The following is a 72,089-nucleotide window of genomic DNA, read 5'->3' as shown; positions in this document are numbered from 1 at the left end:
ATGGTAGATATCAAAATAAATAATTAAAATCAAACTTTAATTTTAATTTTAAGTTAAAATTAATCTTGTTTCTTTTATTTATTAATTTATTTGTATATCAAGATAAAAAATTTTAAATAGCATAATAATTAAATTAAAATATCAATTATATAAAAGAAATCTGATAATGACAAAACTAAATACACAATAAAAAAAATATATGAAATATATGTATTTTCCAAATAGAGTCCATATAAAATTGGTTATTATAATTGAAATTGAGTTTGTGTAGAACTTTATATATAAGTGAAAAATGCATACTGATAAAAAAAAAATTAGAAAAAAAAAAAGAGTAAGCTTTAAGAATGTGTCACCTAAGTAAATGGAAAAACACTACTTATATATATATATATATATATGATTTCAATTTACTCGATTTTGACTATAATTTTATGACTTTGTCTCAATTTAGTACAATTGATTACAACTCTTAATATTTTTTTTTAATAAAAAATATTCACATAAGTGTTATGTACCACATTTTTAATAGTAAAATTATAAACTTACTCAACTTAGTGAGTTAATATCAACTAATCTAGGAATAATTTTTCTTAAACATCACTAACGATATTATCAACTGAACTAAATTAACGCAAAATTTAACATTAAGAGTCAAAATTGAGTCAATTGAAAGTATAGGGATCAAAATGACAAAAAAGATAAAATATAGGGAGCACAGGTTTAATTTGTCCTAATTTCTTTTAGATGGTTATTTTAAAGGCCTAGGCTTGTCTTCAGTAGTAATTATATTGGATCGTGCCGTTGGACCTCTGTGGGCTCACGACGGAATCCAAATCCATAATATGAACCGTGTAATATGTATAACTCGTCGAATACTTCATCCCTGCAAAAAATCACGTTGATCGGATATTGATAGTCATTTGATCAGTTCACATTTCTTTCAACGTGTGAACTGATTAAGTGATTATCGATATCCAATTAACATAATTTTTTGCAGGAATGAAATAGTTAATGAGTTGTATATATTAAACAGTTTAAATTATCAAGACGGACCAAAAATGAGTCTTAAATTGGTCGGACTAGACGGTCTAGTTGGATTGCCCAAATTGAGACAATCTAGTGGCTATTTTAAATCCTTGATAATAAAAAAAATTTAACTCAATCTTGAAATTCATAAGTAAACTATCATATTTAAATTTGAATTATTATTTGTGAATGGTTATGATCAAATCCCTTAACATTCATCCAATTGACCCTTAGTTTCAATTTATTTTGTAATTACTCTTAAACTCGTAAGTTTTCAAATTTATGTTGATTGAATTTATTTCATGACTTTTCAGATCTAAATGTTGATGGAGATGATGCACATTTTGGAGAAGAAACATATGAGTTAAAAATCGTGGAATTGGGCCACTAATGGAGTCGTTTGGTAGCACGTACAAGTTAATTTATTTAACTTATTTGTTTAAAAAATTAATGAATGACACTTAGTTGTAATTTTAAAGTATAGCTTATTTGAATTTTTTAATTTATTTGGTCCAAAAAGTAAAATTTTTTTAAGCAAGAATTTATAGTTTGGAAAATGCGTGAGAGCTTGAATCCCCCGAATGTCGAAACGACGTCGTTTTGGCATTTTTTTTTCTCGTTTATATTTGAACACACAGGGGGGAGGGAAAGAGAGAGAGAGAGAGGAGAGAAGAGCGACGGAAACACAGAGAGAGAGAGAGAGGCGACGGTAATAGCAGGGCGGGGCGACGATGGTGCGAGTGTGCGACGGTGGACGGTGATGGACGCAGACTCTGTTTTGTCTCTTTTTTTTTTTTTTTGGCTCTGAAGATGGAGATGATGTGTTGATGATGGTGATGTTGATGAAGATGTTGTTATTGTTGATGATGATGTGTTGATGAAGATTTTGTTGTTGCTTTTTTTTTTTTTTTTTTTCTAGTAGATCTAGATCTGTGGGTGGGTTTGATTTTTGTGTTTGATTGGGTTTGATTTTTCGGTGGGTGGGTTTGATTTTGATTTTGATTTCAGTTTTGTGATGGTTTCAATTTTGTGGTTGAATCAATTTTGTGTTCAATTTTGTGGTTGAAGGAAAGTGAAGGAAAGTGGGTTTGATTTCAGATCTTCTTCTTCTTCTCTCCTCTCCTCCTCCTCTTCTCCTCCTCCTCTTCTTCTTCTTCTTCTTCTTCTTCTTCAAGCAAACGAGAAGGAAAAAAGAAAAGAAAACAAAATCCCAATGATTATAAGTATTTGAGTAACACTTTTGGGATTTTGGAAGATTCGAGCTCTCACGCATTCAAGCTATGCAGCGGAGTTGTTATAATTTTTTGAACTTGCTTGAAACTCTTAAATATGCTTTGACCTAAAAGTTTGATAACTTTTGACATAACTATACTCAATGATTACAATCATAATAATAAACATAAAATGTAGCACATAATCTACCTTGGATTGTGAGTTGGTTTTTTTGGATTTTTGATTATTTTAGTCTGGGATTAAAAAAATTTGTTTAGGATAGATTTTTTGACTTTTGTGAGAGAAAAAATAAAATGATTATAGTTTGGACGTGACATTTTGTCTTATTAACTTTTTAATTTATTGTCTTTTTGTGACTATTTTAGCTCAAAATGTTTTTGGGAACACATCAAAAAAGTCAGCTTTTGGCTTTTTAGCTTTTTAAGCCAAAAAAGCCAATTTTTTTGTCAAAAAAGCCACCAAAAAAGCCAAAAAGCAAAAAACTCAACTTTTTACTAACTTCCCAAAACACCACACAAGAAACTCTCAAATTGGGAGAAAAAAGTCACAATTAATACACAAGAAATTCAAACCGCTGCCATCCGTTGACCTAGTAAGGTGCAAGAGTTTTGGCTAATTGAGCTAACCTCGTTGGTTATCTCACAAATTATTAAAAACTGTATCAAAAAAATTTATAATTTATTTTAGATTTTTTAAGCTAATAATCTAAAAAATTATAATCATAAAAACTAACTTATAAATGATACCAAATAAACCAATATATAATTTAATATTTTTTTCATAATACCTTGTTTGGTTTTGATTGATTTTTTGAAAAATAATTTTTTTACTTTTCGTATTTTTTTTTAATGTTTTAAACAATTTTTTTTACTTTTTTGATCTACCTAACCCAGATGTACCTAAAAAAAAATATTTGTAATTTGTTTTTGAAAAAAATTAATGAATACACAATAATATAAAAAAAATGTATTATTTTTTGTGTTTTCGTATTTAGTAAAAAATTTTAAATATTTTTTTTTCACAATTATTATATCTTTTTAGTGTATTTATAATATGTGTATTTAAGAATTAAAAAAATTTATTTAAATATTTAAAAAAATTAGAGAGAACAAAAAAAATGCAAAAATAAAAAGTTCAATTTCCAAAAAAAAAAAAAAAAAAAAACCTAAACTTTTTAATAACTTAATTAATAAAACTTTTTAATAACATTAACTAGAGGTTATTCAATGCCCCTGTAATACGGCCAAGTAGTGCCTCACACTAATCAAGGTAATCCAAGAGTCATAAATTTTTCATGACCAGTTTCATGAAAGTTTTTTCATGATCCCTATCTTTTCTCAATTGATGGAGTTAGTGTCCATAATTTTTTGAATAATGCTATATACATCAATTAGTATATTAATTAATGTACTAACCCTAATTATATGGTATTATTGACCCTATTCATTAATCACATTACAAATCTCAAAACCTTTTAAATTTTGTCACATCTTCAAGCAATAATTGTGACATGTGCCACGTAGTATTCTATGGGCATTGAATAGTTTTTCAACATTCACACAATAATTTTAGGGATTCATTATCCTCACTTCATTTTATTCTAAATATATTTTATTTTTTGTCTTTGTTATACGGAGTTACTATTATCACTCTATTTTACTCTAAATATATCCCTTTCTATGTATAATAAAAATAAAGAAAAATATATATAAAACAAAATAGAATGAGAATAGTCACTATCTAATTTTATCACCTATATAATACGATTCCTGACAATTAATAAAATTGTCATTTTTTTTTTTTGATTAGAAGAAATATTTCATTTAATAAAAGCCAAAACAACACTTACAAGAGTCAATTCAATCCAAAACTTACACCAAACAAAGAGAAAATAAAGCAAGAAGCACTAAGGAAGAGAGCTATAAAAAAATTCAAACGTACATGTACTCGTGCTCGTACTGTGAAGCAAAGCCGGTCATAAAAGTTTGGCAATAGAGCATGTCCGAAATAAATCATAGATTCCAACCACAATGAGGGTAAGTTAAACAAATCTGCACAGATGGACTCTAAGAGAATCAATCAAACAAACCCAAAAACAACACAAACCAAAGGGAAAAAAAATAAAAACAAAGAAATCAAACATAAGACTAAAACCAAGCAAAACAGACCCACAACCAAACAAATCCAGCAGTGGCGTCGGCAAATCTGGCGATGGGAAAGAACGGCGAGGAAAAGGCGGCGGAGAAGGCGACTAAGGCAAATCTGGCCCAGGCAAATCAAGCTATGGAGAAGACGGTGGTGAAGAGGCGGTGAAGGCGGCGGGGACGACGCGGATCTGAGAAGGCCATTCTCAGAGTGAATGGATGTGGGAAAAACACCTCACAAAGGAGGGAGAGGATGGAAAGTCATAGCTTCCAAGCTATGAGAAAGCAAAGAAAGGAAAAGAAGGAGCAAAAGAGGGGTAGGGGGACAGGAGAGGAGGCCGGAGGCCGTCGGAAACCCCTCCCCCACCACCATCAACCACAAACTCGGGAAACCCTAAGGAGATAAAAGTTTAGAGAGAGAAGCTCTCAAACTAGATTTATTCTCTTGCTTTCTGCTATCAAGGTTTCATTCTATCAAAAATACTTAGGACCCTACAATTCCATTTGGATTTTAACCATTGATGCATGTGTGAGACTCACTTATGTATGTGTGGAGCCCACATCATCAATGGTTAAGATTCAAAAGGAGTTGTGAGGGTCCCAAAAAAAGGAAGTCTCAATCATTATTGTTCATCTATATTAGAGGGTTGCACACATATGCATTCTATCAAAAAAATATATTATTTGTCATAAAATTTTATAATATCAATTATAAAATGCGTAATCTCAACATAAATTGGCATAAGAAAATATCTAAAATTTTGTAATTAATGTTGTAAAAGTTTATAATTTAGTTACAATACTTTTTATTAAGTCAATTTGTACTGTAATTACATATTTTGTAATTAAAGTTACGAAATTTGTAATAAAATTACATATTTTATAATAAAATACATATGATATATACCTCTAAAAGAACGCACACCTTAGCATTTCCCTATTAGAGGAGCCACGTATGTACGGTGCATTTTGTATCTCATTTTCTTTAAGGTAATATCTTATAAGGGAAATGGTACATGCCCTCTATCATAAAATGTGGAATTATATCATAAAATTATATAATATCAATTATAAAAATAAGTAATCTTGCCGACCAAAAAAAATAAAATAAGTAATCTCGTCATAAATTGATATAATAAAAAATATCGTAATCAAGTCATAAATTTTTACAAAATCAACTACAAAATTTTGAACATTTTATTATACTAATTTTGTAGTAAGATTATATATTTTGTAGTTGATATTACAAAATTTTGTGATAAATTTACACATTTTTGTCCTAGGGTTCATATGGTATGCACCCCAAAAGGGGTTTTAGGGGTACACATCATAAGATTTCCAATCTTATAAACTTGTTACACTTAAATTTTAGGACAAATTTCACTTTATCCCCTTTGATTTGAGTCATGTGCGGTTTATCACCTTAACATTTGGAAATGACCACATAACTTCCATGTGTTTTGTCGATTAAAGTGCACCGTTAGACCCGTTAACGATTTAATGAAAAAGACTGAAATACCCCTATATATAAATAACTTAAGTGTGTGAATTACGGATATTTTTGTCATTTGTTTGGAATATAAAGTGCATTTTAACACCTTGTTCTTTATTACCCTCTTAAAATTTAAAAATGAGCGTATAATCCTTTATGTCTGCCACTTGTTTAACATTTACTGTTAAGTTGTGAAAAATCTAGAAATCCGCTAGATATTGATTTGTGATTATGTATCAATTTTAAGTAATAAAACAATCCCAATTAAACAATCAAGACAAATCGACACAACGATTTTAACGTGGAAAAACCGCAATTGGAGCACCTCCAATTGTGTTAAAAAAAAAAAACCACGGGCAACAGTCACAAAACAATCCACTAAGAAGATATAAATGAATTACACAGGTATACTCTCAATTACCTAGTGAATCCACGGCCAAATTGAACCAACCCCTATGTGCCTCTTCCAACCCCGTCTTCACCTTGGAATTGTCTTTACGATGAGCCACTCCAGAATCCACCAAAGCTTTAGGCTCGAATTCTTCAGAATCCACCGAAGAACAACTCTCTCTTTTGTGTAAGACAAACAAATAATCATTTGATGTATACTCTTTAAACTATGAGTTGAATACTCAATCAAAACATCAGAGAAAACTAGCAAAATATCCCCAAATATAAACCCTAGAACCCAAGTAGAAGATCTGGAGAAGTAATCCTCGATTTGGACTGAAACACGTATTTTTAGAAAACTGTCCCGCGATCTCCGCTCGAGTGCCAGATTGGCCACTCGAGCGGACCTACGCTCGAGCGCGGAAAGTTCCGCTCGAGCGGAAAAAAAAAACATCCAGTATTTTTGCAGGCGAACTAAACTTCTGGAACTCAGCATTCTCCGCTCGAGCGGAAAGGCAACTTTAAATGCATTTTTGCATTTTGCTTTGGGGGCGTTGCTCTTGGACCCCGCCTGGGCGCTGCCCCGGACCTACCAAGGGGTGCTGCCCCCTGGACCCCCGCGAGCTGACCGGGCAGCTTGATCCCCGTCATAATCAACGAAGTGGAAATCTTGAAGAATTAAACACCACAAACTTCTCTGCAAAGCACGATTCAGGTTGGATTCGCATCTAACAAATCATAGCCTCACTGTTTTAAAAAAAATGAATAAAATTATAACTCAAAGGAGTTTTGTCAAACGGGATTGCCAAGAATAAAAACCTAACAAGTTGGATGAAATGTTTAACGGTACATTTTAGTTCACAAATCATGTGGGAGTTTGTGGTCATTTCTTAACGTTAGGAGAGTATATTGCACATGGTCCAAACCATAGGGGATAAAGCAAAGTTTGCCCTAAATTTTAAACATTTATATTATTGATTATTACAAATGTCATGATATTTATAGTGCTGATAGCTATAATCATAACTAAAAATGAAAAACAAAAAATTATAATCAAACCTAAAACCTTTTGGATTAGAGTTTAGATTTGTTGAAGTTGAAGATCTTACGTCAACGATTTGTACCCATGTTAATGATCAAATCCGTTCATCTCATATGACAAACTGAGAAAAACATGTGTCCAAGAAATTGGACTGATCAGGCATAAATAATCATATGATCAAATCACATATATGTTATAACACATTGATAACTATTCTTAATAATATATAGGCTGTATAAAAATGAAAAACAAAAATATAATTTTCTAATCGTACGACAACCAATATTGGATTAACTTGGTGTTTTGTATAGATAATTTTCTTAATTAATCGTATAACATAAAGGGTTTAGATTACAGATGTAAGTCCAAATTAATTTGATAATGGATCAATTTTATTGTAAAACGGAGAATTTTAACTTTAGTAAATCCGGATACTTTTTAAGCAAAATAATATTATAACCGACATCACAATGAGGTAGAACGCTACAATGATTTATAATAAAATCTTAACTAACACTATAATAAGTCATAATTAGAGACCATAAACGTCATTAGTGGCACATATGATGTGTATTATAGAATTCCTCCATTTTTTTTTGTTTTGCTTTTATTTATTTTTTATTTTTTATAGAATTATGTGGCTTTATTTCAAATCAAAACTCCTATGGTGTAGAACATACTTATAAAACTATCATTATTATATTACTTTGAATAATTTTTATGCATAAAATTGTATTTATAAATCATTTTGCTTTACTTAATTTTCACTCTATTTTTTAATTTCTTACCAATTATCATCTTGAAACTTTGAATTTTATCATATAATTAAAAAAAGAAAGACCAAAATTGCAATCACGCCAAAGACCCAATAAGACAATCTTTTGATGTTGACTTTATAAAATTATATGGATGACTAAATCCGACAATTAACCATAAACGATATCTGATGTAGGCCGAAAGGTACCACATTGAGGTCACTTAGGTTACATTTTTTGTCTTTTAATTTTATTTATTTGGTGGAGATGATGTGTTTCATGCACTTGTACAAATTTGACAGGAAATATGAAAATTCAATCAAAAGGGGGCGTGAAATCAGATTCTCCGAGCGAGACGTGAAAAATCCGAGTCCACCAGACCACCGCACGTGCGACCCACCACTGTACGAGCGACCCAAACCACCGCACGAGCGGCCCACCAAGGGACGCGTGCACAGACTTTTTGGTCTATTTTGCTCTGAATATAAGACAGAAAATGAGTCACAGTTAGGGTTCGAAAATTGAATACAAAAAAGAGGGAGGCTAGGGTTCCAAAGGGGGAGACACTACCAAAGCTTGGAAAACACTTCCATGGGGGCTTCTTCTTCATCTTCTTCCTCTTTCCACTCCTCCATGACTGGCTAGTTGTCTTTTCTAGGGTTTTGATGAAACCCTAGCCATGTAATGGAATTTTTCACGAGCTTTCATTGTAACTTGGTTTGAATGAATGTATGGATGTTTTAGAAGTTTATAAATAATTGTTTCGTTCTTCTCTTCAAACATTTTACTCTCTGTGATTGTTTAATGTTTTCCATACATTAGTATTCTTTGCGTTTGTATTCAAAGCATGAGACGAGTCATACTATGAGAGACGGGTCGTTTTGCTAACATAGTTTAGAGCAAACGACTCGTACCACTCAGGATGATTTGTGCCTGTACATTGAATGCAACAACCCTCTTGATCAATATTTCAAACTTGTAGTTTTGAAATATTGGATAATTCAAACCGAATTACGATTGATGGTTGATGTTAAGTCTCATTCATGTGGTTAGTGGTGAATTCTTTACCCTAGAATATTTTCTGAAAATTAATATCTCAAACCCTAGATTTTAATTGTTAATATAATTCTTCAATTTTATTTAATTGCTGTTTAGGTATAGAATCAATCTTATCTTTTTAATCAAAATTAATTTAGGAATTTTGCGATTGAATTAATTTAATTTCACAACAGTCCTTGTGGATCGATACCTGGACTTGCCGTTATTCTGATTGAATTTGGTATAGTTTAATATTTAATTTTGGTGTGTCCAACGACCCATCAATATCCAATCTTAAATAAATAAAAAAAATTAAAAGAAAAAAAAAAGAAAAAGAAGAAGAAGACAAAAAATGAATCGTACATTAAAATAAACATATGCACATCATCGTAAAAATAATAATAGCAAAATTTATTTTACCTCTAATTTGAGAATGGAAAACCTTTTATTTTCTCATAGTTTAAATATAGTCGAATTTTTTTGACGTGTATAAGCCCATGAAGGCCACAAATCACTATGAACAATCCAAGCCCATCACTTGGAGCCCAATGCATAACCCAGCTGGTGAGGTCCAAGACAGCTGGAGTCCAACATAGCATAAAGAACCAATGACATTCAGACACACGACAGGTGAAGGACGAGCCACATCAGCAGACAAAGATCTGCAAAGTTATTGCCACTGCACATCACCATTAATGCAGTCCATCACAGCATTTATTACGACAACACCTCTCCGTCGGAACAAGACCCTCTTACCATGAACAAGGTAAGCTACAACATAGACTTTCGGCGAGGAGGGCAGGTCGGAAGGGACAGCAAAATGATTACCAAAGGATATAAGCAAACGTTGAAGACAAGAAAAAGGTTAAGCTTTTCTATCTCTAATCTCTCCCTCTATACTCTACTTCTCTTCCTAACTTGCTCGTCGGAGGGTTCACTGGGGGACTACCCCGTTCCCCGTTGAACTTGTTTGTAGGTTATCCGGTGAGCTTGATCATTTGGACCTGGGCTTGAGGAGCTTGGACCAGTCCGATCCATTCACTGGGACAAATTGTAACATCAGTTGGCGCCGTCTGTGGGAAGTGATTCTTATCCGGACGCTAGTTGTGCTCATTGTCGCCGGAGACCCTGTTCTAACAACCTTTTCCTCCTATCTATCCAAGTGTATGGTCACGACTAGATCCATGGCTTCTCACCATAATGCTGCCGACCATCAAACCGACCCTCCCAATCCAAACAACCCACCACAGTATATCATTGAGCTTACCAACAGTATTAACCGCATGGCCGAACAAAACCAGGCCCTGATAAATGCTTTACTTCAAAGAAACCTTCTGATGCCTTCTCCACTACCTCCAAATATCTCACCCAACCAAGAAAGAGCCCCGAGCCATACTGTTTCCACAACCCTATCCATCCAACTTGGAGGGTTTGTAACCTCCCCCCTCCCCCCCCCCCCCCCCCCCCGCGTATATAAATCTACCACCTCCATCCCCACACCCTTCAGTCGTGGCACCAGGCCCTGAAAGGGAAGCCAGTAGCGTCCAGCCCCCATTGACTGACCATGGTGACCACATTCCCCTCTGGACGCTGAACTTCGAGCAATGAAGGTCCAGCTCCAAGGGATCATGCAAAACATTCAGCATAAACCCTCTACCACGGCAAGCTCACCATTTGTTGCCTCCATCTAGGAGAAACCTCTGCCCACCAAGTTCAAGATGCCCACCATTGACTCTTTTGACGGTACGACGGACCCAGTTGACCACCTGGAGACTTACCGTACCCTCATGATCCTCCATGCCTTCCCTGACGAGATCATGTATCAGGCTTTCCCAGTGACACTGAAGGGGTCAGCTCGACTGTGGTTCAGCCAGTTACCAGCAGACTCTGTCTCCACTTTCCAGCATCTCAGCGACTCCTTCCTTAGCCATTTCATTGGAGCCCAGTGCCAACGCCGCCGTGCAACCCAACTCCTCAACATCCGTCAGACCGAGGGGGAGTTGCTGCGCAGTTTCATTACCCGCTTCAACACTGAAGCCCTGCAGGTAACGGAAAACGATGACGAGGTCATCCTCACGGCTTTCATGGCCGGGCTACGATCGTCCGATTTCCTCTTCTCCCTCTCCAAAAACCCCCCCGACCTCCATGGCCGCCCTACTCTCCAAAGTCCAGAAATACATAAATGCTGAAGATTCACTAGCCGCTCGGCAGGATCCAATATCTAAAAACCTGATCCCCAAAGAAAAGAGAAAAGACTCAGAATCCAAAAACACCCAGTATAACAGCTAAACACCCCATTATACCGACCGACCTCCTCGCGCTAACCAGTCGGCACCAGCCCGACCGCCCGGTCAGTTCGAGCGGTACACGCCTCTTAATTCTCCTATGGAACAAGTCCTTCACCAGATCCAATAGGACTACCCCGTCAAATGGTCCCTACCCTCACAGACCCCTTCCAACTGGAAAGACCAGTCCAAATATTGTCGTTTCCACCAGGACCATGGCCACAACACTGATGACTGCATCAACCTCAAGGATCAGGTCGACACCCTCATTCGTCAAGGGCGTCTTAGCCGGTTCACAGACACCTGCCCACAACAGAGGCAAAGAACCGAGCCCCTCAGAAACAACCGTCGGTGTACCCCACCCCGACAACCAGCCCAACCTAACCAAGGCCATAATCGCCCCCCACAACAACCTCGGCCACCAGGCAATCCCCCTCCGCTAGTTGGTGAAATCTGAGTCATTTTAGGTGGCCTTGCTTGTGGCGGACCATCCCGCTCTGCTCAGAGGGCAGAGCTCAGGAAGATAAGGCAAGAATCGGATAGAGCAGTTGCCACGGTAGACCAACCCTCCAAACAGCCCAAGCAGTGGACAGAGCCCATCACCTTCACGGACGCTGACTGTACAGGCATCCGTTATCCTCATGATGACCCTCTCGTCATTTCTGCTCTCCTCTCCAACTATAAGGTCAGACGGGTTCTCATCGACAACGACAGTTCTTCAGACATCATATTCCTCAACTGCTTCCGCCAGCTCAAGATTGGAGAGGAAAGTTTGTCTCCCCTCCAAACCTCTTTGGTCGGTTTCACTGGCGACCGGGTGACCTCTATCGGCTCCATCGATCTCCCCCTCACCATCGGCGAATACCCGCGGCAGACTACCAAGTTGGTCACTTTCCTTGTGGTCGACTGTCCCTCTGCCTACAACATCATCCTTGGCTGCACTGCCCTCAATGCTTTCCAAGCTATCACTTCAACCTACCACCTCGCCATAAAGTTCCCTACCGACTTGGGCGTCAGGACCGTAAGGGGAGAGCAGACTGTAGCCAGGGAATGTTATGTCGCCTCACTCAAGGAAGTCAAGCTGAAGGAGGCCATGATCATTGAAGGACTTGACGTCTGAGATGAGGACGAGCTGGTTAGAGGAGAGCCAGTTGAGGAGCTCGTCGAGGTTTCCATCGATCCCACCAACTCTATGAAGACTACCAAGATTGGCAGCCAACTATCCCCCCAATCTAAGGCCGACCTTACCGTCCTTCTGATCGAGCACAATGATGTATTTGCCTGGACCCATTCAAACATGCCGGGCATTGACCCCTCTTTCATAACTCACCGCCTCAGTATCGAACCTTATTTCCGACCTTACCGCCAGAAGTAACGCATCTTCCATCCAGAGCGCAATACACTTATAGCCACAGAGGTTGACAAGCTCCTTGAGGCCCAATTCATCAAAAACGTGGATTACCCTAAATGGTTGTCAAACATGGTCCTAGTTTGCAAGAACAATGGCAAATGGCGATTCTGTGTCGATTACTCTGACCTAAATCGAGCTTGTCCAAAAGACAGCTATCCTCTCCCCCGCATAGATCTACTGGTCGATGCCACGGCCGGTCATCAAATGCTCAACTTCATGGATGCTTTCTCTGGGGATGCAGTCGTCCGATCGGGAACATACATCCTTCATTGTCGACCAAGGTACCTACCACTACCGCGTGATGCCATTCGAACTGAAGAATGCTGGGGCTACCTACCAATGGTTGGTCAATGCCATTTTTCATCATTAGATAGGCTGGAATATGGAAGTCTATGTCGACGACATGCTAGTCAAGAGCAAAATCTCTATTGATCATCTGTCCGACCTGCGAGAGACCTTCGCCACCCTACGCAAGTATCAAATGAAGCTCAACCCAGGGAAGTGCGCCTTCGGCGTAGGATCTGGGAAGTTTCTGGATTTTATGGTCAGTCAGCGGGGCATTGAAGCTAACCTTGAAAAGATCAAGGCCTTGATTGAGATGCAGTCACCCAGAACGGTTAAGGAGGTTCAAAGGCTCACTGGCCGAGTTGCGGCCCTCAACCGCATCATTTCCCGCGCAATAGATAAGTGCCTACCATTCTTCAAAGTTCTTCGGCAAACTTTTGAATGGACAACTGAATCTGAAGAAGCTTTTCAGCAGTTGAAGCAGTTCATTGCAAATCCCCCCTCCTTACACAAGCAATTACGGGCGAGCCCCTCTTCCTCTATTTAGCCGTCTCAAGCACCGCAGTTAGTGCAGCTCTTATCAAGGAAGACGACTCTATCCAACGACCGGTCTACTATATCAGTCGGGCTCTTAGGGGAGCAGAGTAGAACTACCCGCTGTTAGAAAAATTGTCCTTGGCCTTAGTCACTGCCTCCAGACGGCTCCGTCCTTACTTCCAGGCCCATTCCATAGTGGTTCTCACCAACCAACCATTGAAGAAGGTCATGCAACAACCAGAACTTTCCGGCAGACTCATGCAATGGTCAGTGGAACTCAGTCAGTTTGACATCTCTTACCGGCCTCGAACAGCAATTAAGGGACAGGCTGTCGCGGATTTCATCATGAAATTCACTAATCCTACCCCAACCGCTGCGCCCCCACCCCTACCAACCCCTACCGAGCCAGAAGACCCACATTCATGGACTCTCAACGTGGATAGATCATCCTGCAGGGAAGGTAGTGGGGCTGGCCTCATTCTCACCGCCCCTGAGAGCGGCTATTTCAAATGTGCTCTCCGTTTTTTGTTTAATGCCAGTAACAATGAGGCTGAATATGAGGCATTGATAGCAGGACTCCGCCTCGCCAAGGACATTGGAGTTAGCCACATCCGGGTGTTCAGCGAATCCCAGCTCATCGTCGGCCAGATTACAGGGGAATTCGATGCCAAGGAGGACACAATGCGGGCTTATAGCGATCTGGCCCTTTCCCTTGTTCGCCTCTTCAATACCTTCCACATCAAGCACATACCTCGGGCGGAAAACTCCAAGGCAGACGAGATGGCTCAGTTGGTCTCTGCAGACTAGTCCGACCTCAGCCACGGTGTCCGCCTCGAATACCTAGCCCACCCGGCCATCTCACCCGACTTACAAGAAGTGCAGTTCCTCCAAAACGAACCTATCCCTTGGGCCTCTGACATCTTCCTATTTTTGACAACAGGAGAACTCCCAGATGACCAACAGCAGGCCGCCAAAGTCAGGGCCCGGTCGTCCAATTACATCCTGGTCAGTGGCGTCTTATACAAACGTGGTTTTACACGCCCATACCTGCGATGCCTCAATTCGGCTCAAGCAACCTATGTAATGCGGAAAATCCATGAGGGAATTTGTGGCAATCATTCGGGCGGCAGGTCTCTGGCCCACAAAATACTCCGTACTGGTTATTTCTGGCCAACTCTCAATCAAGATGCGTCTGATTTCGTGCTCAAATGTGATAAGTGTCAACGTTTTGCCAACATCCCCCATGCTCCTCCTACAGAGTTGATCACACTTTGCAGTCCTTATCCGTTTTCCAAATGGGGGATCGACTTGGTCGGTCCACTTCCCACCGGCCGAGATCAGACCAAGTTCGCGATCGTCGCCATTGATTACTTCACCAAGTGGGTAGAGGCAGAGCCCTTTGCCACCATTACTGAGCGGAATACAACCAAGTTCACCTGGCAGTCGATCGTTTGCAGATTTGGCATCCCTCAGGCCATTGTCTCCGACAACGGCAAACAATTTGACAACGCCAAGTACAGGAAGTTCTGTGCCAACCTCCAAATTCAACCATGTTTCTTTTTCCCCGGTCATCCCCAGGCCAATGGCCAAGTCGAGGTCACCAACCGTTCTCTCCTGAAGATCATCAAAACTAAGCTTGAAGCTGCTAAGGGACTTTGGGTTGAGAAACTACCGAATGTACTCTGGGCTTACCGAACTACAACTCAGACTCCCACTAGGGAAACCCGTTTCCGCTTAACATACAGCGCTGAGGCGGTTATTCCAGTAGAAGTCGGTCTGCCTACTCTCAGGGTTTTACATCCGGATCCAGCACAAATCGAAGAGCTCTGTTGGGTAGACCTGGACCTAATCGAAGAACTCAGAGAGACCACCGCGGTCAGACTGGCCTCATACCAATAGAAAATGAGAACACACTACAACCGGAAAGTCCGACCAAGGGAGTTCGCTGTAGGGGACCTTGTCTTGAGAGAAACAACTCTTGCCACCAAAAATCCGACTGAGGGTAAACTAGCAACCAAATGGGAGGGACCTTACGTTGTGAAAGCCAGACCACGTCCGGGCACCTACCGACTTCAGGACATGGAAGGTCGAGACCTCCCCCACTCATGGCACGCCGAACACCTGAAACGTTACTTTCAATAAGCTCCTACTTTTGTATCGCTCAGTTATTGTATTTTCTTTCCGGAAAATTTACGCATTCTTGATATCTCCTTACGCAATGTAACTTTTTAATTAACTGGGTTACACTTCCCCTGCCATCAATTATATATCTCAGTTTTCTGTATGGTGTCTCAATGACGTTTTGATTGCAGTACTCATGAAAAGCCTCAGCCAGACTGAGCATCATAAAGCCTCAACCAGACTGAGCATCGACAAGCCTCAGCCAGACTGAGCATCAACAAGCCTCAGCCAGACTGAGCACTAAAATGCCTCAGCCAGACTGAGCATCATAAAGCCTCAGCCAGACTGAGCATGAAGCACTCGGCCAGACCAAGCCTCTGCCAGCCTAAGCATAACAAGTCTCAGCCAGACCGAGCGCCACAATTTCAAGATCAGACTGAGTTCCTTACGACGTCAGTGCATCATAGCTTAAGCCCCAACTAAGCATGCGTGTAGGGCTCGGTCAAAGCCATCTATGCAAACTTCATACTTGTGGAATTAGTAGACACACTTAGTCACAATTTCAGGTCCAAGTCTTTACACCACTCTTTGCTTAGTCAAATTCCAAAGACCTTCTTACACGTTTTCTTTACAAGTTGGGTCATTTTCTTCTTAATCAAACACTTACAAGTCAGTCTGTTCCCTTACAAGCCAAGTCTCACTCCAATAAACCACTAATCTACTTCAGCAGTGTGGTAAACACAAACTTATAATTTTATTACCTTTTAAATTTCACTCTGCATTGAGGAGTTCTTAACTTTACTCTGCATTGAGTCTTTATTACAAGTTCAATTTTACTCTGCATTGAGGGGTTCTTAACTTCACTCTGCATTGAGTTTTTATTACAACTTCAACTTCACTCTACACTGAGGAGTTCTTACATTTACTTCTTATTACAAGTTTAACTTCACTTTGCATTTCACAATGAATTATACACCTCATTTATTTCAGCTATACACGCACAAACAATCAAATGAAAACATAATTGCAATTTTATTTATTCAGAAATTTGTACATGAGTTCATTACAGCCATTCAAAAAAAAAAAAAAAAAAAAACTCTCTTAAATACAAACTTTCTTCACTTCACTCATTCCTCCTCACTGGAGACAAGGTCTTCTTCTTCAATACCCTCATCTAGGGGGGTCTGAGCCACATCATCTTCACCAATTGTTACACTACTAAGGTCTAAGTCTGGGAATAGTTCTTCAGCCCTACGTTTGAACATTTTCTAGCCACTGTCCTAGAACTCAGCCATTTCGTGTTTATAGAAGTCTGACTGCTGGAAGCTTTCAATCACTTCCGCTTCAGTTCTGCCCCTAACGGTCGTCCTCGATAGGCCCACCCCCCCTCCGACTCCTCCCTCGCCAAGCTGCTGGCGACCGTGGCATCCACTGCCATCTGAAACTCAACAGACCCCTTGAATTGATCCACTGCTGCCACATACAGATCGGGGTAAGCCGCCCTTTCAGAGGCTGCCTTCGCCCTCTCTTCGTCCAGCTCTTTCTGCAGGGTCGCCGTTTTAGAGGCTGCCTTAGCCCTCTCTTCTTTCCACCCCTTCTTCAGGGACGCCCTTTCCGCAGTTGCCTTGGCTCCCTCTGCCTCCAACTCCTTCTGAAGGCTCTCCCTTTCTTCCAGTGCCTTTGCACGCTCGCCCTCCAGCTCCTTCTGTAGATCGCTAATCTTCATGTCTGTCTCATCCTTCTGCCTGACCAACTTTTCATTACTGCTCATCGCCTCTTCATGTCGTTTGACTGCGACCATGCAGGCTTTTTGGGCTTTATCCAACCTCTTCTGCTCGCCAGCCAGTTGGAACTCGAGCGACATAACCTGGCGACGTGTGTCCTCCAACTCCACCTTGACCGCTTGCAGATCAGAGTGGGCACTCTCCCAACTTGCACTCTTTTTCTTCAACTTGGCAAGCTGAGTCTTAGCCTCCTCTGCCTTGAGTTTGGCAGCCCCTGCCTTCCTCAGCAGAGCCCCTGCTAAGGTGGTCACCTCTATTTGAGCAGAGCATAACCCCTTCAGCAGTTCAGCCTCATTGAATCTGGCTGTTGAGCGCAAGGCTGCCTCTTCTACAATTCCAACAAGGCGGTCTGCCCCTGCCCTGGCTGGGTCTTCTTCTCCCTCCAGCCGCCCAGCCACTGCACGAGCGTGGTAGATCGCAGTGGTCAGGCTAACTCCCTCTTCATGGGGTACAGGCCCCCCCTGCAGCTGCTCTCCCCTCCTTGGCTCAAGGCCAGTTGCCCCACTTTCTACCTACACTTCAGGGGCGACCCTCGCGACCCTTGCGGCGATCGCCGCCACTATTGGAACGACTTCATTGACCTCTGAGGCAATGTCCACCGCTACTGGGGCCATTACTCTTCCTAGGGTCTCCTCCACTTCTCCCCCCTCTGCCTCCTTCGTCGTACTGGTCTTTTCTGCCCTCACTTCCTTCTTTCTCTTCTAGGCAGGCTCTTCTTGACTCCTCCACACCCTCCTCTTTTTCCTCTTCAGAGCATCCCCCTCCTTGTTCGCCCGTTCCTTCACAGGATCCACTGGGGGCGGTCGGGGTACAAAACTGCCTAAGTCTTTCTCCCCCAACGGCTTGGGGCGCGGTCGGATCTGCTCTCTCACGACCGGCTTCGGAGCGGGCCCCAGTTGGGACTCTTTATACTTGTCCGCCCACGCGAACAACCTCCTTTCCTCCTCCTCCTCCTCCCCTTTTCTCCACACCTCAAAACTCCTCTCTTTCTGGACCCCCCCAATGGCTGCGGTCCCAAGTTTAAGGCAAACAGCACCGACGGTAGAACAAGCTCGTCCCACTTTACTCCTTTCTCCTCCCTCCAATCCCTCACCCTCTTCACTTGGTCCTCAGTCGCCTTGTCCAGCTTGGGCTCGACCGATTTGGTAGGCACCTTCCAAGTTGCACGAACTCCCGCCCCGTCGTTTGCCGCCACAAAGAACCACCTTGGCCTCCAGCCTTTTACCGAAGATGGCAGACCCGCCACCAGACCTCGCCCCACCACCGCCTGCGGTGTAACCCAAGTGTCCTACTGGCCGGAGGCCTTGTAGCACGAGAAGAACTCATCTACTATCAAGGCCAACCCTCTCGTTGCTTGCGACTAGGAATTTGCGCACGCCATCAACATTTTCTAGGCGCTTGGCATCAACTGACCTGGCGCCGCATCTAGTTTATTCAACACGTCAACTACAACTTGAGGCAGCGGTAGCCTCACACCTCCCCGCAATGCTTCCTCGTACAGGCTAAATTTCCCCGGCTGTACATCCAACGCCCTCTCGGTAGATGTCGGCAGCCTCAACCCTATTTCCAAAGGAATCTGGTACTTCCCCCTTATTCCCTCCAACTCCGCTGGTGTAAGAGTGGATCTGTCTGCCTTTGTGTGCCAGTGATCTGGTTCTGCCTGGCTGATTCGCCTCGGAGCTACTATCATGGTAGAACCATGGGATCGTCCCACTAACTCCCCCACCCTCTCCGTCTGGTACTGCTGCGCCAACTCCACGGCATCATCATCACCAAGTGGATCGACCCCCCTGACATTCGTAGTTTCTTCTTGGGCCATCTCTATGGTATGTCTGCGAATCGCTTCGGATGCAGGTGCAAGGAAATTGAAAAAGTGTTGCAGAGGTGTATCGTGAGCAACAAAGGAATTAACACTTGGAATGTTTTGATTTTTTGTAAACAAGTAGGTGAATCGAATGATGCCAAAAGCCCACGGTTTGCCCGTATTCCAAGGATCCCAATTAATTTTCGCCAGTTTGAAAACTTTTCAAATCATCCGCCAAAACTGTCTTTTCAATACCCATAATAACCTATCGTTTCATTTCTGATCTAGCGCCTAATCTCCCCCCCCCCTCCGTGAGATGTTGCCACGTGTACGACCACGATTCACTGACTCCTCCCCTCACCCTGTCTTTTCCACTTCAAATCACCACGTGACACGCTGCCTCTCGAGCCCTACGCCCCTCCACCTCACCCTTCGCGGTTGAACCTTCTCGCGGCCGACCCTCCCACTCGGCCAACCTCCACGGTCGGCCCCCCCTCGCGGTCGGTCCTCCTCATCTTCGACCCTCCCACTCGGCCAACTTTTGCGGTCGGTCCTCCCCGTGATCGGCCCTTCCACTCGGTCGCCCTACACGGTCGGACCACCTCCTGGTCGGTTCACCCCCTCGGTCACCCCTGTCGGTCGACCTCCATTCTGCCGATCCCTAACACCCTCATCTACTTCATTAATATTCCCTTCGTTGGACTAAAGCTGCACTCGGGAATAGGGGACTACTGACGTGTATAAGCCCATAAAAGCCACGAATCACTATGAACAATCCAAGCCCATCACTTGGAGCCCAATGCATAACCCAGTTGGTGAGGTCCAGGATAGTTGGAGTCCAACATGGCATAAAGAACCAATGACATTCGAACACACGGCAGGTGAAGAATGAGCCACATCAGTAGACAAAGATCTGCAAAGTTATTACCACTGTACATCACCATTAATGCAGCCCATTACAGCATTTATTATGACAACACCTCTCCGTTGGAATAGGACCCCCTTACCCTGAATAAGGTAAGCTACAGCATAGACTTTCGGCGAGGGGGGCAGGTCGGAAGGGACAGCGAAATGATTACCAAAGGATATAAGCAAACGTTGAAGACAAGAAGAAGGTTAAGGTTTTCTATCTCTAATCTCTCCCTCTATACTCTACTTCTCTTCCTAACTTGCTCGTCGGAGGGTTCACTGGAAGACTACCCCATTTCCCGTTGAACTTGTTTGCAAGTTATTCGGTGAACTTGATCATTTGGACCTAGGCTAGAGGAGCTTGGACCAGTCCGATCCATTCACTGGGACAAACCATAACATCATTTTTTAATGTGATTTTAGATTAAAGGGTAACCATTAATTCCGTTAATTACAAATATAAAATAACTGTAATAGGCTAAAATCCTATGTCTTTTTTGTTATTTTCTTTTTTCCTCATCGCTTATATACATTTTTTATAATTCCTCACATTAATTCAATTAAATCACTATTAATCCTAAATCTATAAATATTTATTGTAATTCCTAACTTTTAAAATTAATTTTAATTTAATTATATTTGAAATTACAATTAATCCTAAATTCTTAATTATTTATTATATTCCTAATATATCTTAATTTAATTATAGTTTAGATCAATCCTTAATCCTTAATTATTATTTATTTTAATTTAATTATATTTTAAATCAATCTTTAATTATATATTATATTATTTTATTTTAATTAACATTTTAATTTAATTTTATGTTTTGAGAAAATGGAGTAAAATTGTCTTTTTGTTGTATTAATTTCACTTTAGGTTTCTTTAAAAAAATCAGGCCCATTCTAAAAACTGGTATGTGATATATATTCCGTTAGTTTAGATAGAAAAATAGAAGCGACACTTTAATCTGAAATCACATGAAGTTTTTTTTGACTATGTGGTAAAGTATTCCACTCTCAAACCACTAGGTAGAATGAACTTTACCTAAATAATAAAAGAAAAATAAATAAAGTTTTAATTACATTTTACCCCATTTGGTTTGCCCAAAATCACAAACAAAAAATATAAGGGTTTGAGGAATTGCAAAATATATTTGGAGACCAAACTTTTTGTGATAAAATTTAAAAAATGTCATTAATAAATTTAATTTTGTGGACAACAATTTGATGCCAAAAAATACTTTTTAAGACAAAAAAATTGGCCCAAAAAAGATAGTGATTCATCTCCAAATATTCAATTTTGTCGTTAAAAATTCAATCATTAAAATATTCCATTCCTAAAAATGATTTTATATTTAAATTTTTGTCTCTAAAATTTGAATTTATTATATTGACATGACTCCCTCTGATTCCAACATAAGCGTATAGCCATACAATTGTAATTTGGACTAAATTGCAATTTGGACTAACATGCAAGTATGATTCTGATAAAAGTTTTTGGGAGAATTACAATGCAGTCTAAATGACCAAATGTAATTACATAAATATGAGGGCACCTTCCAGTAATTACTTTCGGTCTTGTACATTGATTTGTAATTCTCAAAAAGTTTTTTGGGAAAGTCTATATATACTCTCTCTCTTTTTTTCTTTTTTTTTTTTAAAAAAACAAATTTTCTTCTATGTACAATTTTCACCATTACTTAAAAATCCTTTATCTTCCTTTTTCTCCTTCAAACTAAACATGTCCGTGAAGTTCTTCTCTAAAATTAGACTAGTGTTTTTTCTCTATCTTTTTCTCTTTAAAACCTGATATAAAATAAAGAACTTATTTGAAGAAACAAAGACAAAAGAATCATTTAACATACAGATTCCTGGTCAACTTGGGGCTTGAATCACAACTTGCTAAAACTAACGAGTTTTAATCCATTTTACACTTTTAGTTCAAAACTCACGAGTCATAAAGGGTTACGATGCTTTTGGGGCCAAAATATTGGAGTAAAAGTGAATTACCTCACAAATAAAGATGCCAGATTTTTGTGCCCATGTATTAAAATCTAGGACTTGGGTTCTCTCCAGGTGGGTTTTTTAATTGGAGGGTGTTGTTGGACCTCTATGGGCCCACTATGGAATCCGCATCGATGATCCGAACTATTCAATGTGTAAAATTCGTCAAATACTTTATCCCTTGAAAAATTACGTTGATCGAATATCGATAGTCATTTGATCAGGTCACATTTGTGTCAATAATTTATTTTTAAAATTATATTTATCGTTGATACAAATATGATCTGATCAAGTTGCTATTCGTATTCAATCAACATAATTTTTCACGAGAATGAAGTACTCGATGAGTTCTACACATTCAACAGTTCGGATTATCAACACGGGTTCTGTGGTGAGCCCACAAAGACCTCTCAAGTTCGATATGGACTTGAGAAAAAACTCTCCCTAAAATCTAAACTCACGGGCATAAAATCATAGTTAAAGCTTCTCACGTGATTCAATAATTATAGGTTATGAAGGCTTTCAGACCCATGAGGTTTACAATGGTCTTGTCTTGCTTATGTAAATTGTTCATTTTTTAGGTCACTTTTTGTAAATTATCCATTCAAAAACTCATATTGATTTGATATCTATTTGTTTTTGAGAAAATGAACGATATGAATGATTTTGAAATAAACTGTACATTTTCCGAAAACAAGAAAATTTTGTAGCTGAGTATATCAGATCACCCTAATTTTTTTTGGATGATCTACACAAAATGACGTTTAAAATGAATGGCTTAAATAATCAGAACAAGTTCCATGGTAGGCCTATGAGCTCGAACAACATAGTCCAATCCAATAATTAGACTGGAGACAAGCCATTCCTTAATTGTAAGTGTTTTCAGATAGAAGGCAGAGTGATTTGGAGAAAGAGAATCAAGTACATGAAATTTATGTAACACCACTTTGTAGTATGAGTTTTCAAGTTCAATTCTTATAGCAAGAAGTTTGATACTCTTTTTGGTGTTTATTTTTTTGCCAATATGAAGTTTGTACATATAGTCGATTATTTCTTCTCTAGTTTGAGCTTGTGGTGGTTGTTGAGTTTAATAACTGTTGGGCTTTCTATTTACTGTTGGGCAATACCCATCAAGTCATACATGGATTTGATATATTTTCACTTGTTTATTGCTCATAGATTAGTTACACCTCTTAAAACGTATAAATTGATACAATTTATAGGGTAAAAACTAATGGGCTAAAACTAACATTACAGGTCCATAAACATCAATTTTGGTGCAATCCTCCGGTCCGTTGTACCACCCTTCCCTCCCCCCCTGGGGCGCCAATTGGGGGTATAGTGAATACAAGACACCTCACAACAAATAAAAATCTTTATTTGAATTGAAGCACCTCTGTGATGGATTGAGATTGGATTTAAGATTCAGCTGGGAGTGGGTTTGTTGCTGCTTTTGGGATGGTTATGTTTAATGCAGTTCTACTGACCTTCATATTATTTCCTTTCACTAATTCTATATGCAAAGAATATTACATTATTGAGCATAAGTAATAAAAAAGAAATGCATGATTATCGAATAACCTCCATCAAGTTATACGATGCATTATAATGGTCACTGCATAACTGAAGGAACGTTATAAGCTATATGAGCAAATTACATCCTAGATGTTTTCATGTGTGCCAAACTTTCCTGTTGATTTTTAACTAGGTTCTAGAGGGACAAACATGCACCTGACTCATGTTCACCTTATATATGTGTTTCAATGAATCGTCTATGGAAAAAGGTTTGAAAATATTATTTATGTGGTTCATAGTAGTGAAAGGGGAAAGAAGGCACTAGGTTTTGTATACTGGATGGCATATAGTTAGGGCTCTTATACCCTTATGTTAATTAATCATTTTAACACTAATTAGATATGGCTTCCGACTGTTCTCGCAAAATGAAAAATAGTCCTTGAACTACTCTACGAATGTCATGGGTAGCTTTTATGTGACAAATAGAATTTGTGGGGACAGATGACATGTAATTTTTTTTTTTGATCGGCAAAGAAAAATCTTTATTGACAAAACATTCAAGGAATGAAGTTTACATCAATAAAGAGGAGCTTAGGCCTGAACAGACCCAAGCGCCAGTTGGTGAGAAACCAACAAATATAGAAGGAGAGGGAGAACAAAAACATATTAGAAAACCAAAACAGAGGTAAACAAATCAGCAACACAGCCACATGGACCCATGAAGACAGCCACATAAACAAATCAGCACTATAACACCACATCAGCCCCGCCAATCAGCAATCCCCAATTAAAACAATTAACTCCACACAGCCCAGTAAGAACAAAAACTGATATGACCAGAGACTTCCTCATCAGACCAGAGACCTTCCACATTACCCCTGCACTCTTGTTCAGTGCAATTTGTTAGCCCAAAAACTGAGCAATACAGTGACCCACATCAGCCCACCCGATGTATATTTACACCCAGCAACACAGCTGAAACTTCTGCCAATCGAGACCAGTCCACTGTATTTCAAAGCAGCCTACCCTTCCAAATATCTGACAGCACATCTCAGCTCAGGACACCATACCAGCACACCCACCCAAGCACTCCCTCACCTGCCTCAGATTAAACACAAAGTCCTGGACTGAGAAATTAAACTCACTGAAGACTAGCTTCAACCAAAATGCAACCCTATATTTAATTGAATCACATAGGTCCTCCAGATTTGGGATAGATTTTCTAAATACACATTCATTCCTGCACTTCCACACAGACCACATTACTGACAATGGAATCACCCTCCAGATCTTCCTCTCCTTCCTCTTTAGCTTCTCCCCTGCCCACCACAGTAATAAACTTTCCACCGATCCTGGAATAGCAGCTTGGATACCCCACCATGCCAACATGTCAGACCAAACCTTCCACACAAAAGGACATCATTTTGGTGATGCTAATTACAGATGACATGTAATTAGCAGACATAAGTTGGGAGTTAGACTAGAAAACGCCTTAAAGTTGGTCGAAAAAGGATGTTTGGGAGGTGAAAATGCAAAACAACCCCTGAACCACTCTATAAATGTCATGGACAGTTTCCTTATGACAAATAGGACCTATGGGGATAGATGACATGTAGTTAGCACACCTAGGTTGGGAGCTAGAGTCGAAAACGCTATAAACTTAGTTGAAAAAAGACATTTGGGCAGCAAAAAATGCAAAATAGCTCCCGAACCACTATGGATGTCACGCGCAGCTTCTTCATGACAAATAGGACCTATGGAAACATACGGCATTTAGTTATCACACATAGATTGAGAGTTAGAGTGAAAAAGGCCTAAAACTAAATCGAACATATTTAGATGACTAATTATGTCATATGTACTATTAATTATAGATACCTACTTTATGAATCTTCAAACATATTTTATCACTGCTCTTAATCTTAAATGTTGTGAGTGATTATTGTTATTCACATGAATTGTGCTGCTTGAGTCCATTGTACTGAATCTAATGATATTTTCTATGGCAATAAGTGCTGCTACTTGTTTCCATGCATCCGCTATTTAAATATATATATATATATATATATGCAAACAAAATGTCATCTTTTTAGTCAACACTTCAACCATGTCTAAGATTATATAATGGAAAGAGTATTGAAGAAGATGAAAAATTTAATTCACTGACAATAACCTCTGACCTTTTGCCTCAGACTATCAAGTTCTGCATACATTTCTGGTACTAATGGGTGCAATTTTTTTTTTTTTTTATAGATGGCTTTTGGTGTGGAGTTGTGGATATTTTATTTTTGTGTATGGAGAACAATTTACACTTTTGTATGATCCCATTATTTGGTCGTCTTTTGCTTTTGTGTGGATTAATATTAATCGTACTGATAACTTTTGGCATCAAATATATATTTTTTGCGTGGTATATGGATTACCTTTTGGTAATTTGTACCACATTTGGCATGATAGTGAATATATATATATATATTTTTTTTTTTTTTTTGTGTGTACGGAGAACATGTTTTCGTTTGATTCTATATTTTGTATGAAATTATTATTTTAGGTTAGAATATACTTAGTTTGTATGAAATTTGATATTAAAAGTTATTCTTTTTTGGATGGTTGGAAGTGAATGGATGCAAATTACGGAATAGTTGATAATATATGTTTTTTTTTTTTTTTTTTTTTATATAGATGGTAGATGTTGCACAGAATACATACAGGTTGTGGAAAAATTAATAAATAAAACAACCTAAAATCATGTTTTTGGTGACTAAACAATTGGTATCCAAAAAGGAAGTACATATTTTTAGCGACTAAATAGTTAGTGGCTAAAAAATAAATAAAATGAAAAAAAAAATTGGCGGCCAAAACTTTAGTGGCCAAAAAATAAATCAGACTTTAGGCGACTAAATTTTTAGTATCTAAAAATATTGAAACTTTTGGCGACTAAAACATTTAGTAGCTAAAAAAATGGACTTTAGGCAACTAAATTTTAAGTAGCTAAAAAAATTTAGACTTTTGGCAACTAAAACATTTAGTAGCTATAAAAATAAGATGAATAACAAAAAAAATTTTGGCGACTAAAACTTTAATCGTCCTAAATAATTTCAATTTTTGATGATTAAATGTTTTAGTCGCTAAAAATGCAACATTAATTTGTTTGAAAGCTTTTGGCGACTAAAACATTAGTCGGCAATTGAGGATTTTTGGTGATGAAATGTTTTAGTCGCTGAAAATACGATATTAATTTTTTATGAAAGATTTTGGCAATGAAAACATTAGTCGATAATTGAGGACTATCGGCAACTAAATTTTTTTTAGTCGCCAATTATCTTTCCCGACAATTATTCAATGATAGTCTAGCAATCAAAAAATTTAGTTGTCAAAAGTGCCATTTGTTGTAGTGAAATAGAAAGGGACGAGAGGTGCATAAGAGTGTCAGGGGAGAGGCTTAGGATATTGACAAAGAGAAAGGACTAGAGACTAGCGAAAATGGGAGGGAGGTTAGAGCTTTGAGGGTAGGTAACGAGGCTATGAAGGTGGTGGAAAAGAAAAGGGGCCTAGGGAGAAGGGGGAGTTAGGAAAAGAGATAGATAGGGTTTCAAGGGTAAATGAGTGCTATAAGAAAATGAGGAGTAAAAGAGGCAAGATACAAGAAGGGTGGTGGTCGTAAGGGAGGGAAAAGGGTAGGGACCATTAGGGAGGGAAAAGGGTGGGGACCATGAGGTAAGGTGACGAGGTGGAGAAAATAGCGGTTACAATGGTGGCCAAAAAAGGGGATAGCTTGATGTGGGTGGTCAAAAAGAAAAGGAGTTTGCGGTGGTAAGGAGAGATGATGTGGAGGGGTTGGAATGTGGCTATGAGTGGAGCAAACGCTAACGTCAACAATAGATGTGGTTGAAGGAGATGGGCGATAGACAAATTAGGATTTTAAAATTTTAAACTTTGTATATATATATATTTGTAATTTGATACAAAGATAAAATTATAACAAAAAAAATATAATTAAAGGGTGTAGCAAGATAATTTATGGTGCAAATAGAATCGCCCTTTCTTGAAAATAGAGATGACAATTTTTCCTCGCCCTTGTATCCCTGCCTCACCCTGTGTGGGTTTTCTCTGTCCCAACGACGAAATAGAGATGTGATGAATTTTTCTCTCCATACCTCGTTCTACCCCAACTCTGTCCTGATTATATTTATCAAATATATATATATATATGATTTAATTTTGATCAATATAATAAGATTAAAACAGTAAAACATAGCACTTAGCATTCATTGTTACTCATTTATTTATCATTTTACATCTTTAACTCTAATTAATATAAACAATAATTCTATTTGCCCAAAAAAGTTATCTAGGTTAAACCCAGATTGAAATTGTATGGTAGAGATTGATTTGGTACAGTGTGAACTCTATATACAGAATAAATTTGAGTCATAGATCGATTTTTGTGAATGAAATTTGAGATAAAAATATAGGTCACTAGTGTTGTAATATAATAGACTATATTGTTTCTAATTTTGATAAATTACACTTCCCTCTCTTGAGATTTGAAAAAAAATACTTTTTACATAATTACATTAACCACTCTTAAGGTTTTAATTTATTTAACATTTGAATCATTTTTTATGAATAATTCGTTAGTGATATAAATGAAAAAAGAATGATGTTATCATCTTTTTTAAACTAAAATATATATTTATCTTTATTTATTTCAGTGGCTATCTATTATTTGCATCAGTTTCAATCATTTTAATCTTACTAAAAGGAATATCAATATAATTACGTCAAAAATGTTGAATTAATTACATTTTTTCTAAACTTCTTAATTTACCTTTCTAATTTTTAGAATTAATTATACTCAGATCCCTTCAACTAAGTGAATATCATTTTATCTTTTAGGGTTAATTTTTATAGTTGATATGTCAAAATGTAGAGATTTATAAATACAACAATGATAGGTAGTTCAAAATTTTGTGGCTCAAATGGCTCAAATCACTCAAAACGACGTCATTTTGACGGATTTTGAGTGTAAAACGACGTCGTTTTGACAGATTTGAGCCATTTGAACCACAAAATTTTAAGCTATCAAACATTTTCCTTATAAATAAATGTAAACTGATAGTCATTAATTATTGAAGACATTTTGATGTAAATAATTCTAATTTTTATTAATATTTTTATTTTTTAAATTAGTGCAAAATTAACACCTACTGAATCCCGACACCCCCATTAGCCACGAACTAGGGTTGGTGCTATAAAAGATAGATATCATACTATGTTGTCAGTTTTTGAAGGCATGTTTTAAATTTATTTTACAGAAGTGCTAGGGACCCCCAGCTGGGGGCACCCCCAGCACCCCCAGCTCAACCCCATTGGCCAGTTTCCTTTTTTTTTTTTTTTTTTTTTTTCTTTCCTTCCAATCATCCAGTGCCACGTGGCACTGGGGGTCACTGGGGGTCGGTTTTGGTGGGGGTCTGCCGCATTTTTCTTTATTTTAATAATTTGAATTATTAATATTGTAAAATTTGTTAAGTAAATTATTTATGAAAAAAATAAGTAAATTAGATATTTGTAACCCACAATAAGACCATATTTTTATTCAGAAAAAATAAATAAATGGCCAAGATCATTTTAATAATTTTTTAAGATTATTACTTGACTTGATCATGAAATTATACTTATCTAATTAAATTCATTTTTTATATAAATGATATAAGCTCTATAACATAAATAATTTAAATCATTAAAATATGATCACAAATAAATTTAACGGAGAATGACAGCATGGATGTAGTCACAGCATGCACCAAAAATCCACACTATCAATATCATATAGGATAAGGGCAGAGAATTACAAAATCCTTTATTATTGCTGTGTTTGGCTGAGAGATTTGAAAAAAGATTTAAAAAGAAAAAAAAAAACTATGTGAAACAAAATTATTTTATTTATATTTTATCTATTTTTTTTCAGTTTCATTTTCAAATTTCTACTCAAATGGACCAAAAATAAGTAAAACAACTAGGACTTGCTCTCTCTCTCTCTCTCTATATATATATATAGCCTCTATATACATACATATAGAAACAGAGAAGGAAAGAAAGAAAGAAAGAAAGAAAGAAAGCTTGTCATCAGTTTCTCTGCAGTGGGTAGAAAAGTGTTTTTGCAAAAACAGAGTCAAAATATGATGATGTGGAGGAGTAATAAAAGAGGAATGTGTGGTGCTTCTGAGGAAGAAATTGAACAGTTGTCAAGAGATGGAAGCCATTACAGCATCTCAACAGGTATTCTTCCATCTCTGGGTGCTAGAAGCAACCGGACTGTTAAGCTCCACAGATTCATTATCTCCCCTTATGACGGCCGCTACAGGTTCTCTCTCAGTCATCTTCATCTTCTCTCTCTTCTCTCATATATATATATGTGTGTGTGTGTGTTTGTATTGTATATATGTAATATATTATTTTATTTGCATATCATATATGTATCTTGTTACAGTTCTAAAGTCTATGTAACATTAAGGCCTATTTTGGAAAGACTAAATAAGTGTACTTTTTGACTTTATTTGGTAAGAAAATAATGGAAACTTTAAAAAGTTTGTTTGGTAGGAAAATAATGGAAACTTTAAAAAGTTATTGTTATTGTTATTATTATTATTATATTAGCATTATAATTTAGTTTTAAATATTTTTGCAAAAAAAAAAAACCAAAAAAAAAAATTGAATTTGTGCTTGCAAGAAGTTACTTTAAATTTCTGTCTTCTTCATTTCATCCTAATCAAATGCTTGCAAGATTTTTTACTTTTTGTTTTAATTTTTCAGTTCAATTTCTATCACTTTCGCTCTTCACTATAAATATAGTTGATTTTCTTCTATCTTTTGTGTTCAGGTCTATGTTTATTTTTCTAATTGGGTGTGTAATTATTTTCTTGGAAAATCTTGGGATACAAGAAACTATTATTAATTGGTAATCTCAAAAAAGCAGGTTTTTTTACTTAAAAAAGTGCAGAGAAAAAAACTTGTTTGGTTTTGGTTGAAAAAACAAATTTTTGAATAAAAAAAAAAACCCTTTTTTAGGAAAGTCAATAAAATTGTTAATATGTGATTTTACATTCTATATCTTGAGAATTCCACTATATCCTATTGATTGTATTAATAAAGATTCCACAATATGATAAGAGTAATAACAATTTTATTATTAAAAAGTAAAAGTTTAGAAAGAGTAGCAAAACTTTTTTTATAACAAAAAATTAACATTTTAAGATGAATTTTCTCTTTTCTATAAGGTTTTCTGGTTGATGAATTTTAGAAAGAGTAATAACTATTTTCTCTTTTTTATCAAATGTTTAATCAAATCTCTTATATGGGTATGGGATCCACACAAACTTGTGGGTCCCACACCAATGTGAGAGGTATGATAAAATATTTGAAAGATTATTTGGAGTCTGTAGCATTACTCTACAAATATTGATCTTGTTTTTGGTCCATCTATTTTTATTTAATTTTTTATACTTCTCATACACTTTGTCCCTTTTTACAAAATGCTTTTACAGCAAATTATATCAGCTGTCTTTATATTTTAATTTTTATAATTTTAATCAACTCAATTTTGACTCTAAATTTATTATTTTGTCTCAATGTAGGCTAATTGGTTACAATTGTCTTTTATTTATTTATTTTTTTTTTTTTTTGAGAGAATACTCACATAAGTGACATGTATTATGTTTTTATAGACAAAATTGTAAAATTATTTAACTTAGTGGGTTAACCTGAACTAATTCAATAAAACTCCTTCAAAAATCCTAATCAACTTTATCAATTGAATCAAATTGACACAAAATCTAAAATTAAGATCAAAATTGAGTTAATTAAAATTATAAGAATCAAAATGATACAGAACAAAAATACAAGGACTACCGATATAATTACCCAAGTTTTTATTATAATCTGCTTTGAAACACTTTCTGGTAAATTTCTCTGTTGCTAGTTTTGGTTGTGCATATGGGTTTGGAATTGCACAGTAAAAAAAGTGAGAGACCAAAATCATTCCTAACTGGTGGCCTGCAATTTTCTAGTTCACTTTCCTGGAAAATTTGAAGATTAACGATGTAGGTTGAGCATGAACAGCATGTGAATATGATTTTTCTTTCTGGCTCTATTTTCGTGCTTTTGAATTTTGGATTTGTCTGATGGAAAATTTTGATTCGAAAAGAGGACTCCATCTCTAGAAATATGCCACACTAACTGATTCTTCTTCTGCCTTTTTCCAAATTTTCTTTTGAAATTTTTTATTCCGTTTATATTCGACCACACTGTTTAATTTTGTGTTTCATACTCGTAGTTTCGGATTCTAAAATATGATTTTTTAAAATTTAAAAGAAAGGACTTGATTCTATGAAGAAAAAAAAAAATGTAATTGTCACACTACATTTTCAACAGTAATTTTTTTTTTTCTCCACCAATTTGGGAGCAATTGAAAAATATTCCAGTTGACTATTTTGCAGAATCACTTTGATGGTTCAGTCAGTATCTTTTTTGTACTTTTTAGCATTTCTTTCATCTCCAAGCTTTATAGTTATTTTCATCTTCAGTTAATTTTTTAAAATTTGGAGTCAAAAAGTTTTATATTTTAGGTACCCTAAACAATTTTAAAATGTCTATAGAGTTCCTTTTTCGTTAAGCACATTGAGCCAGGAGTGAACATCAATCATCATCATTATCACCTGCAAACAAGTCCAGATCTTGTTTCATCACTAGCTTTTCAAAAACTAAGACGAAACCCGCTTTATTGATATGATTGACTTTGGAAAGAAATTTTAAAATTTCTACTAAAGACTAACAACAACTACTTCTATTGAACAACTTCCTCTAAAATCTGCTTTTTTCGGTTTCGTGGACTTTTTTCAACTTACTCTTCTTGTAGAATCCCTTCTGCTTCTTTTCTGCATAATTTTGGCTTCTTTACACTATGTTTGGGAATTTATGAGAGAAAAGAAAAGAAAAAATTACTTAAATAATAAGAGGAAAGAAAAAAAAAGAAATGATTGTGATTTCTCTCCTTTTTGTTTGGATAAAGAAGAAATAAAAGAAATGAAATGATTGTGATTTCTCTCATTCTTGTTTGGTTAGGTTTCATTAAGAGAAAAGAAAAGACATTATTTTATGTTATATTACCAAAATAACCTTTTTATATTTTCAATCATTTTATTTCTTTTATTTTTATGGGGACAAAATTGATATTATGAAAATAGTGATTTCTTTTCTCTCTCAATCTCTCTACTTTTGGGAAGATTGAAAATGAGGCTTATAAGAGAAATGAGTTTCTATCAAATTCTCTACATTTATTCTCATTTCTCTCTACTTAGGTTATCCAAATAAATAAGAGAAATACATATCACTTCATTTCTTTTCTTTTCTCTCCAAATCACTCAATCCAAACATAGGGTTATTGTTCTTGCTTGGAAAAAATGATCTCACTAATTTTTGTTCTACAATTACAACTTGATATTTTCCGTCTTGTTTTTTCCATGTAAGAAATTTTTTCACTAATATGACAAATCTCAGAGGTTTATGATACCAATAATGCTAAGTGCAAAGAAAATGCATTGTGGTTGAAATCCCTTCTGATTGTTTTTTTTTTTTTTTTTTGAACGGCAAAAGAAAAGCTTTATTGATGATAAATACATACGAAGTATGAAAATTACATCAATAAAGAGAAGCTTGGAGCTAGGAAGCTCCAACCTCCTAGACCAACAAAGAGAAACCAGAACCTGAGGGAAACAAAAAGAATGAAACACAAAAACCCAACTTCAGAAAACTGCACAAAAATCCCTTCTTATTGTTATGTGGCGACCACACTACATTTTGTTTGTAGATAATGCGTCATAATTCTGTACACTTAGCATTATTGTTCTGATACTTCCAAGTTGAAGAACACTCTTTCCACTAAAATTAGCTCAGTTAAACTAATATTTGCAGGGCATGGGAGACATTTTTGGTTGTTCTAGTCATCTACACAGCTTGGGTATCTCCATTCGAATTTGGTTTCCTTGATAGGCCAGAAGGGCTACTAGGCATTACTGACAATGTTGTCAACGGATTCTTCGCCATCGATATCATTCTCACGTTCTTTGTAGCATACCTTGACAAAACAACTTACCTAATTGTTGACAATCGAAATCAAATTGCTTGGAAATATGCAAGTTCTTGGCTAGTCTTTGATGTCGTATCCACACTCCCTTCTGAACTTGCTAGGAAGATTTCTCCTACACCTTTACGCTCATGTGGCTTATTCAACATGCTTCGCCTCTGGCGTCTTCGTAGAGTTAGTGCTCTATTTGCCAGGTAAACTATTGTCGTTCAATCTTAACGAGCATATAATTATAGATAGCATGATGGCATAGGTGAAATGTGTATTCGTGTAATTCCCAATCCTCGTTTTCTTTGTTCAAAAACAGATTGGAGAAAGATAGGAACTTCAACTACTTTTGGGTTCGATGTGCAAAGCTTATTTGTGTAAGTAAATTTGAGAAACCTTGGGCTATTCTGCATCAAAGTGATCGGTTTTTCCAACAGTGTAGCATTTTATTTTGTTTTGGTTGCAATTATAGGTCACCCTTTTCGCGGTTCACTGTGCTGGATGCTTCTATTACCTTCTTGCAGCACATTATCGCGACCCAAAAAAGACATGGATTGGAGCATCCATGGATGACTTCCTTCACGAGAGCCTATGGACCCGGTATGTGACATCAATTTACTGGTCTATCACTACTCTCACAACTGTTGGATATGGCGATTTGCATGCTCAAAATACAAGGGAGATGGTATTTGATATATTCTACATGTTCTTCAACCTCGGACTGACAGCATATCTGATAGGAAATATGACCAACTTGGTTGTCCACGGTACCAGTAAAACTAGAGAATTTGTGAGTAAATCCTAATATTTGTTACTTTTTTATGAATTCTCTTTTAATTTTGTTTATTTATTATGCCATTAATTGTTTCGTGTATTTTAAAACAGAGAGATACAATTCAAGCCGCATCATATTTTGCACAGAGAAACCATTTGCCTACTCGCCTGCAAGATCAGATGCTTGCGCATTTATCTTTGAAGTACAGAACAGACTCGGAGGGCCTGCAGCAGAAGGAGACTCTTGATTCGCTTCCAAAAGCCATCCGATCAAGCATTTCACATTTTCTTTTCTACTCCCTTGTCGATAAGGTGTACTTGTTTCGTGGCGTGTCCGATGACTTGCTCTTCCAACTGGTAATATACCAAGATTTAGCATGATCACCGCGTATTTCACTCGAATATGTCCCCTAATGTTGTGTTTTCTGGTTTATTAATTTCAAAGGTTTCGGAGATGAAAGCCGAGTATTTTCCTCCCAAAGAAGACGTGATATTGCAGAACGAAGCGCCCACAGACTTCTACATACTTGTTACCGGAGCTGTGGTAATTATGGAGCTTTATCCTTCTTTTTTTTTTTTTTTTGGAACGGTCTGATTTCATTTTCAAAATCTATTTTCTAAAAAACACTAAAAACTAATTTGATGAAAGAATAATGAAAATTTTAAAAATACTCTCATCATTTTCATATAGTTTTTTTTTTTTGGCGCGCAAAAATAGTGCTTGAAAATTCAAAAAACATCTTTTTGGAGTTTATTTTCACTGAACTAGTTTTTAGTCTATTTTCAAAAAAAATATTATGAAAACGAAAATGAACAGAAATAGATTACTATAAGTCGATTGTAAATCTTTTCTCTTGGAGTTTTTAATGTTTGATTGTTTTACAGGAGCTACTGGTCTTCAAAAACGGAACTGAACAGGTAAGTCTGAATCTTGAATATCTCAAAAGGAGTCTGCTAATAATAAAATGACTTGATTGAAACTTTGACATCGAAAGATTTCAGAGTTTCCATGACAAAATGCATGTCCCAAGTGTAAAATTATGGTTTAATCCTTGCAGGTCATTGGAGAGGCGAACACGGGTGATCTTTGTGGGGAGATTGGTGTGCTATGTTATAGGCCACAACTCTTTACAATGAGGACTAAACGATTATGCCAGTTACTGCGTATGAACCGGACCACATTCTTGAATATTGTTCAAGCCAATGTCGGACATGGAACCATAATCATGAACAATCTCCTTCAGGTATGTAAGCCTGATATACCCAAATAGATTTTGATCATACCGGTAAAAATAAGCCAATTTAGATGTAGGATTTTGTATTTCTTTGACTAACATTTCTCAAAAAATTCCTCTTATTTTCCCATTTTTTTTTGTTTAATCCACTATCTTTGTCATTAATGTTTGATATGACATAGTTTGTAGTCGAATACACAAGCATATGTTTGTTTTTTCAAACTCGAGATTGAATTTCAACTTCTTTGTTTTGTGGGCAGCATTTGAAAGAACAGAATGACCCGATAATGGAGGGAGTTTTGTTGGAGACGGAGAACATGCTTGCTCATGGTAGAATGGACCTACCTCTAAGCCTATGCTTTGCTACACTTAGGGGAGACGACCTGTTGTTGGATCAATTGTTGAGACGGGGTTTGGATCCAAACGAATCAGATAACAACGAGAGATCTGCTTTGGTGTGCATACGCCACTGACTTTTTGCATTGTGGTTTCTCATTAATTTCTAAAGATGGGTTTGTCACAATTTCATTGTTTTTTTCTATGTAAAATCAGCACATAGCAGCGTCGAAAGGAAGTGAGAATTGCGTGCTTCTCCTGCTCGATTATGGAGCAAATCCTAATAGCAGAGGTATTTTCTTGACCCAATGCGATCAGTTAGCAAAGCTATTTTGGTAACAATATCAAACACTACTTTGATTATTGATTGTTTTCCGTTTTATTACTTCTTGCTGTTTTAATTACTTCTCAATATTCAATTTTCTCATCATCAGTGTTTTTCTTAATAATATTTTTTGATTCCACCATCTATCTCTTTTGTTTTTGTCAAGTAGATCACATAGTACACATGACAACAATCTTATTGTTTTTTAAAGATAATGGCTTAGTTTATACATTTGTGTGTATGTGTGTACAAAATAGCATTTCAACCAATCCTTCATTCCAAAGCTGAATTAGATGTAGATCTATTAAGTTATATTATAACAAAAATTTCAATATTGTGTCCATTTGACAATTTGATCATCTATGTGCTCCTCAATTATTGCAATTCTACTTGTATATCCTGGTTGCAATTATCCAATTGCAAAGTCTAAACTTATATTTGATTTTCTTTGTATTTTTATCCGGGCTGTAAACATTTGTCGACTCTAGATATCATTGTTTAATACTTAGAACCCTTATTTGTCAAAAATAAAAGTATTTTTATTTTTAATATAGATGAACAATAATACATACAATGGTTCAAAGTATTGACATTTAGGAATGGGAAACTTTCCTTCTCTGTCACACTGATATTAGGATATCAGTTGAAATTTCCATTATTGGGAACGCGCTGACATGTGCCATATAATATTCAAATAAGTTACATTACCTAATATTCAAATATTTAATGATATCATCCCGTTCGACATCCTCAAATTTTCCTAGTTTGCAGATCATTTTCCTTATACTTCTTGAGAGGGGAGTTTCGACCGTGCAAAAAGGCCAAGTTGTAAACGTTATGGGCCGAACTTGGCCCATCGCTTTACGGTTAGCTGGACGAGACCGAAGTGGATTGGATTCACCAAGCAAGGTTAACCGAGCTCCACTACCTTAGCCGAAGTGTTCTACTTATAGACTGGGCTAATCTCGCCGCGTTGTAATCGTCTAAGCAAATTTGGGTCATGACAGAACTTGGCCCATTCGGAGCTAGGCCGATTGGTAGAAGCTGCTTAGAGTAAACAACCACGTGTTGAATGGCGAATAGCTCGGCAATAGCCACCACATGGCCCAATTAAAGAGCAGAGAAGGAAACCCATTGTTCATGAACGTAAATACTATTTAGTTGTTTTGTCGATACTGTTTGGCAGTATTGTCGGACACACGTATAAGATGAAGAGAGGTTGATACACATCCACGTGCCGAGGAGAGGGCAAGCAGGGTAGTGCGCACATAAACTATATAAACCTTGCAGCGCCTCTATGTAATAGGTCTAAATTTTTTTGATACAAAGCTATCTTCGATGTTGTCTTCTTCTCTCTCTATGATTGCTAACTTGATTGTCAGAAGGGGTTTTCCAGCAACACACCTGTCGGGTAGCTCATTGTCGTTGTGTTTTTAGGTACGGTGATGTTGTTGAGAAAAACGCGAAGCTTGGACGTAAGGAGTATGGAAGCTGTGGGGATGTGGTTCGGAAATACCCTTCGAATCCTGGGAGATGCTAGGGGTCCTCGAATAGTCACCTAAAAGGAGATAAACACTCCGACGGGGGTGCCAGAATTAGCACTCCGACGGACAAGTCAGTCTCAAGCTTTAAGTTACTTGTATTCTAAGTTAAACAAGGAGATTCTTACCCTTCATTTTTCTCTCCATTCTTTATCTGTAGTTCCTGTATTTATACTCGTTTACTGGGCCTCGGGGCCAGGGCCTACTCGTTACTCATTGTCCTCTCTCATATTCGGCTCCATGGATTTACGCTTATCCGGCCTATCTATTGTATTTGGCCTCCTGAGCGCGCCGGATAACGCCGAATAGTGTCTGTTCTGCAGAGTACGCTCTTCCCGGCATTGCCAATTGTTCAGCTCCCACAATTGCCCCCTAAACTCGCCATTGACAATAGTTAACTGGCATGTTTGGTTTTGATTCTGAAAAGCCGAGACATAAGTTAGGCAGCTCTGCCTATCCCAATGTGTCAGAGCGCGCACGTCTTTTTGGTCATCATTATGCTTTCCTGCCTCATTCGTGCCCCTTTTGCATTTAATACGATTTGAAACTTCAGTCCTTTCGAATGCATGCTTTTCTCAAATACTTGGGCCTCTTGGATTCCCAGACGGTATCGCTCTTCTAACGCTTTTCTCTGCAACTTTCGTTCGTCTATCCTCGTCTTCTTCACCTCTCATAAGTTTTCTTTCTTTCTTTGCGATCCTACTTTCCATGCTTATTTTAGCTTTGGTATACCCTCGAATCTTTGCTAAAATGGCTAAGCACCTGAAAGACCTCCTTTCCGAAGGTCGTATCTCAGGATTCCGTTGACATTTTTATATTCCTGATGATGTTCATCTATCTCTAGTGACGGACAATACTCTGGATATGGAGAGAGAGGATCACAACACAATCGTCTTGCCTCTCCTATCCATTGCGGAGGGTGGAGTCTGTTTTCCCTTGCATCCATTCCTTAGGGTCGTCCTCCGCCATTGGGGTCTGATTCCTTCTTAGCCCAATGTGAATTTTTTTCGAATCGTAATGGGGATCGTAGAGTTGAACTGGTGCCTCAGGATCGATCTTGGCATTCCGGCTATTCGGCACTGCTATGCTTTAGCCTAATCTTTCGGTCGGCTCGGGCGGTACTTTCTTAGGGCCAAGGATACTGACTATCATTTGGTATCGATGCTTGCCAGTTCTGGCAAGCGAGTGGATGACGTAATGGTCAATGTCCGAGGGAACTGGGAATTTGGCGAAGGCGAGGATCACCTAGACCCTATTCCCAGACGGAAGGGTGAACTAGGTGGTCGTGTATCTTCTTGCATTTATTGAACTTTTCTTTTACTCAGCCTTCTCTCAAAGTCTAACCCTTTGTTTTTGCAGGCAGTAAATTGAAAAAGATTCTGACTTCTACTGACGATGCAATCCTTGTGCAGATTGCGACTGCACTCAGGTACTTCGGCCATCCAAACGTACAGAAGCAAGGGAGAGCGGCCCACATACTTCTTCGATATGAGCCTACTTATACTACTTTTTTGGCCGCAGACAACATTCCAATTCCAATCGGCGATCAACACCTTGCGGCTCTTATCTTCCCTAGCTTTAAGAGCCTTAGGCAAGTTGGTCTTGAAGCTTCTGATTTAGGGCAAGACGTGGAGCCGGTGGTAGAGGTAGTCGCCGAACCAACCAGTGAGTTCGCTGAGGAGGCCGAAGAGGTCGACGAGGACCTAAACTCGGCGTTTAAGGTAGCCGGACTTAATTAGCCTGCCTCACCGTCCACTTCGGGTCGGGCAGAGTTTTTTTCTGGAGATATTTTTGCAAGTTTGGGAGACCTACCCGACGATTTTTTTGAAAGTATGGCTAGGGAAAACCTCATGCAGATGGCTCGAAAGAAAAATGCCAAGCGAATGGCCGCGGGGAAAAAGGCCGAGGCCGTCCGTTCTGAACCCGTCTTGATTGAGTCTTTCAAACCCGTTATTGAAGAGCCGGTTCAGATTGTAGCAGCCGAAACAGCGAAAGAGGTTGAACAACTGGTCATTGAAGAACGGTTGATTCTGGAAGAGCGGGGCAAGAAGTGTAGCGCCGAGGGAGAGGTCGATTTAGAAGATAGTCCTGCTGACAAAAGGCCTCGCTTAGAAAATTCGAACGTGGTTGTTCCTTTCATTGTTCAACCAAAGATCAGAGACGCGCCGATTTCCTCTAACGCATCCATCATTACCGACCCAGCGGTAGCGTTGAGCTTGGCGACTTCAGTCTCCCTACCAGCTGATAAGGCATCCTTTCATGTCGTGCCGGATTTGGTGGCCGTAGCCCTATCTGCGCAGTCGGCCCTTTTGGTAGGTGACCTTAACTTGTTTTGATTTTGCTTGCCTATGGTATCTGACGATCCCAACTCGTTTTGCAGACGGTCGGTAGGATCACCGACTTGGGCCGCCACCTACATGATGCCCTTGAAAGGATTGACCGTTTGCAGTCAGAAATGGACGGTCAAAAGAGCAGGGCCGAGTTTGAGGTTATGAGAGACGCAATGGAGATTGCCTGAGCCGAAGCCAAATTAGAAAGGGCTCGGTCTGTCGATCGGCTCCATTCTGATGCCGAAGATAGGGCGAACGCGAGCGAAGAATCGCTTAGGCTAGCCAATGAGGCACTTAACAATGTGGAGATTAAGTTAGCAGAGTTGAAGGCGGCCAAGGAAAAAGCCAAATCTGAGGCTTCTACCGCATTTGAAGCAGGAAAAGACGCCGCCTTCGAGGAATACGTAGATGAAGTCCCCAAGTTTGAGAATCGGGGATTCAAACATGGGTGGCTCAAGGCCCTTGATGCTGCTGGGGTTACATTGGACTTGCCAATTCCATATGAGCAGGTGGACGTTGAGCCACTTGAGTCTGACCTCGACGATTGATCTGGGAGGCATTCGAATTTTATGAAATGCTTTCACTTTTGATGTATGTTTTTGTTTTAAGGACTTTTGTTGGTTCCGAGTTGTTTTCATGTATAAATTGGTTACTATCTCCGCTCAATTTATTAATGAAAATTACCTTGTCATTTCACTACTACTTATGCGCAGCTTGTGATGTTGTGCTAGTGAAGAATTTTTGTCTTTTACTACTTTAGATAAAATGATTATTCTATTGAGCTTTCTAAGATTGAATATCTTGGCAATATTGACTTATCATTCATATGCCGAATAGTTTGATGAATCTGCCCTTAAGCCGATTAGATTAATAAATCTGCCCTTGCTGTAGTTGGCTCATGGACATGATACGCCGGATGGGCGCATGGATTCTGCCCCTGCCCCAGGCGGTTCATGATCATTCGGGCGCTGGAAGAGATGAACTTTAGAGTTCTGAAGAATCGATTCATGGGCCGGCTGGGGCGCACAAGCCGAATATATCGATGAATCTGCTCTTAAGCCGATTAGATTAATAAATCTGCCCCTGCCGTAGTTGGCTCATGGACATGGTACGCCGAATGGGCGCACGGATTCTGCCCCTGCCTCAAGCGGTTCATGATCATTTGGGCGCCGGAAGAGACGAATTTAAGAGTTTTGAAGAATCGATTCATGGGCCGGTTGGGGCGTATAAGCCGAATATATTGATGAATCTACCCTTAAGCCGATTAGATTAATAAATCTGCCCTTGCCGTAGTTGGCTCATGGACATGATACGCCGGATGGGCGCATGGATTCTGCCCTTGCCCCACGAGGGTCGACTCAGTCGGTGTCGGACGATTGAGGTTTTCATAATTAATGAGATTGCCTCGAGGGTGCTGCCTCCGTAAAGGATAAAGGAACAAAGGTACAACTTTTATAAGCTTAGTGAACAACTGACTCTAGCTGTTGGAGGAAGATTCATCGCTTGAATGTCGAACAGACTCTTCTTTAACAGCAGAGGGGAAGCGAGGACATTAGCTGAGCTAGGCGGAGATATGAATCGTGGTGGCGAACCTTCGTGCATAGGAAGTAGGAGTTCTAGGGATCGAGAGAGGCGTCAGTCTCCTCGACGTCGAAGCAGGTCGCCCAGGCAGGATAAGCAGTCACAGGGCAGATCTCCGCAACCCCGAGTCGAAAGAGGATCTGACGCGAATCCGTGCCCATTAAGCATTGCAGTATTTGTGGGGAATAAACCCATGACAGAGGCGGACTCGATCATTAGAGACCCAAATGTAGCGGTCGAGTTTGCTCGACAATTTTTTCCTCCTTAGGTTCAGCAGTCAATGGTAGGTCGACAGGACTACGAAGTATTTCGTGAAGGCATTTACGGGGCGGTGAAGGGGCTTTACACAGCCTATGAAATTGGCATGCGGCTGCGCGCTGCCCACCGAGAAATGGAGAGGAGGGAGGAATGTATTCGAAGTTTGGAAGCTCGCGCGGAGGCGGCTGAGCGTGAGTTAAGGAAGGCCAGGGTGGCTCAGGCACAACCCGCGGGGTAGGGAAACCCAATCGTGGAAGAAAGGGTTACCAGCGGCTTATCAGTACCGCGCTCGTCGATCGTGAGACGGCGAGTATGTTCGCAATGGAGTCTGCCAAGGGGAGGGCCTATGAAAAAGGTTTTCATGAAGGCCGAAAAGTTGGAATCGAAAAGACCAAGGAGAAGCTTGCCGAAGAGGTATGCCGATGTGAAAATCGTGGATTTAGGCACGGTTGGATCAAGGCATCTCAGGTCGCAGAAGTTCTACGAGCGTCGGGCATTGATTCGGCATCGCCACTCTACCAGAGTAAACATTTTCTGTTTTCTGCTTTTGAAGTCGAGAAGAGTGAGGATGAGGGTGACGCCGTATAAGGATACTCATTGTAAGGTTGAAACGCAGATCACGTTTAAAACTATGTAATTTATTGTTTGATTGAATAAAAACGTTCTATTTATAAATATTTCGTTGCAGTTCGTATTCGGTATATACGTGTTTCGTTTTATTGCATACATGTTTGAATGAATATTTAAGCATTGATCGGCCCGAGTATCTATTAAATGTCCAGTGATACGCCGGTTTATAGGCAAGGTCGGCCCATACGTGATAGCCGTTTAGTCTTAAATGAGGCCATTGTAATTTGACCATTTGTAACTAGGCCATTGTAGCTTGAGGAAGCCGAAAACCAGTGAGTGGAGTGGCTGCGGCAAATTCATCCCGGCTCGGGGCCTGGATGTTTGGCCCGTTGGATTGATAATTCTGTCCTTGCCCAGCTAGTGCATGTGCTTCAAAAAGCCGTTTGGATAACTAGGCAGTGGTGAATGTCGACCGACGTTCGTCTCATGGAGTTTAGCGTTAATGAAATCGCCTCGGGATTGGGGCCTTGAGATCGCTACCAGTATTGAAAATAAAAGGAGTGGGCGCCTCGCGCAAATAAACACGCTTGATTCCTCATCACTTGTTATGTGGGGTGAGATAAGTGGGGGTGTTAGTTAGAGAAGCTCGAACTTCGGCCGAGCTTGGTGTTGCAATGGATCGCAGCAGAGAACCCACCCGTATGGGAGGTAGGGTGTCCGAAAGATGGCATGAGTCTTCAAGTCGTCTAAGCAGATCGCCCCGAAAGGAGAGACAACGACCGTTAAGTTTATCCTTCCTTGCCCTGGATCTTTGCCTTGACATTGTCAATGGTATCAGGGGAAGTTTGGCAATGTGCAAGCCATGAGCTTGGGCACAGTTGGCTCAAGGCATTGCAAGCCGTGGAGGACTTCCGAGCGACGGGCGTTGATTTGGCACTGCCGCTTTACCAACGCGTCTTTTTCCCTTTTTCACTTTTTAGGTTGAAAATGGATATTGTAATGTTCAAATGCGGGTTGCGTTTATGTAACTACTGTTTTAATCAAATAAAAATGTTTCATTTCGAACGTTTGCGCCTTCTTCTGGGCGTTTTTATATATTCAATTAGGCACCTAATTTCGCATATTGGCATATTTTGTTTCATTCATGTGAACTTGTAGTTTGTGTAATAATTTTTGTATGTAACAAGGGGTCCATAAGATGTGCCCAATTCGCTAAGTTGACGAATGGCATTGCGTTCAATTATAGTCTGATTCGGCTCAGCTTAGGTACTTGGCCGACCGACGCAATGAATCAGCCTATGCGTGCGAGCTTTAGGAGCCGAATGGGGATATGATTTGCAGAAGGGGCTCCGAATTCGGAGGTTTATTTGAGCCAATCGTGATATCCACGAAGGGCGCTCCGAATCCGGAGGCTTAATTGGCCCTAAGGTGTCATGCACCGTAGGGCACTCCGAATCCGGAGGTTTAATCGGCCCTAAGATGTCATGCACCGAAGGGCGCTCCGAATCCGGAGGCTTATTTGAGCCAATCTTGATATCCATGAAGGGCGCTCCGAATCCAGAGACTTAATCGGCCTTAAGGTGTCATGCGCTGAAGGGGGCTCCGAATCCGGAGGCTTAATCGGCCCTAAGGTGTCATGCGCCGAAGGGCGCTCCGAATCCGGAGGCTTATTTGGGCCGATCATGATATCCACAAAGGGCGCTCCGAATCTGGAGACTTAATCAGCTCTAAGGTGTCATGCTCCGAAGGGCGCTCCGAATTCGGAGGCTTAATCGGCCCTAAGGTGTCATGCACTGAAGGGTGCTCTGAATTCGGAGGCCTATTTGGGCCAATCGTGATATCCACGAAGGGCGCTCCAAATCTGGAGACTTAATCGGCCCAAAGGTGTCATGCATCGAAGGGCGCTCCGAATCCGGAGGCTTATTTGGGCCAATCGTGATATCCACGAAGGGCGCTCCGTATCCGGAGACTTAATCGGCCCTAAGGTGTCATGCACCGAAGGGCGCTCTGAATTCGAAGGCTTATTTGGGCTAATCGTGATATCCACGAAGGGCGCTTCGTATTCGGAAACTTAATCGGCCCTAAGGTGTCATGCACCGAAGGGCGCTCCCAATCTGGAGGCTTAATCGGCCCTAAGGTATCATGCACCAAAGGGCGCTCCGAATCTAGAGGCTTATTTAAGCCAATCGTGATATCCACGAAGGGCGCTCTGAATCCGAAGACTTAATTGGCCCTAAGGTGTCATGCACCGAAGGGCGCTCCGAATCCGGAGGCTTAATCGACCCTAAGTTGTCATGCACCGAAGGGCGCTCCGAATCCGGAGGCTTATTTGAGCCAATCGTGATATCCACGAAGGGCGCTCCGAATCCGGAGACTTAATCAGCCCTAAGGTGTCATGCATCGAAGGGCGCTCCAAATGCGGAGGCTTAATCAGCCCTAAGGTGTCATGCACCGAAGGGCGCTCTGAATCCGGAGGCTTATTTGAGCCAATCGTGATATCCACGAAGGGCGCTCTGAATCCGGAGACTTATCGACACTATAATGGGAAGTGAGTTACATGATGGAAAAAGATGAGACTTTGCATTGCAGAAGTCAGTTAAATACAAGTATCAAAGCCCATAAGTCGGGTCAATGATAGAACTTTCGTAAAACTGTTGATGTTGACTGCCGGCAGCCACGGATCTCTTCAACGCCACGGGCTATCGGGAAGCGCATAAGCTAATGATAGGTGCTTGGCACGGCCTGCATGATATGCAACTAGGTTCGCCCTGTGATGACATTATACGACGAAGGAAGCTTTACGACCAAGAATTCAACCTTGACTGTTCTGGAGCCCACTCGAACGAGTAGTGCGATCTTCCCCAACGGGTACTCTGGATTCGTGTTGAAGCCAAATAACGGATAAGGCGCCAGAGACAGATCTGACTCGTTGAAGCTGAGTTTGATGAGGGTCTCATAATACATAACCTCCGACGTACTCCTTGGATCTACGAGAATGCGTTTGACGGTAAACTGGTTTACACATAATCTGATGATCAACGGGTCAATGTGGGAGGTTGTCATGCCGACAAGATCAGAATCGTTGAAGGCAATACTTGGAGCTTTTTTAGGCCGTTTGGTTGGAGTATGTTGCTCTCGGGGGACAGGATACGATTGATTTGTGTGCACGGTTAGAGGTGCTGGCAGGTTGTATGTCATATGGATCATGCCAAGTGGAGGTGAATCTTGTCTTAAGGCTAGTGCCTTGGTTGGGTTGCCTTTTCTTACGTACTGTTGCAGCCGGCCATCTTGCACCAGTTCCTCTAGGTGATCCTTTAATGCGTAGCAACTTTCAGTTTCGTGGCCATGATCTTTGTGATACTCACAGCGCTTATCCCGCCTTCGTGTGTCAGGAGGGCCTACCATCTTCGATGGCCATTTGAAGAACGGGAGATGTTGGATTTTGGACATTACCGCATTGATCAGCTCTGTCAGTTCCGTATATTTTTTGTCGGTACGTCTTGTGCGTCTACTGTCGACTTACAGTTGTTCATTCGTTTGGTGAGAGCACTGATCGTTCGATCGGCGAGAATCCTGCCTTTTTTCTAGTTTACCCCACTGCCGTGGTTCTGGGCTTTGAGGCGGTATGGAACTTATTGGCTGAGCAATTTCAGGGCAGGCCGTTTTACTGGATACGCGTCCGGCTTTAACTCGCAAGGCATCGTCCTCTACCTTGCAGTATTCTTCAACTTTCTTTATCAACCCCCAGACCGTTTTGGGGGGTCTTCTGGTCAAGGAACTGCGGAGGGCACTGTTTGGTTGCAATGGAGTCGTTGCAAGTGCCATCAACAAGATTAAAGCATTCCCAATAGCGCACCGAATACGCTCTTAGTGTTTCTTCAGGTTGAATTTGCATCACCCAGAAAGAGTCTGCTTGTTTTGGCTGGACCTCGTTGGTGATAAATCTGGCCCTGAAGGATTTCTGTAATTGATGGAAGCTTTTGACCGAAGCCGGCTCCAGTTTGTAATACCACCCGACTGCCAGAGGTTCCAAGCTGCTGGGGAATATTTGGTACATGAGGGCCTCGTTGTCTGCATGCAATGTCATGGCTTGCTTGTAGTGACAGATGTGATCGATGGGGTCTGATTTTCCATCGTAGAGGGTAAATGACAGAGCTTTGAACTTCTTGGGCAGAATTGCGCTTGCAATCCGTCGGACAAAGGGATCATGCTGATCTTCTTCATCTGAACTGTTTCTCTTGCGCTTATTTCTTGTTCGTAGACTTTTTTCGAAGGAGCTAGAGGTTTCGGATTGTCCCTTCTTGTCGGGCTCCGTGGATAATGAGTTGGAGTCACTATCAGTGTCCCTTGGTTGGGCTCGAGGTCGTTGTTCACCTGCCCTTGGAGGTCGTTCAGGATCTTGGCGCGCGGCTTCTCTAGATTTCGCTACTTCCAGGGCCAAATCTTGACAGAGACATTCATTTTCAGCGATCATATTCTCCAGCCTCTGTTCATTCTGCTTTGCTTGTTCCATAATTGCTTGCATTGTCTCTTGCGCTGAAGTCGTTGGTGAGTCGAAGTTCAAAGCACGTCTTACAGCGATGGTTTCCTTTCCGAGCATATTTGCTGGAGTAAGGTCATCCCTCTGTGTAATCTCATCAGTGGCTACCGGAGGATCTTCGGTTACGCCTTCCATGGATGTATTCGAGTATTCCCATAGACAGCGCCAGTTGTGGGGATGTGGTTCGGAAATACTCTTCGGATCCTGGGAGACGCTAGGGGTCCTCGGATAGTCACCTGAAAGGAGATAAACACTCTGACGGGGGTGCCGGAATCAGCACTCCGATGGACAAGTCAGTCTCAAGCTTTAAGTTACTTGTATTCTAAGTTAAACAAGGAGATTCTTACCCTTCATTTTCTCTCCCTTCTTTATCTGTAGTTCCTGTATTTATACTCGTTTACTGGGCCTCGGGGCCAGGGCCTACTCGTTACTCATTGTCCTCTCTCATATTCGGCTCCATGGATTTACGCTTATTCGGCCTATCTATTGTATTCGGCCTCCTGAGCGCGCCGGATAACGCCGAATAGTGTCTGTTCTGCAGAGTACGCTCTTCCCGGTATTGCCAATTATTCAGCTACCACAGAAGCATAAAATATTTGCTCCCTGTACAATTGGCGCCGTTTGTGGGAATCCAAACAGACAAAACCTTGACCTCTAAGCTCATCTGATCACCATAGTGAACGATGATGTTCCGAAGTTAGTTATCAATGGCATTACGCCGAAGTTAGTCTAGCGGCGAGATGACTTATTCGCCGTTCCGATAATGACTGGTTTGGAGACCTCCATGTGGAGATCCTCCAGAGACACGCGAGACAAACATGCAAGGAGTTCTGGGCGCTCCTTGAGCCTAGAAGGACGCCACTGACGGCATGGATCACATACTCAGCACCTAGAGAGCAACCCGAGAGACCAGGACGCCATCATCAGAAAGATGGAGATGGAGATGGAGGCTATGAAGCACCAGCTGAAGGGAAAGGGCGTTGCTTGAGTGAGAAACCACAGTAAGCGTGCCTAATCCCACTATTCAGACAGTTGCAGTAGGAGGCCGACACTGTCTCTTTCCATTACCAGAAGGTTCAGAGCTGACGACTTCGTCATGCCAGCAAAGGTGTCCCGTACTTGAGACAGTAGCTACAGGCACTCTCGTCCATCAACGACGTCAAGATACTCTTATTTTGATCAATCGGGGGATTTGAGAGACATATTAGAGGAGCGAGCGTGTCAGTAGGAGGCACAAACGGTGCTAGTATTGCAGCGGCCAACCCACAGAGGTTATGCCAGCGAGGAGGTCGTAATGTTGCCACCACGCCTGGTTACACACGAGCCATTAGATAGGCACTTGGCGAGGCTGAACGCCACCTCTTCTTCCCTCGAGATAGAGAACACACCATTTCTCTCCGGTTTTCACCAACCAAAATTCACACTCTATAATGAAAAAACCGATCTATACATGCAAATGAGCCACTTCCGACAAGTGATGGCTGGCCACCGATGTAACGATGCATTGATGTACCTCATTTTCCCATCGAGTTTAGGTGAATTAGGCCTAAAGTGGTTTGAGAGGTTGTCGGAGGAGAGTATCGAGAGGTGGCAGCACTTGGTGGAGGTGTTTGTCACCCAATTCAAGACAAACACCAAAACTCCTAACGAGGTAGACCATCTTTTGGGAATCAAGATGGAATCAGGCGACTCGTTAAAGGCGTACAATGCCAAGTATTGGGAAACATTCAATGAGATTCTTGATTGCCAGACAAACCTAGCAATCACCCAATACAAGCATGGTCTAGACTTAAAGACTCGCTTACCATGAACCAATCTTCAACCATGGAGTTGCTTATGCAACGTATCAACGAACTATCCGACTTGAGGATGACGCGGTTGCTACTACCGTGAAGGCAAGTCCGACAGTAACAGATAAGAGAATTGCGAGCAAAGTTCACATGGTTGGACATGAGAAAAACCATCCGGACAATCGTGGAAAGGACAAGAGCTGTGGAAACAATCACAATAACAAAAACCACAACTCTGACCAAGCAAACTACCATCGTGATACTGCGGACGATGCCAAAAGAAAGCTGAATGCCCAGACAGGCATCACCACTATCTTCAAAGTTCCAATCTATCGCATCCTTGGCAAGATCCGTGACGAGGCATACGTTCGGTGGCCGACTAAGCTGGGAGATGCCCAAAGAGGCTTTAACCTGCGATATCGCTACACCTACCATGACGAGCAAGGACGCCATACGAAAGATTGCGTGCCCTTAAAGAAGCACTTGGAAGAATTGGTGTCAACCAAGCACTTGAACCACTACATCGACGGGGGCGTTAAGGTTGTGCCTCAAGGCCAAGTTGAACCTAACGGTTGAACCACCCTGGACGCCCCTTCCAAAGGTGTAATCAACATGATCCATGGGATCATCGAACCAGCACGAGTATGCGAGCTTAGGGTGATGATCAAAAAGACTGAACACATGAGGGAAATTCTGTCCGTCCAGCCTGCCGTAAAAAAGGGCAAGGTAGAAGTCACAGATGTCATCACTTTCTTTAGCAAAGATCTAGAGTGAATCCAAACCCCACACAATGACGCACTAGTCGTCACGCTAAGCATCAAAGACTTCGACATCAAACACAATCTGATTGACCAGGTAGCTCAGTAAAAAAAAATGTACTATGACGACTTCAAGCAACTGAAGTTGGAGGACAAAGACCTAGCCCCAGCAACCTCGCCACTAGTCAGTTTCAACTTGTAGCCAAAATGGCTAGTTGGGAAGATTATCCTACCAATCAAAGCGGGATCTGTCATCAATCAAGTAGAGTTTTGGGTATTGAAGGTGCTCTCGACTTATCACTTAATCTTAGGCAGAGGATGGCTTCATGCCATGCAGGCAATAGCGTCGACTTACCACCAAGTAATAAGGTTCTATTATGCCACTAGGATGATAAAGAAAGTGTAGGGTGATCAAGTCATGGCCAAGTAATCTTTCGTGGCTGTGAATGGAAGTCGAGCTGCCAAAGGCTTTGTGCAAATGATCAAAAGACTGGAAGATCAGAAGGTCTTGTGTGATGTCGGTCAGAAAGCTGAAGATAAGGTTGTTGAAGACTTGGTGGAAGAGAGAATCAACGAGAACAATCCGAGCAAGTTCTTTCTACTTAGGTCATCTTTGTCTGCCTAAGAGCGATCAGAGATCATGAACTTTTTGGTGGCCAACGTTGAAGTATTTGCATGGATGGCTTATGACATGCCTGGCGTTGATTTAAACTTCATTTGCCACCAACTCAATATCTTTCTAGATGTCGGTTAGTCGTGCAAAGAACATGGCGATCAGCACTTCACCACGCTGAGGTGGTGGCAGTAGAGGTCAAGAATTTATTAGAAGCAGAGGTGATCGAAGAGGTGCACTACCCTCGGTAGGTTTCAAGCATGGTAGTTGTGCCCAAAAAGAAAGAAAAATGGCAGGTCTGCATTGACTACATGATGGTTAACAGAGCTTGCCCCAAAGATAGCTTTCCACTTCCTTGAATCGACCAGCTTGTGGACCTTACAACTAGGCACAACAGGCTCAGTTTCTTAGATGCTTACCAAAGCTATCACCAGATCACCTTGTATGATCCTGACCGAGAGATCACTTCTTTTACAACTCCAAGGGGGTTGTTCTGCTATAAAGTCATGCCCTTCGGGCTAAAGAACATTAGGGCCACCTTCCAGAGAATGATCACTAAGATGTTTGCCCCTCTACTTGGCCGGACAATAGAAGCATACATTAACGACATGGTGGTCAAGAGCAAGAATGAGGTCGATCACCAGAAACATCTAGCTGAGATGTTCACAATCCTGAAGCTGCATAAGTTGGGCCTCAATGCGTCTAAATGCGCCTTCGGCGTCGGATCAGGCAAGTTTTGGGGCTTCTTGGTGACCAACCGAGGAATTGAGGTGGATCCCTCTCAAATCAAAGCTGTGCAGGAGTTGAAGGGGCCAAATTCAACACAGGACGTGCAACATCTTGTCGGTATGGCAGCCGTGCTTAATAGATTCATAAGCCAGTTTTCAGATAATTGCCACCCTTTCTTTCATACTCTAAAGTCAAAGTTCTCATGGGATGATAAATGTGACCGAGTGTTGGTAGACTTGAAGGCTTACTTGTCATCCACCCCACTTATCGTAACGTCAATACTTGGTGAAGAACTTTTTCTCTGTCTTGTTGTCCTCCCATACGCCATTCGTGCGGTGCTCGTTAGAGTAGGGGACATACAACATCTTCCAATCTTCTATGTGAGCAAAACATTGTTTCTAGCAGAATCGATATATTTGCCGTTGGAAAAACTCGCCTTGGCACTAATGATGGCTTCTAGGAAGTTGGCGCATTATTTTCATGCTCACACAATCATAGTTTGACCGAGTTCCCATTAAAAGCCTTATTTGAGAGAGTAGACTTCTCCAGCCGGATCCTGAAGCGTGTATTCAAATTGGGGTAGTTTGACGTCAAGTTTTAACCTAGAATTGCAATTAAAGCCCAAGTGTTGGCCGACTTCATCGCAGAATTCTCGCTAGGGACTCACCCAGTTTGCCTGGTGGACCTTACAAACGTAGCTGGATAAAGGGAAGTGAGCGTCAGGGAAGTTGCAATGCTTATTGTCCCATTGACATATCCCATTAAGCCAATCGACCTAAAAGGAGACGACATTACGGAAATTGCAAGGCTTACACTCCTTCCAGTTACTACCAACCTACCAGCTGGACAAAGTGGAGAAGGCGTCGCAGAGGTTGTGCGCCAGACTATCGATCCGCCAACTGAAGAACTATCAAGACCTAGCCATGCTTTGTTGAGTTTGGAAGTAACAGAACAACCTGTAGGACCCAACAACACATCGCTGGAGGGGGGAGAAAGAGGCCATGCAACTCGCAACCATCAATGGCGCGCTCGAAGCGCAAATAGCTGAGCTGCCAAGCAAAGATACAACTTCGCAGGCCCCTGAGCTGAACAACAACGACAAAGGCTGCCTAATTCTTCAAAAATCACAAGAACCATCAGAATGCTGGATGTTGTTCATCGGAGAAATGTGAAATTTTTTTGTCAATGGTGCTTTAAACAGACACGGTGCTGGATTGGGTATAGTTTTGATCTCGCCAGAAGGTCTGATCGTAGAACATTCAATCACACTTAGGTTCCCAACATCGAACAACGAGGCTGAATATGAGGTGCTACTAGCCGGGCTAAAAAGCACATTCCGGTTAAAAGCGTCAGGGTTAATGGTTTACAGCGACTCGTAGCTTGTCGTCAACCAAGTGTCTAGAGAATATGAAGCCAAGGATAACAGAATGGCTAAATACTAGACACTCGTAAGGGAAGGGCTCAAAAAATTTGAAGGAGTCAGAGTCGAACAAATTGGTCGCGAAAGGAACAACCGGGCAGATGAGCCAGCTGGGTTGGCTTCTATGGCTGACAAATCGACACCTAGTCCCTTACTGATTGAATTCCTCCTAAGGCCCAGCATCAAAGAACTAGGGGTGCAACTTGGGCGGGCTCAACTTGAGCAACCCGAGCCCAGCTCGAATTTTTTTAGGGCTTGGACAAAATATTTTTAAATTCGGTACGGGCTTGGGTAAAAATTCAGAAGCCCGAATTAAATTTGGACGGGCTTGGGCAAAGACGTCAAACAACCCGAAGCCCGAATTATACATATATAGATATATAAAAATATTAAATATACATATAAATTATTAGCCATTATATGATATTAAAGTAATTTATATTATTAAATCATATTGAATATATATTATATATACAAATAATATAAAATCTTACTTTTTTTCTTTTTATTTTCACTCATAAATTGTAAGGATTACTATAGTGGTATCTCTCTTACATTATATAAATTATTTGTTTTGATGGTATTAATGATTTTCTAAAAAAAAAATTTGTAAATAGCGTCAAATTTTAATAATTTAATAATGTAGTTGGAAAAAAAAATTGAAATTCATTTACAATTCCGGCAACTCTGGCAATTCGGGTTTAACTCGGGTCGGGCTTGGGCAGACAATCTTGTGTTACAATTCGGGCTTGGGCGGGCTTGGGCAGGTCTCAACACAACTTGGGCTGGGCTTGGACAACCTTCCAACCCGCCCGAACCTGCCCGAGTTGCACCCCTACAAAGAACTGGAAGTGGCAGACATCCTCTGTGTCGAGCTAGGACCCTCTTGGATAGACCCTATCATAATAGGACAGGATCTTGCTGACTGACAAGAAAGAAGCAAACAAAATTCGGGCGAAATCTGAACGGTTTTGGCTCTTTCCTTCTAGCGCCTTGTATAAAAAGTCCTTCACTGGACCTTACCTGAAGTGCGTTCATCAGAGCAAAGTCGAAGCCTTCCTTTTTGAAATGTACAAAGGTATACGTGGAAGCCACATCAGCAAAAGATCTCTAGCTTACCACGCTATTTCACAAGGGTATTGGTGGCTGTGCATACAAGCTGACGTGCAAAAATATGTGAGAAAGTGTGAAAAATGCCAGAAATTTGCACTCTAGATTCATCAACAAGCCAGAGAACTCCTCCGTTTTACAAGTCCTTGGTCATTCGCAATGTGGGGGCTAGATATAGTGTGACCACTCCCAACCGTGCCTGGCAACTGCAAATTCTTCATCACGGCAACAGACTACTTCACCAAATAGGTGAAGACTGAGCCTTTTGCGACTATCAAGGAGAAAGATGTAAAGAAATTTATCTGGGAAAATGTGGTAATGTGGTTTGGAGTCCACAAGGCTCTAATCTCCAACAACGGCACCCAATTTGATGGAAAACTATTCAAAGGATTTTGTGAAGAGTTGAAGATAGAATTTTACAATTCAACACCGGCTTACCCTCAATCAAACGGTTAGGTGGAAGTGTCGAACAAGACCATTCTAGGTGGGTTAAAGAAAAGGTTGGAGAAGGCGAAGGGAAAGTGGACCAAAGAACTTTCTAATATCTTGTGGGCATATCGGACGATGCCAAGATGATCAACGAAGGAGACTTCTTTTGCCTTGGCATATGACATGGAGACCGTCATCCCACTAAAAGTCGGCATGCCCACCATCCGGAGTGAGAACTTTGAGCCAGACTTGAATGCGAAAGCTATCGCTTGGAATTGGACCTCGTGGAAGAGTGAAGAGAAAATGAACTAATCCACATCGCAACATATCAGCAAGAACTATCCAGGAAGTATAAGAAAATAGTCCATCCCAGGCAGTTCAAAATTGGAAATTGGGTCATGTGCAAAGTGATGGGCAACACCTTGATACCAGGAGAAGGAGAATTGGGGGCAAACTGGGAAGGACTTTACAAGATAACTAGTTTGGTAAGTAAAGGGGCATATTACATAGAGAACCTAGACGGCCAAGCCATACCTAGGCCATGGAACATTCCGAATTTGAAGCTATTCTACTTCTAATTGTGCTTTCAATGTAACCCCCCATTTCATGATGTAATTTTCCAACATTTTCTGTAAACTTGTTCATGTAAGGGAAACAATGGTTCATTTCATTTGAGGCTGTAGCTTTATCTTTATTCTTTTTTGACAAGCTGCCGCGGACAAGGCGCAATAGACTATTGAGGTGGTTTCGCTCAACAAGACGGGTTGATGACTTATTCAACTCAGGGTTCTTTGTGAAGTTGGAATTTGCTTGGCAAAATGAGTTTAGGTTTTGTTCAACTCGCTGTTCCTTGCCAAGTTGGTTTTGCTCGACAAGATGTGTTGATGTTTTGTTCAACTCATATTGCTTTGCCGAACTAATTTTTCTTGGTAAAATGAGTTGGTGTTTTGTTTAACTTGTAGCTCCTTGCCAAGCTAGTTTTGCTCGACAAAATGAGTTAGTGTTTTGTTCAACTCATAGCTCCTTGTTGAGCTAGTTTTGCTCGGCAAAATGAGTTGGTATTTTGTTCAACTTGTAGCTCCTTGCCAAGATGGTTTTGCTCGAAAAATGATTTGATGTTTTGTTCAATTCATAGCCCTTTGCCGAGCTAATTTTTCTCCGCAGGACAAGTCAAGTTGTGTTCAATCCGTAATTCGTTGCCAAGCTGATTAAGTTTGGATTATCATTCCTTACTGAGGTATCATTGCACGGTTTAAAGTAAACACGCATCAATCCAAAACCATAAACAAAAAGACTTGGCAAAATTTCCATTAATAGTAAAAAAGAAGTACAAAAGGTGGGGCAGATTGCTCAATTACAATGTTCAGAGACAGGAGAAAAGAAAGAAAAAGAAGAAACGTTAACAAGTCAAACGAGGGGAGACAAATCGTCCACGAAGTCGTTGCTAGCAGTAGCCCTTTCCTGCTTGGTTACAACAACTCTCTCTTGCTCAGTTGTAACCATGAATTCATCTTTGGAGAGCTCAGCCAATGCAGCCTATACCCACTCCTCGGTTTTCTCTTCCTACAAGGCATTGAAGATGTTCTTGGCATACGAAACCATGTAGCTAGACAGGAAATGGGGGGAGGAGCGGTGAACACCTCGGTCGAAGGACCGTGACCAAGCTTCTCGTAAGTGGCCTTTTAGCTGGATTGGAAGAAGATGTATTTAGTGGCCTTGACTTGCTTGGTGTAGCTTTCCTCAGCGTCCTTGAAGCCTTGATCTTCCTTCTTCAGCCCTCAAGCTCGACACATGCAGCATCTCTCTTTTGCTCGGCGATGGAAAGCTGACTGACGAGCTGGGCGTTCTTTGTATTGGCTAGCTCGAGTGAAGCTTAGGATCACCAGAGTTCAACCTCAAAGTACTTTCCCTATGTAGTGGTGTTAACCACCTTCTACCTCAGGTTGATCACACGTTCCATGGCCATGTAGGTCTTCTGGATCACTTGCAAGGTGGAAAATGATTAGAATGCAAAACCAAGCAAACATTTAGCTGATTTTAGGTGCAACACTTACCTTGGTCATGGACTTCACCGCAGATTTAACCATCCGAGTGTTTGGCACATGGTTAGTCCTGAGCATGTCGCCTGGCAACAGTAAGGATTTGGACAAGTCAAAGGCGAGGAGATGCTCTTTATCACTTTTGGCTGAAATGTCCTTGCCTCGGTGCCTCAACTTTGGCTACCACGCAAGAGCTGGCTCAACCTCTACTACGTGTTCGCTAATTAGCTCGACCACGAGCTTGGCTGAATAATCAACTGAGCGAGCCCGTTTGCCAGCTCGGTGGGATTGTGTGTAGGAAGGTTGAGCAGTGGAAGAGGCCAAGGCTAGCACGGTTGCTGAACCTTCACTAGTCGTTCGGGCTGAGGGAAGTATGCCGCTCGACAGTTCTTGAGATTCTTAATTCTATTCCTTTTTGCTATCTCTTCTTTCTCGGTTAGACAAATGAGTGGGACACCTGAAAGACTTGGATTTGAAAGGAGAGAAGGTTCGGACAAGAAGTCTGTGACCTTGCTCTTTGTTTTGGCCGAATATTGATTGCTTGGTACATAACCGAGCAAGTCATGGCAACTGTGGTTTTTATATCGTAGCACGGTTCTCACAGTTGCTTCATGAGGGCGTAAATATAACGCTTGTAGCACGACGATACCTGCAAAAGGAAGTCTGTTAGCCCAGCAAAGCAAGACCAAAATGAAATTGACTATATTTGAAATTTGGCTTACTTGCTGAGCCCTTGTCCTTATTAATGTACCAACTAGGCACGTCGGTAGTTTTGTAGTTGTCGGTTACCTAGAAAAAATCATCATCGTGAAGATCTTTACGCGGCATGCCAGTCACTAGACGCTCTCTGCCCGGTCTTACTTTTAGGTACCAGTTAAAACCGTCGCTGGTGTGACCGAGCGTGTATTGCCGAAGTATCTCGGCCAGGCCTAAGTTCAACCCAAGTCGATGATTTAGCTCGGCGACTCCATTTATTATACGGAAAGTGTTTGTGGAGACTTATGCGGGGCACAACCTGGTGCGTCTTAAGAACTTGCACATCAATGGTTGTACTGGGAAACGAGCCCCCTTTCAATGATAGATAGCACGATGAAAGGGCAAGAGTCTAATCTGTCCCAAGGGATTGCCTCATCTTTGTCAAGCTCGAAGTGTACATTGGCGGAAATGCCATACTCCTGGTGAAACTTGGCTAGGGCGCCCAGTGTGTTTACCAGGAAGCAGTATAGCCCCATGTAGGCCGGTGTAATTTGCTCAGCAAAGTGTTTGTCAAAGCTATGTAGCAACTGCTCGGACTTTGAGAGCGCTTATGTTGGTGTGCTTGGTCTCCTAGGATTCTACATAAGTGGAAAATCAAGTTTAAGTGTAAGTGGTAGCTCGATTGTTAAACAAGCTGGAGTTTTAGCTCGATAGATTCAGAGAAGCTGGGTATTAGCTGGGTTAACTATAAACCAAATTGTTTCTTGGCCACGTAGTGAATTAGGTCTTAGCTTGGCCACGAGCAAAGCAGATTTGGCTCAGTCTTGCAGCCCCCTAAGTTTCTTTGATTCCTAGCTTGGTTTGTTCTTTATATGTGACCAACATAAAATTTGCTCGGCCAAATTGTGATTTTGGATTGAAAAATTGGTTTTTGCCTAGTTTAGCCCAGTCCCTTCTGTGTTCATCCCAAAGGATGAGTTATGCAAGCGGAAACCAAGGCCTGTGGGCCATTTAAGCACTAGGGATGGTTCGAAACCCCTGTGAAAATGTGTTTTCAGTGGGATTTGATGCTGTTATCACGTTTTGAGTGCGAATAATACAATAAAAGCCCAAGAATAATGAAGAATATTGAAGGGCGATGAAAAACACTTACTCAAATGGGGAGTTCGTTGGAATAAAGCCCCAAACGACACTCTGATCGGTAGGAAATGCTCTGATGATGAAAAGAAAATGGAATATCTGATAGAAACGCTTTGAGTTAAGCACCAAACGTAAGGAGTAGATGATAGTACGCTCTGGTTCGCAAGGTATATAGTCTGTAAATGGATGATGAACAGTGGAGAAATAGGAAATAGGGCAACGGAATATGTACCTCACCATCGAAGGGGCGCCAAAAATTTAAAAGGTCTCATGGGGAATCACAACCCTCATCATTACATAGCAATGTGTGTCCCTCTAAGAAGGCGTTGTGTTAGTGTAGTGTGATGGACCATGCTACTTTTGGCATGGAATTGGCATCGAGCTCCTAGTGGCGTGAGATTCCCGCTGAGCTCCTTGAGATGTCAAGTTCACACCGTGCAGTTCGTCTAGTTGGGCAAGGTATGTAGCTTGGCTATTTGTGGTAATCTGGTTTATGCTGAAGCATAACGGATTAAGGGGCAATTGAGAGGGGATTTTTGACCGTGCAAAAGGGCGGAGCTGGGAACGTTATGGGCCTAACTTGGCCCATCGCTTTATGGTTAGCTAGACAAGATCGAAGCGGACTGGATCCACCAAGGGTTAACCGAGCTCTACTAGCTCGGCTGAAGTGTTCTACTTATAGACTGGGCTGATCTCGCCGCATTGTAATGGTCCAAGAAGATTTGGGTCATGACAGAACTGGGGCAAGTTTAACTGGTCTGGCCAAGCTGGAGTTGACTTGTTGGGCATCTCGGAGCCAGGCTGATTAATAGAAGCTGCTTAGAGTAAACAGCCACGCGCCGGATAACAAAGATCCGGAAACAAGATTCTTGCGAATGTCCGGTACATGCAGCACATTGTTGAGAGTGAGTTCCTTTCCAGATGTCATCTTAAGTACAATCTTTCCTTGTCCTTCAACTTTGGAAGTTGAGGAGTTGGCCATAAAGAGTTGCTCACCATTGTCCACTGTAGAATAAGATGTGAATATCTTTTTGTCGGAACAAATATGACGAGTAGCACCAGTGTCCACCCACCATTCTTTAGGATTTCCGACAAGATTTGCTCGGAAACAACTGCAGAAAGATTGATGTCATCGATACCATTGGAAATATTGTCCACTTCGGTCATATGGGCTTGAGCAGGCTTCTTGTTTGTTCTCCTTTTGCTTTTGCCTTTGCTACGGCAATCTTTGGCCCGATGTCCCTCTTTGTCACAAATGTAATATTTGCCATTAAACTTGTAATTTTTATTTTCCCCCCCCTTTAGAGCCTTGTGTTGAACTTTCTCCATAAGACTTTCGTTTCTTGGTTTTTGAAGCATGTTCCACTACATTTGCCTTAGACTCCATAGGATTCTTACCAGCCCGCTTTTCAGAATTGCGGTTGTCCTCCTCAATCCTCAAACGCACAATTAATTCTTCCATAGAAATTTCTTTGCGCTTGTGTTTGAGGTAGTTCTGGAATTCCTTCTAGCCTTTTGGTAATTTTTCAATTAAGGCTGCAACTTGGAAGGATTCACTGAGAGACATGCCTTCTGCGTAAATGTCATGCAAAATGAGTTGGAAATCTTGAGCTTGACTGATCACAGTTTTTGAATCAACCATTACAAAATCCAAGAATCTGCCAACCACAAATTTCTTTGAGCCAGCATCTTCCGTTTTGTACTTTTTCTCCAATGATTCCCAAAGTTCCTTTGTTGTCTTGATTGGACTGTAGACGTTGTATAATGTGTTGTCAAGTCCGTTCAAGATGTAATTCCGGCAAAGGAAATCGACATGTTTCCAAGTATCAACCGCAGCAACCACTTGCCGGTCGGTTTCATCCTCTTTCAGGATAGGAGCATCTTCACGGAGGAAACGAACCAGGTTCAGAGTTGTAAGGTAGAACAATATTTTCTGTTGCCATCTTTTAAAGTCAGTTCCTGAGAACTTCTCTGGCTTCTCTCCATGATTTATTGGTACTGTCACTACATGAGAGGGGTTTGGTGCAATTGCAGCCACCACAGTAGTCCTTGTTTGGGCATTTGTTTTAGTAGCCATCAATTCTAATTTATAAAACAAAATTATTATTAGAATTTACACTACACAGAAAATTAAACCAAATTCACAGAATTAAATTCTGTAAAAAATAAAAGAAACAAGAATGTAACTTTTATTTTTCAATTAATTTGGAAATAAAATAAAATTTTATTCAATCAAATTAATTCCACATAAGAAATTAAATTCTGTAAAATAAAAGAAATAAGAATATAACTTTTATTTTTCAATTAATTTGGAAATAGAATAAAATTTTATTCAACCAAATTAATTCCACACAGAAAATTAATTTCTGTAGCACTTCAATAATTAAAATACTACAACAGAATTTTAAGTAATGAAAACTTAAAAAATAATTTCTAAAATCCAAAATTAATTTCGGAAAAAATTCCACAAAAATATATTCTGAATTGTTAATGACACCAGTATCGTACTACTAGTTGTCAAAGAAAATAGACAGTATATTACTACTATTTGTCAAATAGCATATAATCACTATTTGTTTTTCCAACCAGAATATTATTTTGAAAATCCACAGAAAATAATTTTTCTTAAAAGAAGAAAGAGAAAAGGAAACAAATGAAAAATTCTGTAAACAGAATAATTCGAATCTGTCTTAAGATTGTTGGAACAATCTTCTGTGTAAATAAAATAAATTGAAACTAATTCAAAAAAAATAAATAAATAACATACCGAATTTATTTATCGAACCAAATTAAAATCAAAATACCAAGTCGAGTGTGTAACACTCTGTCCTTAAGACAGATTCGCCCCGCTACGGTGCTTACGGTTGAGTGTCGTTTATCTTCCAGGATACAATGATCTTAACCAATTTGTAGTAGCACTCCAAAACAAATTGTTCGGCGAACCAAACCTGCGTTCTAACTCTCTGAATATTTATTCCTAAAATTATATATGAAGAATAATGCACTAAAAAGAAATGGACAGCAAAATGACAAAATTTCAGACTCAATTTTTTCCGGATAGCCTGGACTGCTGCAAATTGATTGTATACATAGGCAAAACAAAAGACCCGAACAGGTATGGACAATTTGAATGAACAGATGCACTATGAAAGAACAGGTGCAATAGTTAATTTCAAACTATTCTGACCGTTGGTACAAGGATCCTTAAATTCAAACAAATTTGAAAAGTTGTCCACGGAGGACCAAGTCAAAGAACTGTAGGTAATTTATTATTTAAACTATTTCAAACATATATATATATATATATATTAAACTAATTGAATATATATATTAAACTATAGAAATAGTTAAAGAAATAAATGAAGAGGTACAAATTTTAGGAAACTTCTTAGGAACCTAAAATTAGAATTTAGAATTAAATTAAATTCCCACAATTACAAATTTTAGGAAACCACTTAGGAACCAAAAATTTGAATTTAGAATTAAATTAAATTCCCACAATAATTTTTATTGAAAAAATTCAAATGAATTTTATCTAAAAAAAAATTAATGTTAAACCTGAAAACGACGTCAATTTCCCATTCACTCATAAATAGTTTTGACGTTCCGTCTTCATCGTGTGAGTTGTCACGCGGCAAGGAACACATCACCTCTACGGACCCATCCCAAAAGACGTTTGGGGCCCACTCAAATTTGGGCTAAAAAATATGCCTATATTAAATCATTTTTCCAACACAAATTGCTATCAAGATTGACAACTTATTCATTAATTATATGCTAAGAGCCAACTATGTCTACATCTTTACAGATTTAGAAGGCAATGTGCCAATATGGGAGGCAATGATGGCTGATCATGAGGCAGTGGTCAAGATACTAGCAGATAATGGTGCCACCATATCATCTGGCGATGTGGGTCTATTTTCATGCACTGCCGCGGAGCAAAACAACTTAGAGTTGCTCAAAAAAATTCTTTATCACGGAGGGGACGTAACGCTTCCAAAGAGCAATGGATCCACTGCTCTTCATGTAGCAGTTTGTGAAGGAAACACCGAAATAGTGAAATTCCTATTAGACCAAGGAGCTAATATTGACAAACCAGACATCCATGGTTGGACCCCAAGAGACCTAGCAGACCAGCAAGGACATGAAGACATAAAAACCATATTCCAATCCAATAAAGAGGTCAAAACACAATCTTTCGTTGTCATACCAGAACAAAAACGTGAAAGTAAGGTATTTGGGAGATTTACAAGTGAACCAACTATCTATCCCATGTCCCGGGATGGCTCATCAGGCGGAGTAATTGAAGGGACATGGAGGCAATCCCGTCCAAGACGTAGAACTAGTAATTTTCACAATTCCTTATTTGGGATTATGTCAGCAGCCAATGGAGGGAACAACAATGACTTGCTTTCATCTATAGATCAGACTAAATGTGTTGAGACTGATAGAGATTGTCCTACAAGAGTGACCGTTAGTTGCCTGGAAAAGGGAGATGTTAAAGGAAAGCTTGTGCTACTTCCACAGAGTTTTCAAGAACTACTTGAGATTGGTGCTAAAAAATTTGGATTGTTGGCTACTAAAGTTCTAACCAAGGATGGAGCTGAAATTGACGATATAGAGTTGATTAGAGATGGTGATCATCTTGTATTTGTTAGTGATGGTGAGATGGGAGAACCTAATTGCCAAAATGGTGGGGTTTTGAGTTGAAAATGGTGCGTGGATGCATCAATAATTTTCTCCTAGCTCTACAGACCCCAAAATAGAATCATAACACTACTGATAATTTTAAAATTTACACCCTAAATTTTAAAATTTTGGATTTTTATTTTATTTTATTTTATTTTAAAACCCTTTTGTCAGCTCATTAAGTGATTCAATGTAAAGTTTTTGGTTTGACTTGAATTAAATGATGGTGATAGGTCAACTATTGTCATAGAAAATGTTGATATTTTGAAGGCTTATATGGTTACAAAAATCTCAACTTGTTTTGCGAAGTTGTAGTTTTGGAAAAAAGGTATTTTTTTTTTATTTCTTTCGTAAAATATTAATTTCATGGGTAAATTATACCAATATTCCCTATATTTTACCACTTGTGTCATTTTGATCCCTATGCTTTCAATTGACTCAATTTTGATCATTAATTTTAGGTTTTGTGTCAATTTAATCTGATTGATAACATCGTTAATATATTTTAAGAAAAATTATCATTAAATTGGTTGAGTTTAACTTACTAAGTTTGATAAGTTTATAATTTTACCCATAACAATATAACAAATGTCACTTTTTTTCTTTGATCAGCAAAAAAAATCTTTATTGATGAAAACATATAGGGTATGATAGAATACATCAATAAAGAGGAGCTTGGAGCTAACACAAAGCTCCATGCGCCAGTTGGTGAGGAACCAACACAAAAAGAGAGCAAAACAAACCAGAAAGAAGCAACAAAGAGCACCTAATAGCAACAACACAAAATAAATATGCCTCAAAACACATCAACATTTAACCCATTCAAACCAGCAGACCAGCATACAGCCTATACAAGCATCCAGCATCAATGCAGCAGCAAAGCAGAACAGCACACCAGAATAATCTAACACAACAACAACCTACCTACACAACTCAAACTCAGCAGCAACCAGAGCAAAGCAGCAAAACTGAACAGGCATACCAGCACAGCAGAGCAGTAACACTAACCCAACACAGATCCACACTAGATCAGCCACCATTACTGAGGCAAAATAAGACCTGATGTGCTGCATGACACCACCAAAACGAAGCTGTGTTGTCTTCAAAAGTTTTTGACAGATAAAGCATTACAGCCTTCCTCCCAAGCATAATCTCATTTGCACCAAAATATACATAAAATCAGTGATGGAAAAATGGAAATCCCTTGAGGTAGATTTCAGCCAAATTGCAATCCTAACAGTGATAGCTTCATGTAACTCTTCCAAGTTTGGTTGGATATCTTGAAAAAGGCATTCATTCCTGTGCTTCCATATGGACCAACGAGCCACCAAAGGGATTGCATTCTAGATTCTCTTTTCAGCTTTGGTGAAGTTATTCCCAGCCCACCACTGCAATAGCCCTTCAACAGATCTAGGTGTCACCCAATGAGTTCCCCACCATTGCAGAAGACCTGCCCAAACTCTCCATACCATAGGACAGAAGATAAATAGATGTTCTACTGTTTCTTGGGCTTCCTCGCAGAAAATACATATAGTTTCAGCACTGGCATTTAGCACTCCAATTCTATGCAAAAGAACAGAGATTTTTACCTTATGTTTCCAAGCAAGCCATCCAAAAAAGTGGACTTTAGGGGGGAGGTACTTGACCCACACCAATCTGCTAGAACTCTTTAATTCACCATGCTGTAAATCAGTTTGTTTATAAAGGGTTGAGACAAAGGATTGCCCTGGTTTAGTTGCTAACCAAACTGCCTTGTCCAAAGCATGCAAGTTCAAATTCAACATAGGACCTACTCTGATAGATTGATTAAGTGTGTTAAGCTCATCTTGTTCCCATTGAAATAAAGCCCTCCTAAAACTAAACACCCAATTATTAGAGTTTCCTCTTTTGACAGCATAGGCGCTGAGAGACTCGTCCTTATCATTAGACAATCTGAACAATCTAGGAAATAACTCTTTAAGGCTAACTGTTCCAATCCAGCAGTCATGCCAGAAGCATACTCTACACCCATTTCCCACTTTAATCTGAAGATTATTGACATAAAATTGTAGGAGGCTGACCCTTTGGGTTGCTACTACCAAAATATCTCCCCAAATCTTGGAACATCTGCTAGCTGCATGAGGATCTAGGAGCCATTTCCCACCTTCAACTTTGTATTTGCTACAAATCACCTTCTTCCACAAGGCTGTTTCCTCATTGGCAAACCTCCACCACCACTTGATTAATAAACACACATTCATGTCTCTGATTCTTCTAATACCCAGCCCCCCTTGCTTGATGCTTTTTGTTACCTCTTCCCATTTCACTAAATGAACTTTTCTCTTTAGCTCAGAGCCACCCCATAGGAATGAGGCTTGTAATTGTTCAATTTCTTTTGCTCTCCTTTCAAGTCTCTTGAACAGAGAGAGGTAATACACTGACAGGCTTGATAACACTGCCTTAATCAGAGTTAGCCTACCAGCATAAGAGAGAAATCACCTCTTCTAACCAGCAAGTCTAAGCTTTATCTTCTCAATGACAGGTTTCCAACTCAGCTTCCTATAAGGGCTAGCACCTAATGGCAAGCCAAGGTACTTCAGTGGCATTGACTTAGATTTGCAATTTAGCATGGAAGAAAACTCATTGAGCACAGATGTAGAGATACCAAAACCACAAACCATACTTTTATGGTAGTTTATCTTATGCCCTGATGCAATCTCAAAACACCTTAAGATGCTTTTTAAATTCAGCACTTCTGAGCATTCAGCATCACAGAATAATAAGGAGTCATCTGTAAATTGAAGATGAGAAACTACTGCTTTATTAGCTCTAAATACTACTCCTTTCAGCAACCCCAATTCCCTAGCTCTCATAAGTAATATGTTTAATCCTTCTGTAGCCAGGTTAAATAGGAAAGGAGATAATGGATCCCCTTTTCTGAGGCCTTTTTGGGGACTAAACTCCTTGGTTGGTGAACCATTCACAAGTATTGAGATTTTAGCTGAAGAGAGACATTCTTTCATCCAAGAAATCCATTTTGATCCAAAGCCAAAGCGAGATAGTATTAAGAACAAGAATTCCCAGTTGAGGGAGTCATAAGCCTTCTCAAAATCGATTTTGAACAACAACCCACTTTTCTTGGTTTTTTTCCACCCATCCATAATTTCATTTGCAATCAATACTCCATCAAGTATGTTTCTTCCTCCTAGGAATGTAGATTAAGCTTCACCAATTACAGCTAGCATTACCTTTTTTAGTCTACTTGTAAGAACCTTGGTGAGTATTTTGTAAGCTGACCCAATAAGGCTAATTGGCCTATATTCATTTAGATTAACTGCATTCACTTTCTTTGGAATAAGTGTGATGAAAGAGCTATTCAACCCATTGGCCAAGCTGCCCCTCTCATAAAAATCTGACATAAAGAGCATCACATCATCTTTGAGTACCTCCTAGTGTTTCTGAAAAAACATTAAGTTAAAACCATCTGGACTTGGACCTTTGTTGCCATTACAAAGTTTGACAACTTCCCAAACCTCCTCTGCTGAAAATTCTAACTCTAGCATATGAAATGAATCACTGTGCCTCACATTCTTGAAATCACCTCCTATCACAGGTGTATGCCTCCATTCTTCTAAAAACTGCTTTCTAAAGTGTGACCACACCTCATCCTTGACCAGGATTTGTTCCCCAATCACCTTATCACCAACAACAATGGAGTTGAGGGCATTTCTATTTTGTCTACTAGTAGCCATGACATGAAAAAACCTTGTGTTACTGTCCCCTTTCATATTCCAATCTAACCTTGACTTTTGCAACCATGCCCATTCCATCATCCTACTCAATCTCCACATTTCATTCCTTACCTCTCTTTTTTGTTTGATTTCAGCATCATCCAGAGGTCTTAGTTCTGCCCTCAGATCTAAGATATGTACCTGATCTTCTGTTGCTTTCAGTTGAGTGGCAATATTGCCATATACCTCCCTATTCCACTGTTTTAATGCCATCTTTAGGTCCTGCATTTTTCTTTGTAAAATGTACCCATCGTTGCTTGGAACTAAAAATCTTTCCAAGTATTCTCCACAAAAGGTGCAAAATTTGGGTGTAGGATCCAAGCATTCAAGAATTTGAAGTGTTTGGGACCCCAATCCCTCTTATCTTCCATGAGTACTATAGGGCAATGATCTAAGACCAACCTAGGCAGTCCCCACAGTTTGAATTTATATCTCTCAATCCACTCTAGGCTAAGGAGAAATCTGTCAATTCTACTCCATTTGTTTTCATTATAGGCATTGCACCAGGTGAATTTTCTCCCTATCATTTGCATATCAGCCACATCGCATCTGTCTATGAATTCTTTAAACTCTTTCATACCCCAATCCCTCCTTGAATTTCCTATTCTTTCCCTCAAATTTGTGATCTCATTGAAGTCATCTCCAAGACACCATGGTTTTGGAAAAAGGGTCTTCAAATTTAAAAGGGACTCTCATAATTTCCCTCTCATCATAAGATCATTTGGAGCATAGACATTTAAAATAACACAATTAAAGGAGTGCAGAATGGTACCTGAGAGTAGAATGAAATTTCTATTACTACAGCACTCTTAAAGTTGAAAAACATCAAGATCCCATATGCATACCAATCCACCTGCCACTCCCATTGCATCCACAACCATGGATTCCATCTTTTCTCTTGGCCATAAACTCCTAATCACCTGGTTGGACATGCTTGACCTTTTTGTTTCTTGAATCAAAGCCATGTCAATTTTCTTATCAAATAGCAGGTTCTTGATCTTTCTCCTCTTTTCAGGTCTTGCCATCCCTCTAATATTCCAGCTTAATAACTTCATAATGAAACATTTTCAACTCTGCGATCTCCCAAATGTTACTGATTGCAGGGTAGCATCAGTTCCCCCTCCTAACCTCTCCTTGTTCTTCTTCTCCAATTGTACAAATTTTCTTAATAACTTCTGCATCCTGCCCTTTGAAGTCAAGCCCCAGACTTTTCCCCAGAAATAATGTTGCTTGAGCCTCATGTAGTTTATCTACTTCACTGTTATCTTGTCTGTTCCCTACACTTGGCCTTTGCACTATTGTTAATTTAGGCACCATGGTTGTCGGTTGTGCCCTGCTTCTTCCAGCACCCACTTCTCTCTTACCAATTCTTCTAGCCAGCCCAGTAAATCCACCTACAACCAATGGATGTTTAAGCCCACCTTTCCCGATCACTTTCCTCGGGCCTTGCTTAAGCAGGTTATTGATGGAACCACCACTAGAGGCAGGAATTGAATCATTAGTTTTGGAGTTATAGCCCACCCCTAATTGGCCTTCTTCAGTACTTACCAGAGGATGACTGAGTCCAATCCTGTGAGTATTGTATTGGACTAACTGAATGAGCTGGGATCGAGATTGGTCTTGGCCCAAATCCACCTCCAAACTAATACCAGGTCTTACTCTTTGGGTTTCACTCAAACTTCTAACAAAGCTTGGACTAAAGACCTGCCCATCTTCTTTTTGAATCCCATAAACTTTTCCCAACTCATGCTTACACCTCTGCATTTGCTGTTGCTGCATACTTTCCACTACCAAATTAAGACAAAATTATAAGCTTAATGTCAAAATCTAGTCAATTAAAATTATATAGACTAAAATGACATAATGATCAAAATATAGGGACTACCATCGTGATTTGCCCTAATTTCATCTATGTAGTCCCTATAATTTTTAATTTCAATTCATCAACTCCAATTGGAGACAACCATGACCAAATCAGTAATGGTCAAAGATTCAAATCATAAACACTCATTCTTTTACTCACACTTTATTAAACAATTTACAACTTACAACCAAACATACGTCTCTCTTGTTTCCAAATAGTTGGTAAGAAAAATTTGTGTTTGGTTGTATTATTCAAGTTATTCAAATTTGGAAATAAAATAAGCCCACATTAGCTTAAATTAAAGAACAGACTAAATAGAGGAAACCAATACTTTAAAAATGAAATAGAAAAATGATGATCATTAAAGCAACAAAAGCGAAACTAACTAATCTGAATGTTGACAATAAGTTGGAGTTTGCTGGACCCAAGTGTTTCAAGAGAAAAGTCATAAATCCAGTGTTCCAAGCTTTTTTGATATCCTAAGCTAGCTTGGTGTTTTATAACTAGTAAGGGTGATTAAAATGCCACAGTATATTTTGGCTCATCACCACAACAAATCTGTAATATAGACCAAAATCTTAACATTTTGATATTGGCAAATCTTTCTATAACAGCTAAATTCAATCACTTAGAACTGAATGTAGGAGGCTTAAGAGGTAATTAAGGGTAAGAACTAGAATAAAAAAAACGTGAATCTGAGGTTAGCACTAGAATCTTTGATCTTGGCTTGTGCCCTATCTCTCACGTAGATTGTGGGACATCATCCTTTGGACGAACCTGCATTGACATAATATTTATCTATCAGCTATTGCATCTACTTAAGCAATGTAATATATAATAAAAGTGACAATTTTAATAAATAAATAGTAGTAGCTAGGAATTATATGTTTGTTGTAATCACAAAAAAACTTCTCATTCAAATAGCTAAATACAAACGGTGAACTCACACTAAGAGAAGCATATAGTTAAGCATGAGAGGTTTGTAAAATTCTTGGCCATTCTACAAGAACATGCCCAAGCAAACCTAAGTCTCAAGCTCCTTGTAATGCCAAGTACGAGTGGAAGCCTAAAAACGAAGAAGGTAATACAAATGAGTGGAACAGATAAAAAAAGAAGAAGCTGTAAAGGTATTGTTACTCATATTGTTAATGTTGTTCCCAGTGTACCTTCATCTTCATCAACGTCTTTAACGTGGTTGCATCTTGTATACTAGAACAGGAAGCCACCTCAAAGGAAGTCAAGTAGGGTGGGTTTACCCAATGATGAGGTTTCAAATGGAGAGATAGGAATAGGGGATGGCAGTAATCAAAAGGAGCTAGACCGTTGATCATCATGTCTTTAAAGGGGCTCCACAAAATATAAGAGATGGGACTTTCGTTGTTCCATAATCAAACTTGTCTGCAAGAGGCGAACACAAGAAAAAGCTCCTTGAGAGAATTACACATCTTAAATTTGCTAGGGGGAGTGCTGACCTCTCTACCAAGTTGATGCAGAGTGTTTGTCCATAGAGTTTCTAGAACTCATGGACAAATAAAGCAAAGGAGAAAGGCGCTAGTAGACGCAAGATGACACGTGCTCGGAATGGCGTGGTATTCGGTTGGGACATGGAAAATGATGTGACAACCAATATCCATCGCTTTGCTATGACTTACAATGGATTTCATGCAAATTCCAATGTTTAAGCCTTCAATTTCGCGGTTTTGTTGCTTTTGGAAATAATTGATTTGCCTATAACTCTGTCTAGACAAATCCAATTTGGGGTAGGTTTTTTCCAGAATATGTATTTTTCATTATAGTTTTTAGATTTGACCTTAACTCAAATACTTCCATTTTTGGTAATTTTCATAATTATGCTTGATTAGCAAGTATTGCCCTTTCTAGTTTATTTTCTAGTTTAACCACGACTTTGTTTTATTATAAATAATATTTGTAAGCCTTATGGCCAATCACTTTTGATATAATATATACACTTTGTTGCGAGAATTCTCTTATGTTTCTTATAATTATAGTGATCTTCGAATTCAATATATTCTAGCAGAGTTGTAGCTTTCGTTGTGATTCTGCTACTGTTCACATTCTACGCTGCGCCACAAGTTTTAAAGTGGAAAATTCACCATTGCCACCATATTACCAATTCCACTACCACCATGATTACAACCACCATCATCGCCAACCACAACCACCGTCATCGCCGTTGCTACCACCACCTCCACCACATCATTATCACTACCACTACTATCACCACTAATGTAACCATTAGTACATAAGTTTCAAGAACGCAACCAAACATAGATTAGTTTTCTGTTAAAAAAAAATCTATTAGAAAATGTTTTTCATCAAAACAAATGGAGTGTACGTACCCTTATAATTTTTATAATATTTAGTGACTGGATTTTGGTGATGGGGTTTGTACTAGTCCCACTTGCATGTTCCATTGCATGGGTTGGTACATGCTCACATGAGTACATGCACATGTATCACAGCTAAGCAGAGAGTAATGGCTTTAATTAGAGTCTTGCCTGCTAGAGACATTCATCACTGAAGCTTGCTGATCTAAACTTCAACTCTCCTCTGTTGGTCCTCAACTCGTCCAATATCTCTGCATCACTGCTTTCAAATTCAGGTTTTCACTCCCTGTAAGAGGCTTGCCCCCTTTCTGCACATATCAAGCATTGCTAATTTGCTATAAAGCTAAACTGACGTTAACATAAATTTCAGAACTAAAATGGTATGAAACGCATAACTAATGATACAATTCCAATTTCATCTGATTTGGCGAAAGAGTTGAGCCTTTGAGGAAGATGCATCAAAGAAGCATGAAAGAACTGAGAATAGATTCAATAAAAACTCATTTTATATACGTTGCAAATAAATACTGAATTTTACACACTAAGGAAAACTTAGTGTAATCATAGCATTCACAATACCTAATTGGCTATCATTGGCATAACAATTGATTCAGAGACAATTTACCTTGAATGGCATGCTTTGACTATAATTTCGATTACCGGCAATTTCCTCATACTCAGTTGCATCTAGCTCCTGAAGATACTGTGAGTGAAACAGTTTGAAAGGAGATGCTGCCTAATGATTATGAGCAGAAAAAATGGTGTGGGAAACAATATCCCAGCTATTGGTATCCATGTAATGCCAAAACATAATAGAAGATATGCGAAGTGGAAGAGCGTGAACATAGCAGTATAACTGAAAGGCACCAACTCGACAAACGAAGCATGATCTCCTTCCAAGACTCTGTCAAATATATAAATTTAGCATCAATAGGAGTGATTGGTTTCTCAAACTACCAAACTCAATGAATAACTAAACCTATAAATACTTTAGTAATAACTTACTTGTACTGTCTTTTAGGTGTAATAAAAAGCAGTAAAATTCTTTCACAGAACTGGTTTCCAGGGAGGCTGTCAAGAGCCATGTAGGCAAAATACCCCCAAAGAACTGATGTAGGAATCATCTTGATTGTGGGCATAGCACGTAGTGATGCTCCGACAAGAAGTGATTGTAAAACATTGCTCAGTCTTTACCCATTAACCCGAACAGGCAAGTGAGCATCGATGTGTTTTTCCAGATCATTACCATCTTTGCTTCCTCCATCTTCACTTTTCGTGATTGCATCCTTCAAGTT

General features: G+C 39.8%; 2 protein-coding genes across 2 annotated transcripts; one reads left to right on the top strand and one right to left on the bottom strand.

Moving 5' to 3' along the window:
• The first annotated feature begins 29,834 nt into the window (after positions 1 to 29,834).
• LOC114300581 (potassium channel AKT1) lies at positions 29,835 to 63,161 on the top strand. The gene is made up of 11 exons (XM_082903216.1): positions 29,835 to 30,144; positions 33,750 to 34,115; positions 34,229 to 34,286; positions 34,382 to 34,699; positions 34,795 to 35,040; positions 35,129 to 35,227; positions 35,569 to 35,601; positions 35,742 to 35,927; positions 36,179 to 36,373; positions 36,471 to 36,546; positions 61,932 to 63,161. Exons 1-11 carry the CDS (start codon positions 29,960 to 29,962, stop codon positions 62,831 to 62,833), a joined length of 2,664 nt encoding a protein of 887 aa, XP_082759342.1. The 5' UTR covers positions 29,835 to 29,959; the 3' UTR covers positions 62,834 to 63,161.
• A 994-nt stretch (positions 63,162 to 64,155) lies between these two features.
• LOC145805650 (uncharacterized) lies at positions 64,156 to 65,052 on the bottom strand. The gene has a single exon (XM_082900819.1). It carries the CDS (start codon positions 65,050 to 65,052, stop codon positions 64,156 to 64,158), a length of 897 nt encoding a protein of 298 aa, XP_082756945.1.
• Positions 65,053 to 72,089: the final 7,037 nt, after the last annotated feature.

The sequence above is a fragment of the Camellia sinensis genome, chromosome 13 (assembly GCF_055761805.1).
Source record: "Camellia sinensis isolate YWXY chromosome 13, ASM5576180v1, whole genome shotgun sequence".
NCBI classification, from domain to species: Eukaryota; Viridiplantae; Streptophyta; class Magnoliopsida; order Ericales; family Theaceae; genus Camellia; species Camellia sinensis.
The sequence above is the reverse complement of the archived record's forward strand: the minus strand, read 5'-3'. Positions and strand labels throughout refer to the sequence as shown.

What these genes read in the sequence shown, in the direction of transcription:
- LOC145805650 (XM_082900819.1), bottom strand. Translation starts at nt 65,052, where the DNA reads ATGAATGTGTGTTTATTAATCAAGTGGTGGTGGAGGTTTGCCAATGAG.
- LOC114300581 (XM_082903216.1), top strand. Translation starts at nt 29,960, where the DNA reads ATGATGATGTGGAGGAGTAATAAAAGAGGAATGTGTGGTGCTTCTGAG. An exon ending in GTTAGTGCTCTATTTGCCAG is followed by an intron (nt 34,116 to 34,228) that starts GTAAACTATTGT and finishes GTTCAAAAACAG; the next exon opens with ATTGGAGAAAGATAGGAACT. An exon ending in ACAACGAGAGATCTGCTTTG is followed by an intron (nt 36,374 to 36,470) that starts GTGTGCATACGC and finishes ATGTAAAATCAG; the next exon opens with CACATAGCAGCGTCGAAAGG.